Consider the following 60,948-nt stretch of genomic DNA (forward strand, 5'->3'; position numbering starts at 1 on the left):
TACTATGTCATTTGTGTGTATGCTTTAAAAGTAAATGTTTATCTACATGTTACCTCTTGGTGTGTGGGGAGTGGAGAAAATATGAAGCCATTCTAGTAAATTCTTTAGTGGATAGTGGATAGAATGTTTTGCTCTCATTCTAATTAGTTAAGTATATTACTCTTGCTTTTATCATTATGGGGGGGTACATCTGTTTTGGTTGTTAAAGTAGTGTTTTGAATGCTTTTTGTGGGATAAATGCCATTTAATCTTTCCTCAGACAAACATTTATTCTGTTTGCTCTGGGTACTTTTGCCACTGGTCCATCCCTTGTGTGTTGCCCTGTCATGGCGCATTGGGTGTCTTTGTAAACCGCAGCACGTCTGTCTGTTTTTAGTATTTGAGGCATTTTCAATGACTAAATAGTAATAAGGTCTTGTCTTTTTCTCCTTGATTGCCCAACCTTTTGATATAGATAGCGACCTGTATAAAGTATGGAAGCCAATATAACCCAATGCTAGATGGCAGAGTGACGACACCTCAGCTAGCCCAGAAGATTTTAAATTTTTACATGGTCTCACTTAGGGGTGGGTTGCACTTGAATTATACAACACTAAGGCAACAATGTACTCGCCCCATAATCAAGGATGCTCTGTTACCCACTTGTAACCCAGATGTTTCTTGCATTTCTCCCTCAACCATAGTTGGATAATGTCAAACGGATGTTGATTCGTGTGGGAAGACTTTTCCAAAACAGCACAAATACCCACGCTTGAAAAGGAAGCGGTTGTCCAGAAGCGCATACCCCTTTCATTATCACCTAGAACAAGCCAAACAAATAGGGGAATGCACTGAAATGTGTGGTACATTTGAATGCTTTGGTTTAGTGGGGGTCTGCTGTGTACTCTAGGGGTCATTTGTATTTTATTTTTTATAATAAAACAAACCTTGGCACTCAACTGAAGTTGTACTGTTTTTGCTTTGAACTTTCTAGTTTGCTGTTGTTTCTCAAGCCTATAGTGTTGGCGTTTTGACAGACTACCTGAGAGCATAACGTACTACCTGAGAGCATAACGTACTACCTGAGAGCATAACGTACTACCTGAGAGCATAACGTACTACCTGAGAGCATAACGTACTACCTGAGAGCATAACGTACTACCTGAGAGCATAACGTACTCCACAGTAAGCGGTTCCCCACCCAGGCATCTGAACCAGTTGAGCTATTGCTCGAGGAGCATCAGAAGGCAGAGTGAGATGGTGCCTGAGGCACGCGGAGGAGGAGTACCCAAGACATCCTCTAACATGCTCTTCTTTAGGGACAAAGTCACAAATGTAGTAGTCCCACATTGCCAGATATGCCTAAAAGGATGGGGGCAATACTTCCAAGTATAATATTAGTGCAGAACACAAACTTAACCATGTGTGGTTTCATGATATACAATCGTGTGACTTGAGTAGAATATTTCCTTCAACCTTCAGTGACGGTAATACAACATTACCTGCTATCATTCCTACTTTGACACCCATTTGGTTGAATCCAAAGATATGATGGGACTCATTCGTATCTACGGTACATCTTAATGATCATTATCCATTTTATTGACCTACTTTCCCATATCCTGAGCTGACGAGTGAGGAAACGACATCACTAAGGGTTGTAACTTAATGGCAAGAAAAACGAGTTTACCATCAATATAGTAAACAAGCTCCTGCATTTGACATATTGTGGAAAGATGAGGCACAGCCCGAGTGGCTTAACAGGAGTAAAAGGTTGTCATACAGTGGGGAAAAGGCAGCATGTGCAATGCACTGTCTTCAAACACTGCTCATGAGAAGACGAGACACAGTTTAGATGCAGTGTGAGGCGCAGTGGATTGTCTTGTTTTTCTCAGAACGTGGAATTAAAATGGATTGTATCTGCAGTATCCCATTTCCAAACTATCCCTTTCAGAGGGAAGCTATAATTCAATGTTCCCAACCTTTCTCGGTTACTGTACCACCAACTGAATTTTGTTCTGCCCGGAGTACCCCCTTGTGCATTTTACCAGTAGGCCTATGGTCTCATGAGTTAAGTACCCCCTAGGGGTCCTAGAACTCCTGATTTGGAACCACTGCTATCATTTATTGAAATTCCTTTTGACATTTTAATGGTTCAAATTCTGAGGTCAGGTGTGGGGAAAAACAGTAAAGTACACATTGGTTTCGGATCGAAACCACTGGCTAGGGAGCTCTGGTAATATGCCACAAAACCAAAACAGTTTTGGGTGGGTGCAGAAAAGCAAAGGGGCACACCCTAACTTGAAGTTAAGCCTGGATACTGTAAGATCAGGCAACTCAAATAAATGAATGCAACCAAAAGGAGAGGGATTGGTCACCTTTTCATTTCATATACAGAATAAAAAAGACCTAATCAATCTTAACATAAATAGTGGTAAAAGAATGACTAGTCTAGCACCTTCATGCATTCTACTGTAGATTCAGTTTGACAACAAAAGCATATTCTCTGCAACCATACATTTTTCAAACTAATAAAATTGAGTATGAGAATTCATTGAAACCGTCTGAATGAATTGAAATGCACAAAGACTTACACTGATTGCAAGCACCACAGAGGCAAATATGACATGCTGTTTCTAGAGCCAAGCAGAAAAGCGACGGATCAATTGCCAGATAGGCCATTGAAAACATCTTTGGTGTGACACGGATCAAGCGCTGATGGGACCTGATCGTGTGGACTTAGAACACATCAGTTACTTGGTCTCTGACATTCAAAACCCTAAAACGGAGTATAAATCCATCTCCCCAGACCCTTAAAAAGACAACCAAACTATTAACCAGCAATGGCACTGTCTGACAACACAGAGGTCATTTTCACACAGTAAGTATATAATAATAATAATATGCTCTCTATATTTGTGTAGAGTAAGGCCTGGTTGGTGAGAGTAGGGGTGGGGACAGACAAACCTTCTGTATGTCTACTCATGGCAGGGGTCAGTGTGGTTGGCTACTGTAGTTGAAATGCATCCACCGCTGCTCAGTCTTTCCCAGGATTCACTAGTGTTGTCCCAATGGTACCTCTGTCCATCAAGCATATTGGTCTACATTGGGAGGTCAGTTACATTGTCTCCATCTTGCCAGTCATTTCAGTGTCTCAGTGCAGTTGTCGTCAGACTACAGTAGTGGTTATGATGGGAGGCCTCCCTCCCGCTCTTTTTCCCCTCTCCGTCTCAGTAGAAGCGTTTGCGTCTGTTCTCGTTCCAGTGGCTGTAGACGATGAGGCCGACCACGATGAGCAGGAAACAGCCCAGCATGGAGAAGAGGATGGTGAAGAACATAGCAATACTACTCCACCCTTCTTCATTCTCACCCACTGACACAGAGAGATAGAGATGTTAGTATGGATAGAAAGTGAAAAATAGTGACAAGGAGCCATAATAAGCAGGCCTTAGACAAGTACGCCTTGTCTGAGCCAGACCAGCCCATAGGGGCAGTAGCCTATCCCCTGTTTCTGTAGCATGAGGCAGCTTGATGTACAAGTACACCCCCTGGACAGGAAGGTAGTTTATCACATGGCCTTACCCCCAATCCATCTCTTTAATGCTGAGTGACAAGCAGAAAGGCATCAGGTCCCATTTTTAGTGTCTTTTTGGTATGACCAGGGATCGAATCCCCAAACTTCTGCCAGTCTCAGGGCAGACACTACATGCCACTGAGTTGGTTAAAGAGCCCTAATACTATAACATAATTTGATAGTATATAGATTTGAGCTTTTTATCAAGAATAACTGTTATTTGAGTAGAGTAACGCCAATGAAGTGTATGTTTGTGAGAGGTAGTGAGCCTTACTCTTTAGTAGGTCCATGTTATCTACACTGGGTAGAGTGATCTCATCTTCCTCCTCCTTTTCCTCTGTCTCACTGCGTAACACAGTCAGCTGGTACAGTTTCAGGGAGACCACATCGTGATTGTCTGTGGAACAGACTGTTTCAGTCATTCAAAGAAAACTGCAGCAAGAACACATTCAAATGGACCAAAATGCAATATCTTAGTTCCCTATTAGACCACATGCCCTCAATTTGACTTACGTGTCACATTAATTTCATTCTGGGCATATCAAAATAAATTATAGTGATAATCTGGGATGGTCATATCTCACTTGAAATTAGAGACCTCAATGAAACACCAAGTAGATGAAGTAAATGAAAACTAGGCGCTAATTCATGGCAATAAAACAGCTGATTTCATTGACGCTACTATGTAAAACACAGTAGAGGGGAGTACTACCAGAGAGATCTCCAGTGACGGCCGAGGCTCCAAAGTAGTAGCCCTGGGGCAGCCGTACCCCCGGTATGTCCAGGCAGTCCCTCCATTCATGCTGCCCATCAATGTCAATCATAATCTAGTAGAGATAGAGATTAGGAGTATGGTTAACAGAGTCAGTCAGGTCACCCGTGACACAAGTCAGTATTCGACATCCATCTATGTCTGAGGACGCCGGGAGATGACGTGGAAACCGACCACTAGGTTCAAGTACAGTGTAGGTTTTGGTTTTGCTAGGGTGCTGTGGACAGGAATGTCATTCAAGCAAGCCAATACAGCAAGCCAGTAAGCATCTGCCTCTGGTGCCAAAGGTTGTATGTTCGAATCCAGCAATATAACGTTATTTATTTTTAATTTTTAAAGCCTATCCCAAACCTTAACCATTCGGACTTAATGCCCAAAGTTAACCCTAACCTCAAATGTTAGTTAATGCCTAAACTTAACCTTAAACACTTTGAAATGTGACATTTGGAACAACTTCAAAACTTTACATTTTGAGAAACATGGATGAACATCTAATTCTGACATGAGACTGTGAGAGCTAGTTGAACAGAGTATGCCCAGGCACTACCTAACACAGTCAAAGCATCATATCTCTGTCATTCTCTTGCAAAGTTGAGTTAACGGGTGTGAATGAAACAATTCACTTCAACACAACAGATTTCTGTTTGTACAGAAGTGACCCAATATGCATCTTGGATGAAATGAGGCATTACATTATTATTAAGTTAATACATCGTAGAGTCGTTCAAATGTATGTGTGTGTGTGCCTGCTCTCACCGTCAGCCTGCGACGGACATATCTGATGAAGATGAAGGTGTCGTGGTTGAGGTTGCGCACCATGGCGTTGCAGCCGCCCAGCTCAGTGGGACGCCCGTCTCGTTCGTGGTCGTAACTAATGCTTCCGTTCCCCACCATGGCCAACACAAAAGGGAAGATCCTCTGGTGGAAGGTGTGAAAAAAGAAAGCAGGTACCGAATAGTGAGAGATCAGAACAACAGGTAAAAGATGCAGCATCCACAACAGTACAATACTGCTGGTAATAGTTGCTTGAGTGACCTCATTCTCTACCTAATCCCCTACTCATCCAAATGCACATTTTTATTCAAGGTGCAACCAATTGTTAATAGGTAGTAAACAACAAGAATGTGGGGCAGCATGTTCATTAGGGGGTTGATGAGAGTAGCTAAGGAGAGGGGTATGGGGGGCATTTGGTATGGGTGGTCCAAACATGGGGTACCTGTGTGCGTGTGGTGTACCTCGTCTTCTGTGCCTGTCTCCGTAGGGATGCACAAAACAGAGAAGCACAACACAAGGCCCATTACACAGGTATGTGAGCCCTGCCCAAAACAAGCACTCCCAACAAAACCTCATAAATATTCCACTGTATTGGCTTGCTTGTATGACTAAGGTCTGTTTTGAGGTGGGAGGTGTTAGTTGTCAGTTAGCTAAGGCCCCTCTCAGAGCACAGGAAGATCAGGACATGTTGACCCAGATTTGACAGGATATGACACAAACACTGCTGCCAGACAGTACAATAAAATAAAAAGGAAGTGATTTGAGATAAAGTCCTATAATTGGTGACATAGCATGTAACAGTATTGTAGCAACTCCTTCCCTCCACAGAAACACATAGAAGAGGTTGACAGGTATATGCACATACTGTACCTCAAGGTGTTTTTCCTCATTGGGGTACGTGTCTACAAATACACCCAGCCCTGTGAAAAGGTCCTGATTCCCAAACACAGGACCTACACAATGACAGAAATGCATTTATACAGTTGCATTGCATTGTACCTACACTCTGGTATTTCTGTTGGAACTACATTGTGGGACAGTACCTTTCTGCATGCGCTCCTTGGTGTACCAAATTGCCAGTCCATCCCCGTTCAGATTCTTCTTGCCTTGGCCATGAATCTTAAAGTGCACTTGTAACTCCCAGTCCCTTAGGTGACAGGGCTGGCCACACAAACATACATAGATATGACCATTTTGGCAAAGCTGTGCAAAATGTGACATGCATAGAGAGCAGTGGAGGCTGGTGGGAGAAATGGCATCAATGGAACGGTATCAAACATATGGAAACCATGTTACACTCTGGTCCATTAATGCCATTACAATGAGCCCATCCTCCTATAGCTCCCCCCACCAGCCTCCTCTGATAGAGAGAATCAGTATCAGTGTTGTAGACTTAACAGTGTGCAATGTTCTGTACTCACAATGCGGCTCCACACTGCCCCCTGCTTGCTCTGCATGTCTGTTGTGAGGCGCACCTGCTCTGTGGTTACCATGGCATCGCCCATCAATTCCCAATGGGAGGAGCTGGACGACCCCACACCTAAGCACACATTATTTGTAACACACATAGAACAGAAAAGACTGAGGGACAGTTGTCATATTATATAAAACAAGTTGTACATAGCGTAGAGCCTTGATGTAGTGGGAGCAAAAAACGATCTTACGAGCATCAACACTCCACAGTCAGTATAACATTGTTGCAATGTCGAATATACAGCATTCATTTCAGCGTTCTCACATTATACTATAATAAAGGGTGATACAATGGCGCTAACGTTACCTTGATAGGGTTTTGACAATGAATGCTCCCTTTTCAGAAACTCCTCCATTTCATGATTATCATCGTCGGCAAAAGATCGACAAGTTGTAATAAGAATAATCACAAACGTCCAATATGTTTTTGGAGTCATGGTCTGACGAAGAAAAATATCGGAGAGAATATTCATTATCTGTCAGTTGTTGTTTGTGGCGGCGGCCATTTTAGATTACGACTCCTCCCATTCAACCATAAAACGCCCTATGGCTTGTGATTGGTTTGTAGGGCCGCATTGCGTCTTGTTATTTGTTCACTGGGCTGTCAATCACTTTACACTTTCCAAATCAAATACATTTTCATTTTATTTATCACACATATAAAAATACATATATATTTAATAACTAACACGAGGAATAAAATTAAATACACAAGAATGGCGCTATATACAGGGAGTACCAGATCAATGTATAGAGAGGTACAAGGTATTTGAGGTACACTCTTAAGAAAAAAATGGTTCCAAATGGTTTATTCGGCTGTCCCTAGGATAACACTTTTTGGTTCCAAGAAGGACCTTTTTGGGATCATGTAGAACCCTTTTGGGTTCCACGTAGAAACCTCTGTGGATAGGGCTCTACATGGAACCCATAAGGGTTCTACCTGGATCCAAGAACGGTTGTTCAAAGGGTTACCCTATGGGGACAGCCAAAGAACCCTTTTAGGTTTTAGATAACACTTTTTTTTCTAAGAGTTTAGATACAGTATGTACATGAAGGCAGGGTAAAGTGACATTGTGATAGATGATAATAAGATTAAAATAAACAGAGCAGCAGCAGCAAATGATGAGTGCAAAAGTGTATGTGAATGTACGTATGTAATGTGTATATGTGCTGTGTCAGTCTATGTGTGTGTGTATATAGTGTATGGGTTTTGTGTGGGAGTGTCAATGTAGAGTGTGTGAGTGAGTGTGTATATAGTTTGTACACTGAACAAAAACAAAGATTTTACTGAGTTACAGTTCATAAGGAAATCAGTCATTTGAAATACATTCATTAGGCCAAAAATCTATGTAATTCACATTACTGGGATTACAGATATGCATCTGTTGTCACATATACCTTAAAAAGAAGTAGGGCATGGATCAGAAAAACAGTCAGTATCTGGTGTGACACATCTCCTTTGCATAGAGTTGATCAGGCTGTTGATTGTGGCCTATGGAATGTTGTCTGACTCTTCAATGGCTGTGTGAAGTTTCTGGATATTGGCAGGAACTGTAACTCACTGTCATACATGTCGCTCCAGAGCATCCCAAACGGGCTCAATGGGTGACATGTCTGGTGAGTATGCAGGACATTTTTAGCTTCCAGGAATTGTGCACAGATCCTTAAGTATGCTTTTTTCACTTTCTGAATAGCACCCTACAGTTTTAGATACTCCCTCAGTGTGTCGCAATGCAAGACTTGATTCGCACAACTGCTAGTTGTGGGACTGTCCATCTACAGTCATGGCCAAAAGTTTTGAGAATGACACAAATATGAATTTTCACAGTCTGCTGCTTCAGTGTCTTTAGATATTTTTGTCAGATGTTACTATGGAATACTGAAGTATAATTACAAGCATTTCATAAGTGTCAAAGGCTTTTATTGACAATTACATGAAGTTGATTTCAAAGAGTCAATATTTACAGTGTTGATCCTTCTTTTTCAAGACCTCTGCAATCCGCCCTGGCATTCTGTCAATTAACTTCTGGGCCACACACACACTGATGGCAGCCCATTCTTGCATAATCAATGCTTGGAGTTTGTCAGAATTTGTGGGGTTTTGTTTGTCCACCCGCCTCTTGAGGATTGACCACAAGTTCTCAATGGGATTAAGGTCTGGGGAGTTTCCTGGCCATGGACCCAAAATATCAATGTTTTGTTCCCCAAGCCACTTAGTTATCACTTTTGCCTCATGGCAAGGTGCTCCATCATGCTGGAAAAGGCATTGTTCATCACCAAACTCTTCCAGGATGGTTGGGAGAAGTTGCTCTCAGAAGATGTGTTGGTACCGTTCTTTATTCATGGCTGTGCCCACTCCCTTGGCTGAGAAGCAACCCCACACATGAATGGTCTCAGGATGCTTTACTGTTGGCATGACACAGGACTGATGGTAGCGCTCACCTTGTCTTCTCCGGACAAGATTTTTACGGATGCCCCAAACAATCGTAAAGGGGATTCACCAGAGAAGATTACTTTACCCCAGTCCTCAGCAGTCCAATCCCTGTACCTTTTGCAGAATATCAGTCTGTCCCTGATGTTTTCCTGGAGAGAAGTGGCTTCTTTGCTGCCCTTGTTGACATCATGTCAGTGATTCTCTCGTTACCACAGATGTGAGTGTTGATGAGGGCAAGGCTGGAGATCCCTCTGTCATGCTGGTTGAGTTCGAATAACAAACTGGGAGCTTCAAAAGGAGGGTGGTGCTTGGAATCATTGTTCTTCCTCTGTCAACCATGGTTACCTGCAAGAAAACACGTGCCGTCATCATTGCTTTGCACAAAAAGGGCTTCACAGGCAAGGATATTGCTGCCAGTAAGATTGCACCTAAATCAACCATTTATCGGATCATCAAGAACTTTAAGGAGAGCGGTTCAATTGTTGTGAAGAAGGCTTCAGGGTGCCAGGACCGTCTCCTAAAGTTGATTCAGATGCGGGATCGGGGCACCGCCAGTACAGAGCTTGCTCAGGAATGGCAGCAGGCAGGTGTCAGTGCATCTGCACGGAGAGTGATGCGAAGACTTTTGGAGGATGGCCTAGTGTCAACTGGTCCTTTTGTGGCAGGGCTGAAATGCAGTGGAAATGTTTTCTTGGGATTCAGTTCATTTGCATAACATTCTGGAGTATATGTAAATTGCCATCATACAAACTGAGGCAGCAGACTGTGAAAATTAATATTTGTGTCATTCTCAAAACGTTTAGCCACGACAGTACAGTATCGTTATATATGTAAGAAAAAATTCTATACATTGTGTGAAGAAGCATGGATCCCATTCAAGAAAAACAGAGCAAGGAGGTTGTCATTTATCGTGACACATGGGTCCGCGATAGTAGTTGTTTATAGATGTCTTGAACGAGGGATTGTCCCCATCTCAACCCTCTCATCATTGTCAGACCAAGCGTAGGTAGCTAGGTAACTAATCGGAAAAAGATGTAGCTCGAGCTGGGTTGCTAGCTAGCCAGTTGGTCTAGTATGAATTTGATTCAGTTATAAATAGCTCCCCTGTACTATACGTGGTATTGCTTTGTTATTGTTGCATTAGGCCAATTCTGAACTTGGCAAAACCATCAAATAGTACTGTAGTCAACTAGCTAGCTAGTTTAGTGGGATTGGGATAAATTCCAAGGTACTTCTTACGTGACTCATTATTGAAAAAAAATGAAACGCCCATAACATCTGCACCAGTACCATTACAGAGGTAAAGACAGTTTCAAGTTGGATATTCGACGGATATATGCGCTTTCAAACCGCTTTCAAATCACTTGAGCCACAGACTACAAATAAGTGTCATTATGTTGGAAAAATTGCGAACAACATTACACTGGTCTTATTTTCACGATTTGGACATTAATTTGCTTTCCAAAGCGAATAAACATGTGGAAATGTGAGCATCATTTTGTATTCCTAGTTGAATTAGCTACGGAGCGGAGCGTAAACAAATTACTAACTTTTTTTATATTTGAATTTCAGCAGCTCCTTGGTCATGTGACCTACAAACAAGGTCCAGAATGTCCACTGACTACCCTTCTATATTTCACACCCTTTAGTTTGTCTATTTTCATCTCACACGTTTTTACATTAATTTTTCAAAATGTAAAATGTCAATAGCTCCTTGGTCATGTAACCTAATGACTTCAAACAAGGTTCAGAATGTCCACTGACTACCCTTCTATATTGCACATCCATTAGTGTGTCCATTTATCTCACAAGATTTTACATTACATTTTTCAAAATTTTACATTTCAATAGCTCCTTGATCATGTGACCTTCTGACTTCAAACATGGTGCAGAATGTACCCTTCTATATTGCACACTCTTGTTTGTGTACTGTAAAATCACGCGGTGTAACGTACATTTTTCATAGTTTTACATTTCAATAGCTCCTTGGTCATGTCAATTACACACCTAAGAAGTGTGCAGTGGATATACACCCATATTGCATAACCTCTAGTTATGTCTCTTCTATATTGTTGTACATTAATAGTAATTTGACAATCAGGGGGTTCGGTCCAGTGTTGGGTTTACACTTTTCTTTAATATTTATCTATAATAATTGGTAGTTCTTAAGTACTTATTTTCCATTATTTTTTCCCCACAGTATTTAACAGTGGTACACAATAGGAGAGAGACCGATAATATCTCCTTTCGTTGTTAATATCAACCATAAAGGAAAAGGGCAAAGTATGAGTCATGCTATTAATTGTCCAAAGCAGGGATGGAGAGTGAGCTGGTGAGGTAGGCTGCAGTGGGTTTGCTGGTCAATACATATACTGAACATGTAACCACAGTAATGGTGGCAAGTAAATAAAAATGTAATATTGACAAAAAAAAACTGAAATTGTAAACCTTTAATCTTTTAAAACATGTCAGACACTTAACTTCAAATAAGTATGAAACATTTCCGTGTTAACTTTCTCTTTATCCCTGGTTGATGGACATTTCAGAGCCTCTTCAGTGTGGATGGAGTATAGCATACATTTTCAACAACAAAGACTTCACTTCTAGTTTGTGTTCTTTACTCTGTTGAACTCTTTTGTCTTCATTCCTAGGCACAGCACATGGAACCACCGTTGGCATGCAAAACATTCAATCTAAAACAAAACAAAGCGTAACACGTTATAAATAATATCAAATATCAATGCAGTATGACGAATAACGAATTAGCCATGTTATATCACAAATTGTCTTTGCATGCAGTCACTGTTGTCAAAAGATTAGAAACATGTTAAATAAAGTTACTAACCCAGTCAGTCTTTGGGCCACATCCAGGTTCTTTATCAGTGGCCCACATGAAGCAGTTGTTGGCTTTGTTGAACTCTGAAATCATAGGCATGAACTGAACATACTACATAAAAATAAAGAATTTACATTTACTTTGAATTAAATGTCATTACATACTAGACATTCTTAGTACACTGCTCAAAAAAATAAAGGGAACACTTAAACAACACAATGTAACTCCAAGTCAATCACACTTCTGTGAAATCAAACTGTCCACTTAGGAAGCAACACTGATTGACAATAAATGTCACATGCTGTTGTGCAAATGGAATAGACAGTGGGTGGAAATGATAGGCAATTAGCAAGACATCCCCCAATAAAGGAGTGGTTCTGCAGGTGATAACCACAGACCACTTTTCAGTTCCTATGCTTCCTGGCTGATGTTTTGGTCACTTTTGAATGCTGGCGGTGCTTTCACTCTAGTGGTAGCATGAGACAGAGTCTACAACCCACACAAGTGGCTCAGGTAGTGCAGCTCATCCAGGATGGCACATCAATGCGAGCTGTGGCAAGAAGGTTTGCTGTGTCTGTCAGCATAGTGTCCAGAGCATGGGGGCGCTACCAGGAGAAAGGCCAGTACATCAGGAGACATGGAGGAGGCTGTAGGAGGGCAACAACCCAGCAGCAGGACCGCTACCTCTGCCTTTGTGCAAGGAGGAGCAGGAGGAGCACTGCCAGAGCCCTGCAAAATGACCTCCAGCAGGCCACAAATGTGCATGTGTCTGCTCAAACGGTCAGAAACAGACTCCATGAGGGTGGTATGAGGGCCCGACGTCCACAGGTGGGGGTTGTGCTTACAGCCCAACACCGTGCAGGACGTTTGGCATTTGCCAGAGAACACCAAGATTGGCAAATTCGCCACTGGCGCCCTGTGCTCTTCACAGATGAAAGCAGGTTCACACTGAGCACATGTGACAGACGTGACAGTCTGGAGACGCCGTGGAGAACGTTCTGCTGCCTGTAACATCCTCCAGCATGACCGGTTTGGCGGTGGGTCAGTCATGTTGTGGGGTGGCATTTCTTTGGGGGGCCGCACAGCTCTCCATGTGCTCGCCATAGGTAGCCTGACTGCCATTAGGTACCGAGATGAGATCCTCAGACCCCTTGTGAGACCATATGCTGGCCCTGGGTTCCTCCTAATGCAAGGCAATGCTAGACCTCATGTGGCTGGAGTGTGTCAGCAGTTCCTGAAAGAGGAAGGCATTGATGCTATGGACTGGCCCACCCGTTTCCCAGACCTGAATCCAATTGAGCACATCTGGGACATCATGTCTCGCTCCATCCACCAACGCCACGTTGCACCACAGACTGTACAGGAGTTGGCAGATGCTTTAGTCCAGGTCTGGGAGGAGATCCCTCAGGAGACCATCCACCACCTCATCAGGAGCATGCCCAGGCGTTGTAGGGAGGTCATACAGGCACATGGAGGCCACACACACTACTGAGCCTCATTAAGGACATTACATCAAAGTTGGATCAGCCTGTAGTGTGGTTTTCCACTTTAAATCCAGACCTCCATGGGTTGATAAATTTGATTTCCATTGATAATTTTTGTGTGATTTTGTTGTCAGCACATTCAACTATGTAAAAAAAAAGTATTTAATAAGAATATTTCATTCATTCAGATCTAGGAAGTGTTATTTTTTTGAGCAGTGTATATCCTCAGCCATTTCTTTTCGCAGTTGCTCCATGTGTTTTTGAAGGCTCCATATCAATTTGGGAGGGGATGTTGGGGAAGTTCTGTGCAACTTCCTTGACCATCTATGTAAGGTCCTGGGTGTCGTGAATGTGGAGTCAGGCGCAGGGAAACAGAGAGTTCAGTTTAGTGCTCTTTTAATGCACACACAGTGAAAACACGGCTACCCACTAAACACTGGGTGCTTAAAACAAAATGCCCCAGATACGGGGAACGAAAATATAACAGCACGTTCGTCTCTAACCAACACCAGGGTTACAATATTCAATCCCGCACAAAGAAACGTGCGGGCCGGCTGACTAATGTTGATGAATAGATACAACGAGACCAAGTTGAGACTCTGGACAAGGCGGATAAGGTATAGTAAAGGCCGTTTATTCAAGAGTAATGATATCTGGCAAAGCGTGCTGCACGGCCCCGTTCGTCTAGCTCTTAGGGAACTATCGGAAGAAGAGGCCTGAAACATGATGTGCAGTTCATTTTATACATTGAAATGACGTAGGTAGATTCTGGTAGTCCTGGCTTCTGGTAGGTTGCTTGTAGGTGATAGACAGTCCCCTCCAGCCTGGTGTCAGTATCCCATTGGTTCTCGACAGAGTTCTTTGTCTTTGGAGCCCATCCCGAAGGGGGTTTGAGTGTGTATGTGTTTAGGAGTTTCAGTGTGTATGTTATCTTATTACACTAATAAAATCCAACTAATTACAAACTTAAAACAGGTGCTATCAATAAACATATAAGGAGGGGGAGGAAAGAAATCAGTGGCAGCTAGTAGACCGGCGACGACGACCGCCGAGCGCCACCCGAACGGGAAGGGGAGCCACCTTCGGTCGGACTCGTGACAATCTTCACCAAAAAATAAAATAGAGTTTTTGACGTAATTGTCACATAACAGCTAACCATTTATTATTGAAAATATAACTATCAAACCTGCATTACAAAGACCCCACCGCTGAAGGTGTCCTGCTGCATGGTGGGAGTTATTTCCACTCCTTTCCACTTTATGTCCACCCAGTCGTCTTTTCCACGGCAGGATCTTCTCATTTTGAAGTACTCTTTTTTTATGCAAACATAATGGAATTCTGATTAGTTATAGGCAAATGAATACACAAGCCAAATGTGTATGCTGTTTTCCTTATCACTATAATCTAGTAGTAGTTTAGTAGTAGAGGTCATTTCCTTTATGCCCTATTCTCCACACAGCCTAAATTATAGGCACTGAACCATTTACAGGACAATAATAAACGTAGCATATAGGATCCAACCCTATCACAGAGTGAATACATGTTGAGCGTTTGTAGACTTTAAGAAAAAACTATTAAGTGACAGTTTCATCAGTACTAAAAGAAAGTCATATCACAAAGATCACAGATGACAGTGCCCACCAAATCTATGACAATAGAGAATGAATTGTAAGCACCAAAGTGTGTTTGTCAAAATAATATTTGAAAATGTCAGTTGTTGAACATAATACTTCTATTTGCAATAGCAATTTATGATATATGCAGTTGAGGAATATTCCATGTACCAACACTACATGTAGAACGGACATAAGACATTCCCACATACAGAATTTTTGTATTTATTATTTCAGCTTTATTCAACCAAGTAAGCCAGTTGAGAACAAGTTCTCATTTACAACTGAAACCTGGCCAAGATAAAGCAAAGCAGTGTGACACAAACAACACAGAGTTACACATGGAATAAACAAACATACAGTCAATAACACAATAGAAAAGTATATATACAGTGTGTGCAAATGAAGTAAGATTAGGGAGGTAAGGCAATAAATAGGCCATAGTGGCAAAATAATTACAGATGGGCTATGTACAGGTGCAATGATCTGTAAGCTGCTCTGATAGCTGATGCTTAAAGATAGTGAGGGAGATATGAGTCTCCAGCTTCAGTGTTTTTTGCAATTAGTTTCAGTCATTGGCAGCAGAGAACTGGAAGGAAAGGCGGTCAAAAGAGGAATTGGCTTTTGGGGTGACCAGTGAAATATACTTGCTGGAGCACGTGCTACGGGTGGGTGCTGCTATGGTGACCAGTGAGCTGAGATAAGGCGGGGCTTTACCTAGCAAGGACTTATAGATGACCTGGAGCCAGTGGGTTTGGCGACGAATATGAAGCGAGGGCCAGCAAACGAGAGCATACAGGTCGCAGTGGTGGGTAGTATATGGGGCTTTGGTGACAAAATGGATGGCACTGTGATAGACTGCATCCAATTTGCCAAGTCAAGGATCGGTAGGATAGTCAGTTTTACGAGGGTATGTTTGGCAGCATGAGTGAAGCATGCTTTGTGGCGAAATAGGAAGCTAATTCTAGGTTTAATTTTGGATTGGAGATGCTTAATATGAGTTTGGAAGGAGAGTTTACGGTCTAACCAGACACCTAGGTATTTGTAGTTGTCCACATATTCTACGTCAGAACCGTCCAGAGTAGTGATGCTAGGCGGACGGGCAGGTGCGGGCAGTGATCGGTTGAAGAGCCTGCAATTAGTTTTACTTGCATTTAAGAGCAGTTGGAGGCAACGGAAGGAGAGTTGCATGGTTAGTTAGCACAGTGTCCAAAGAAGGGTCAGAATTATACACAATGGTGTCGTCTGCGTAGAAGTGGATCAGAGAATCACCAGCAGCAAGAGCGACATCATTGATGTATACAGAGAAAAGAGTCGACCCGAGAATTGAACCTTGTGGCACCCCCATATAGACTGCCAGAGGTCCGGACAACAGGCCCTCCGATTTGACACACTGAACTCTATCTGAGAAGTAGTTGGTGAACCAGGTGAGGCAGTCATTTGAGAACCCAAGGCTGTTGAGTCTGCCGATAAGTTCCTAACTTCCCTGAAAAGTTGCATATCGTGGGGGCTATTCGATGCTAATGCAGTACGCCACAGGATGTTTTTGTGCTGGTTAAGGGCAGTCAGGTCTGGAGTGAACGAAGGGCTACATCTGTTCCTTGTTCATTATTTTTGAATGGGGCATGTTTATTTAAGATGGTGAGGAAAGCACTTTTAAATAATAACCAGGCATCCTCTACTGACGGAATGAGGTCAATATCTTTCCAGGATACCCGGGCCAGGTCGATTAGAAAGGCCTACTCGCTGAAGTGTTTTAGGGAGCGTTTGACTGTGATGAGGGGTGGTCGTTTGACCGCGGACTCATTACCGACGCAGGCAATGAGGCAGTGATTGCTGAGATCCTGGTTGAAAACAGCAGAGGTGTATTTAGAGGACAGGCTGGTCAGGATGATATTTATGAGGGTGCCGGAGTTTATGGATTTGGGGTTGTACCTGGTAGGTTCCATGATAATTTGGGTGAGATTGAGGGCATCTAGCTTAGATTGTAGGATGGCCGGGGTGTTAAGCATTTCACAGTTTAAGTCACCTAACAGTACAAACTCTGAAGATAAATGGGGGACAATTAATTCACATATGGTGTCCAGGGTGCATCTGGCGGCTGAGGGGGGTCTGTAAGAAGCGGCAACAGTGAGAGACTTATTTCTGGAAAGGTGGATTTTTAAAAGTAGAAGCTCAAACTGTTTGGGCACAGACCTGGATAGCATGACAGAACTCTCAGTAGATTGCAACACCACCTCCTTTGGCAGTTCTGTCTTGGGGGAAAATGTATACAAATACATAGAGGCATTTTTCAGCTATGATTTTACCACTCAGAATCCAGAATGGATATGACAATGTGGCCAGCACAGGACATAATACACCCTTCCAACAATCTACTTATTGATCTTCTTTACTCCTTATCTGGTAAACTGCTACTCTGTGTCAAGAAAAGTGCCCCAATTAGGGGTTAGTGTACTCCAGTAAAAAAGGGCTGGTTTAGATGAAAAACTATTGCCCTGTGTCCCCGTTCATAGGGGCATGAGAGACTCGTCACTGCTAGAATTGAGTTGGCACTTTATTGGCCCAAACACCCACAGACCAACAAGGTTGAGGTTACTCGCGACAGTAATTAGAATGTTTTTTGTTGTTGTATTGATGCATTGTGTTTTCTAACTATACAAGAATTGGATCCAAAGTGTTCGGAAATATTTGTTCCCATAAATACAAAGGAGGATGTCTCTCCTCATACCTCTGGCACTTTAGCACCACAGAGCCAATCAGGAGAGAATACATACTGGTCAACGGTGCCATTGAAAGTCGAGGGGTGTGTTTGTGCCTTTTGGATTACTCTCTCTTTACAGAAATCCCCTGTGGTTCAAGTCAAGAGCTACCCTTCTGCTTTCAGTCTGCTCTGCGCATGTCTGAAAGTGACAGAGCCAGCAGCGTAGAGTTTTTCACAGTATGTCATAAAAAATTATGACACTTATGAATGTAGGTAAAATGCTAATATGTATTAGATCCAGTACAATGGAATAACTAAGACCTGAATGCAGCATGTTCCGATTCCTCCTTCTCTTTCTGTCCAGCAGGGTCAACCAAAAACACTTGGCCTGATAGTTCATGCAGGTACTGGGGAAGCAATATAGAAATGTATTGATCCCTTAAAATATTTTACTATTAAATAACCCATATCACAACACTCATACCTCTTCACAAAAATTTACCTAAATCAATTTTGGTAAAATGATTTTACTCAAAAAAGACGTAGGAATTTATTTTCCCAGTTAGAAATAGTAGGCCATGCATTAAATAACTATTTTCATCAGAAAAACAAACCCTCAAATGCACTATTGCATTTTGTAAGTTGTCTAAAGGTGGCTTACTGTGAATGCACTCAAATTTCAAGTCATTATCAGGTTATGTAAACTGCATTCTAATACTCAACGTAGAAGGATTTGTCTTAATGTACAGTATATGAAAGGGATGCTATGAAAAGGATTCTTCCACCTTATCAAGCTCACTCTGACTGACAAATCCCTGCCTATTACTGTGATTAAAAAGAGCATATGAAACATTGTTTTTCATGAGGCCTACCTGTGCGCCTTCCTTTAAGCACCTCTGTTCAAACACCTCTCCTGTCCTTGATCCATACCACATACAGCCATTTGTGGATCTTATCAGTGTCCATGTGAAAGATAGTTATTGCGAGGATGGAACATTTGTTGACTTAAAAACATTTTTTTTTTTACACCCATGTGAAATGAAGGTCTGCAAAGCTTACAGATTTAAGTCTAACATCATGATATGAAAGTAGACAAACATCAGAGTGTGCAATATAGAAGGGTAGTCAGTGGACATTCTGAACCTTGTTTGAAGCCCCTAGGTCACATGACCAAGGAGCTATTGAAATGTTAAATTTAGAAAAATTCATGTAAAATTTTGTGAGATGAAAATGGACAAACTAAAGGGTGTGCAATGTGAGAGTCCAATTCTGCCATTTCCGGTAATCTGTATCTGGAACAGATTACTAAATTCTGAGCACAAATGACATATTCTGTAACACTGTATCTGTCATTTCCCTTTTTCAGCTACCACACAGGCTACTGAATGTGTTTTACAATACACTGATCGACAATTGATTGATGTTGTAATAATTTAGGCCCACGGAGTGGACATTCTGAACCTTGTTTGAAGTCCCTAGGTCACATGACCAATGAGCTATTGTCATTTTACATTTTGAAAAATAGATGAAAATGGACAAACTAAAGGGTGGGAAATATAGAAGAGTAGTCAGTGGACATTCTGAAACTTGTTTGAGTTCAGTAGGACCAATGAGCTATTGAAATTAAAAAACGTAAATAAATCATTAAAAATAGTGCGAGATATAAATTGACAAAAAATAAACGTGTGCAAAGTGTGTCTATGCCATCGGGTTAGCTAGAACCAGTTTTGAAAGTTTTACGAGTAATGGTTAAATAGCTATTGGAATTTGAAAATGTTGATTTGTCACTATATTGACGGTCCCTAACTGCTGTTGGTGGACGTAAGGAAGACTACAGTTGAATATCCAACCTGAAACTGTCTTTACCTCGGTCGTTCCATTGAAATGATACCATGTCTGGAATCGAATAATAACTACAATAGTATAGCTGTCCCTTCATTGCAATAACATTTATCCATACTGATCAATTTGTGAGCTGCACTTAATTTGATCAGTATAATAGTGGTGTTGCCCATGTGAATGAAGCTCCATAATGTTAATTGTTGACTGTGTAATCATTGAGAGGATAAACAGGGTTACATGTTGACCAGACCGTTCACTCGCGTTCGTCCGCGTATGTTGATTTTGTCGACCCACACCAGACACGATCAGGACACTGATCCACCTATATATTAATTTGAGAACAGGTCGAAAAGCATCAAACATTCATGGCAATTTATCTAGCTAGCTTGCTGTTGCTAGTTCATTTGTCCTGGGATATAAACATTGGGTTGTTATTTTACCTGAAATGCACAAAATCCTCTACTCTGACAATTAATCCACAGACAACAGGGTAAACCGAGTTTGTTTCTAGTAATCTCTCCTCATTCAGGCTTCTTCTTCTTTGGACTTTATATGGCGGTTGGCAACCAACTTTAAGGTGTATTACCACCACCAACAGGACTGGAGTGTGGACCTCAAATTAGCTAGCAACAGCAAGCTAGCTAGATAAATTGCCAGACGTGTTTAATGCTTTTTCTGACATGTCCCCAAATTAATATAGTTGGTTCAGAGTTCGTTTTGATATTTCAACCTGCTTGTCCTTATCTCGTATGGTGTGGGAGGACAAAATCAACATGGGGCGATGGCGGACACACACGCGAGCGGTCTGGACTGAATGTTAGTGTTCAGCTATTCTGACTCTGTCTTTAGTTCTACAACATCATGACCTGAAAGTGTACAGGTATTAGCAATGACTTCTTTCCTTCTCCTCATAAGATTTATTTCAAGCTAAATGGGCCTACTACATTATGGGATCAATAACACTAGCCATTGACACTGGCAGAGAGTACATTTGTCTGGTGTGTGCAATGCATTGACATTTTCTGCATGGTTCTTATTGGCCTAGGGTGACATTGAAATGTACTGTGTTACTAAAGTAAATGCCAGGGCCAGCTGCAGATCGATCGGTGACTGTTACGGCCTGCATGCACAGCCTTCTGTCTTTCTCTCTCATTCTCATATACCTGTCTCCAACCGCTTCTCTCCTTTCCCTCTCCCTGTCTTCAAATCAAATGTTTTGTCACATGCGACAAATACAACAGGTGCAGTAGACCTTACCGTGAAATGCTTACTTTTCAAACCCATAACCAACAATGGGGTTGAGAAAAACAAGAGTTAAGAAAAATATTTGCTAAATAAACGAAAGTAAAAATAAAAGATCAACAATAAAATAACAATAACGTGGCTATATACAGTGGGTACCGGTGCTGAGTCAATGTGCAGGGGTACAGGTTAGTCGAGGTAATATGTACATGTAGGTAGGGGTAAAGTGATTATGCATAGATAATAAATTGCCTGTAGCGGCAGTGTAAAAATAAAGGGGGGGGGGGGGGGGTCACTGCAAATAGTTTAGGTAGCCATTTGATTAGTTGTTCGGCAGTCTTATGGCTTGGGGGTAGAAGCTGTGACCTGGCACTCCAGTACCGCTTGCCATGCGGTAGAAAAGAGAACAGTCTATGTCTAGGGTGGCTGGAGTCTTTGGCAATTTTTAGGGCTTTCCTCTGACACTGCCTGGTATAGAGGTCCTGGGTGGCTGGACGCTTGGCCTCAGGGATGTACTGGGCCATACGCATTACCCTTTGTAGCGCCTTGCGGTTGGAGGCAGAGCAGTTGCCATACCAGGCGGTGATGCAACCAGTCAGGATACTCTCGATGGTGCAGCTGTAGAACTTTTTGAGGATCTGAGGACCCATGCCAAGTGTTTTCAGTCTTCTGAGGGGGAATAGGCATTGTCATTCCCTCTTCACGGCTGTCTTGGTGTGTTTGAACCATGATAGTGATGTGGAGACTAAGGAACTTGAAGCTCTCAACCGACTCCACTACAGCCCCGTTGATGAGAATGGGGATGGGGTCGGCCCTCCTTTTCAATGATCATCTCCTTTGATCACGTTGAGGGACAGGTTGTTGTCCTGGCACCACACTGTCGGGTCTCTGACCTCCTCCCTATATGCTGTCTCATCATTGTCGGTGATCAGGCCTACCACCATTGTGTTGTCGGCAAACTTGATAATGGTGTTGGAGTCGTGCTTGGCCACGCAGTCGTGGGTGAACAGGGAGTACAGGAGGGGACTAAGCACACACCCCTAAGGGGCCCCTGTGTTGAGGATCAGCGTGGCAGATGTGTTGTTCCCTACCCTTACCACCTGGGGGTGGCCCGTCAGGAAGTCCAGGATCCAGTTGCAGAGGGACGTGTTTAATCCCAGGGTCCTTAGCTTATTGATGAGTTTTGAGGGCACTATGGTGTTGAACGCTGAGCTGTAGTCAATGAACAGCATTCTCACATAGGTGTTCCTTTTGTACCAGGTGGGAAAGGGCAGTGTTGATTGCAATAGAGATGGTTTCATCTGTGGATCTGTTGGGGGGGGGGGGGGGGGGGGTATGCACATTTTAGTGGGTTTAGGGTTTCTGGAATGATGGTGTTGTGAGCCATGACCAGCCTTTCAAAGCACTTCATGGCTACAGACGTGAGTGCTTTAGGTCGGCAGTCTTCTTGAAAAATGTAGGTATTACAGACTCGGCCAGGGACAGGTTGAAAATGTCAGTGAAAACACTTGCCAGTTGGTCAACACATGCTCAGAGTACACGTCCTGCTAATCCGTCTGTTGACCAAATCAAATCAAAATATTTATATAGCCCTTCGTACATCAGCTGATATCTCAAAGTGCTGTACAGAAACCCAGCCTAAAACCCCAAACAGCAAGCAATGCAGGTGTAGAAGCACGGTGGCTAGGAAAAACTCCCTAGAAAGGCCAAAACCTAGGAAGAAACCTAGAGAGGAACCAGGCTATGTGGGGTGGCCAGTTCTCTTCTGGCTGTGCCGGGTGGAGATTATAACAGAACATGGCCAAGATGTTCAAATGTTCATAAATTACCAGCATGGTCCAATAATAATAAGGCAGAACAGTTGAAACTGGAGCAGCAGCACGGCCAGGTGGACTGGGGACAGCAAGGATTCATCATGTCAGGTAGTCCTGAGGCATGGTCCAAGGGCTCAGGTCCTCCGAGAGAGAGAAAGAAAGAGAGCACACTTAAATTCACACAGGACACAGGCCAACCCAGACAGGATGATCACATCAGTGACTCAACCCACTCAGGTGACGCACCCCTCCCAGGGACGGTATGAGCGAGCCCCAGTAAGCCAGTGACTCAGCCCCTGTAATAGGGTTAGAGGCAGAGAATCCCAGTGGAAAGAGAGGAACCGGCCAGGCAGAGACAGCAAGGGCGGTTTGTTGCTCCAGAGCCTTTCCGTTCACCTTAACCACTCCTGGGCCAGACAACACTCAATCATATGACCCACTGAAGAGATGAGTCTTCAGTAAAGACTTAAAGGTTGAGACCGAGTTTGCGTCTCTGACATGGGTAGGCAGACCGTTCCATAAAAATGGAGCTCTATAGGAGAAAGCCCTGCCTCCAGCTGTTTGCTTAGAAATTCTAGGGACAATTAGGAGGCCTGTGTCTTGTGACCGTAGCGTACGTGTAGGTATGTACGGCAGGACCAAATCAGAGAGATAAGTAGGAGCAAGCCCATGTAATGCTTTGTAGGTTAGCAGTAAAACCTTGAAATCAGCCCTTGCTTTGACAGGAAGCCAGTGTAGGGAGGCTAGCTCTGGAGTAATATGATCACATTTTTTGGTTCTAGTCAGGATTCTAGCAGCCGTATTTAGCACTAACTGAAGTTTATTTAGTGCTTTATCCAGGTAGCCAGAAAGTAGAGCATTGCAGTAGTCTAACCTAGAAGTGACAAAAGCATGGATAAATTTTTCTGCATCATTTTTGGACAGAAAGTTTCTGATTTTTGCAATGTTACGTAGATGGAAAAAAGCTGTCCTTGAAATGGTCTTGATATGTTCTTCAAAAGAGAGATCAGGGTCCAGAGTAACGCCGAGGTCCTTCACAGTTTTATTTGAGACGACTGTACAACCATTAAGATTAATTGTCAGATTCAACAGAAGATCTCTTTGTTTCTTGGGACCTAGAACAAGCATCTCTGTTTTGTCCGAGTTTAAAAGTAGAAAGTTTGCAGCCATCCACTTCTTTATGTCTGAAACACATGCTTCTAGCGAGGGCAATTTTGGGGCTTCACCATGTTTCATTGAAATGTACAACTGTGTCATCAGCATAGCAGTGAAAGGTAACATTATGTTTTCGAATGACATCCCCAAGAGGTAAAATATATAGTGAAAACAATAGTGGTCCTACAACGGAACCTTGAGGAACACCGAGGACAAACCATTCACAGAGACAAACTGATATCTTTCCGACAGATAAGATCTAAAGCAGGCCAGAACTTGTCAGTGTAGACCAATTTGGGTTTCCAATCTCTCTAAAAGAATGTGGTGATCGATGGTATCAAAAGCAGCACTAAGGTCTAGGAGCACAAGAACAGATGCAGAGCCTCGGTCTGATGCCATTAAAAGGTCATTTACCACCTTCACAAGTGCAGTCTCAGTGCTATGATGGGGTCTAAAAACCAGACTGAAGCATTTCGTATAGATTGTTTGTCTTCAGGAAGGCAGTGAGTTGCTGCGCAACAGCCTTTTCTAAAATTTTTGAGAGGAATGGAAGATTCGATATAGGCCGATAGTTTTTTATCTTTTCTGGGTCAAGGTTTGGCTTTTTCAAGAGAGGCTTTATTACTGCCACTTTTAGTGAGTTTGGTACACATCTGGTGGATAGAGAGCCGTGTATTATGTTCAACATAGGAGGGCCAAGCACAGGAAGCAGCTCTTTCAGTAGTTTAGTTGGAATAGGGTCCAGTATGCAGCTTGAAGGTTTAGAGGCCATGATTATTTTCATCATTGTGTCAAGAGATATAGTACTAAAACACTTGAGCGTCTCTCTTGATCCTAGGTCCTGGCAGAGTTGTGCAGACTCAGGACAACTGAGCTTTGAAGGAATACGCAGATTTAAAGAGGAGTCCGTATTTGCTTTCTAATAATCATGATCTTTTCCTCAAAGAAGTTCATGAATTTATCACTGCTAAAGTGAAAGCCATCCTCTCTTCGGGAATGCTGCTTTTTAGTTAGCTTTGCGACAGTATCAAAAAGGAATCTCGGGATTGTTCTTATTTTCCTCAATTAAGTTAGAAAAATAGGATGATCGAGCAGCAGTAAGGGCTCTTCGGTACTGCACGGTACTGTCTTTCCAAGCTAGTCAGAAGACTTCCAGTTTGGTGTGGCGCCATTTCCGTTCCAATTTTCTGGAAGCTTGCTACAGAGCTCGGGTATTTTCTGTGTACCAGGGAGCTAGTTTCTTATGAGAAATGTTTTTAGTTTTTAGGGGTGCAACTGCATCTAGGGTATTGCGCAAGGTTAAATTGAGTTCCTCAGTTAGGTGGTTAACTTATTTTTGTCCTCTGGCGTCCTTGGGTAGACAGAGGGAATCTGGAAGGACATCAAAGAATCTTTGTGTTGTCTGTGAATTTATAGCACGACTTTTGATGTTCCTTGGTTGGGGTCTGAGCAGATTTGTTGCAATTGCAATTGCAAACGTAATAAAATGGTGGTCCGATAGTCCAGGATTATGAGGAAAAACATTACGATCCACAACATTTATTCTATGGGACAAAACTAGGTCCAGAGTATGACTGTGACAGTGAGTGGGTCCAGAGACATGTTGGACAAAACCCACTGAGTCGATGATGGCTCCGAAAGCCTTTTGGAGTGGGTCTGTGGACTTTTCCATGTGAATATTAAAGTCACCAAAGATTCGAATATTATCTGCTATGACTACAAGGTCCGATAGGAATTCAGGGAACTCATATACAGGAACGCTGTATATGGCCCAGGAGGCCTGTAAACAGTAGCTATAAAAAGTGATTGAGTAGGCTGCATAGATTTCATGACTAGATTGCTCAAAAGACGAAAACTTCTTTTTTTTTTTGTAAATTGAAATTTGCTATCGTAAATGTTAGCAACACCTCCGCCTTTGCGGGATGCACGGGGGATATGGTCACTAGTGTAGCCAGGAGGTGAGGCCTCATTTAACACAGTAAATTCATCAGGCTTAAGCCATGTTTCAGTCAGGCCAATCACATCAAGATTATGATCAGTGATTAGTTAATTGACTATAATTGCCTTTGAAGTAAGGGATCTAACATTAAGTAGCCCAATTTTGAGATGTGAGGTATCATGATCTCTTTCAATAATGACAGGAATGGAGGAGGTCTTTATCCTAGTGAGATTGCTAAGGCGAACACCGCCATGTTTAGTTTTGCCCAACCTAGGTCGAGGCACAGACACGGTCTCAATGGTGATAGCTGAGCTGACCACACTGACTGTGCTAGTGGCAGACTCCACTATGCTGGCAGGCTGGCTAACAGCCTGCTGCCTGGCCTGCACCCTATTTCATTGTGGAGCTAGAGGAGTTAGAGCCCTGTCTATGTTGGTAGATAAGATGAGAGCACCCCTCCAGCTAGGATGGAGTCCGTCACTCCTCAACAGGTCATGTTTCGTCCTGTTTGTGGGTGAGTCCCAGAAAGAGGGCCATTTATCTACAAATTCTATCTTTTGGGAGGGGCAGAAAACAGTTTTCAACCAGCGATTGAGTTGTGAGACTCTGCTGTAGAGCTCATCCCTCCCCCTAACTGGGAGGGGGCCAGAGACAATTACTCGATGCCGACACATCTTTCTAGCTGATTTACACGCAGAAGCTATGTTGCGCTTAGTGATCTCTGACTGTTTCATCCTAACATCGTTGGTGCCGACGTGGATAACAATATCTCTATACTCTCTACACTCGCCAGTTTTAGCTTTAGCCAGCACCTTCTTCAGATTAGCCTTAACGTAGGTAGCCCTGCCCCCTGGTAAACAGTGTATGATCGCTGGATGATTCGTTTTAAGTCTAATACTGCGGGTAATGGAGTCGCCAATGACTAGAGTTTTCAATTTGTCAGAGCTAATGGTGGGAAGCTTCGGCGTCTCAGACCCCGTAACGGGAGGAGTAGAGACAAGAGAAGGCTCGGCCTCTGACTCCGACCCGCTGCTTAATGGGGAAAACCGGTTGAAATTTTCTGTCGGCTGAATGAGCGACACCGGTTGAGCATTCCTACAACATTTCCTTCCAGAAACCGTGAGAAAGTTGTCCGGCTGCGGGGACTGTGCCAGGGGATTTATACTACTATCTGTACTTACTGGTGGCACAGATGCTGTTTCATCCTTTCCTACACTGAAATTACCCTTGCCTAACGATTGCGTCTGAAGCTGGGCTTGTAGCATAGCTATCCTCGCCGTAAGGCGATCGTTCTCCTGTATATTATGAGTACAGCGACTGCAATTAGAAGGCATCATGTTAATGTTACTACTTAGCTTCGGCTGTTGGAGGTCCTGATGAACCATGTCCAGATAAAGCGTCCGGAGGGAAAAAACAAAAATATAAACGGTAATTAAAAAGTAAAAACCGTCAAGTTGTCAGGTAGCAAAATAGGTTGGCAACAAAACGCACAGCAACACGTAAACAAGTCTGCAAGTTGTGATCGGAAATGACGTAATCTCCAAAATGATCCGTTTTAAACCCGTTTGAAAGTTCTTGCTCACATCAGCTATGGCAAGCGTGATCCCACAGTCATCAGGAACAGCTGGTGCTCTCATATGCATGCTTCAGTATTGCTTACCTCGAAGTGTGCATATAAGTAATTTAGCTCGTCTTTTAGGCTTGTGTCACTGAGCAGCTTGCGGCTGGGCTTCCCTTTGTAGTCTGTAATAGCTTGCAAGCCCTGCCACATCCAATGAGCGTCGGAGCCGGTGGAGTAGGATTCAATCTTTGTCCAGTATAAACGCTTTGCCTGTTTGATGGTTCATCTGAGGTCATAGAGGGATTGGGATATGTACGTACGTACGGTCACTGTGGGGACAACGTCATCAATGCACTTATTGTTTAAGCCGGTGACTGATGCCATCGGATGAGTCCCGGAACATATTACAGTCTGTGCTAGCAAAAGGAAACACCTGAGCCTAAAGCAGACATTACCAGTCCCTAAAATCCACGCTTTCCTTGACACACATACATTTCATGAGCACTGTACACTCACACTATACCCCCCCCCCCTACTGGTCGGGTGCCAAGAGCAAAGGACTTTGCTGTGCACCAATGGGGCTCCTGCTCTGGCTAGAGCAGGGCCCGCCTCCAACTCTTCAGGACCAGTCAGAAGACCAACACGACGAGACCCCACCTACATTATTCTGTGTATACATTCTGTTGTAAACTCTGGCGAGGCAGCCTAATGATTCTGACTCCTCACAGAGTCGCATTGCTTAGGTCCGTGCACGATAACGGCAGGACAAAATATCTTTGACTCAATAAATTGCCTTTTGATACACCTGATTCCACTCTGTCCAGCATCGTTGTTTTGCATTCCCTCTCCAGTATGTAAACACTAACATAAGCAAGAATCAGGAAGATTAGAATTATGGTCAGATTTGACAAAAGGAAGGCGAGGGAGAGCTTTGTACGCGTCTCTGTGTGCAGTAAAGGTGGTCTAGAGTTTTTTTCCCCCCTCTTATTGCACATGTAACATGCTGTTAGAAATGAGGTCAAAAGGATTTAAGTTTCCCTGCATTAAAGTCCCCGGTCACTAGGAGTGCCCCCTATGGATGAGCATTTTCTTGTTTGCTTTTGGCTCTATACAGCTCGTTGAGTGTGGTCTTAGTGCCAGCATCAGTTTGTGGTGGTAAATAGACAGAATATCGATGAAAAGTTTATTGGTAAATAGTGTGGTCTATCATGAGATACTCTACCTTAAGGATAGAAGCGCCCATCGGCATAATTGTTCACAATGTTAGAAAAGATTTTCCAGTTGTGTCACGACTTCCGCAGAAGTTGGTCCCTCTCCTTGTTCAGGCGGCGTTCGGCGGTCAACGTCACCGGTTTTCTAGTCGCCACCGATCCACGTTTCATTTTCCATTTGTTTTGTCTTTATTGTACACACCTGGTTTCCATTCCATAATTATTGTTCCCTATTTAACCCTCTGGTTCCCCCATGGTTTTGTGCGTGTTTGTTCATGTTTAGTTGTCTTGACTTTGTGAGCTGGAATATTTTTCTCCTTCTTGGAATATTTTTTTTTTGTGTTTGAGTAAAGTTACGAATATTACTCATCTCTGTGTCCTGCGCCTGACTCAGCCTTACCTGCATCACCTAGACACTTGACAAGTTGTTTCATCATGTTAAGGAATGTATGATAATCCCTCCACCTAAAGCTAAAGACAGGCACAATATAGTTGACCTCCGTGCAGGCTTTTGAAAATACATACGAACTAACTGATTTGGTTGCATTGGAACTATTGAATTCAGCACAACCTAAAATTGCCACTTTGGAGTCGGGGCTATACGCCACTGAAGAGATTCTAATGGCTTTCAAATAATCTCGCCCACAGACTTCCTCTTCCAGTGCGTACCCTGGCAGAGTTGTCCCACTCAGGGCCTGTTTGATCTGGCATAGCGCAAGACGTATCTTAAGCCATTCTCTCATCCGCAACGCAGGAGAAAAACTCCCTGCTTTTATTTGAAAAAGGGTGCTGTGGCCGCTGTTTGTGAAAATCTTCACTGTTGAATCGTCCGGCTGGAAAATGTAACCCGAATGGCCGTCACTCATATCCCGCACTCCATTAAAACAATCAGGGGCATCCCAAAGAATGTCTTCAATGGTTTTGTCATTGTGTTCTTGACACGAGGAACACAGTACACATGTTTAATTTCTTATTTAGTGTTCTGGGTTGATTTTAATTTCTTATTTAGTGTTCTGGGTTTATTTTAATTTCTTCTTTAGTGTTCTGGGGTTTATTTTAATTTCTTATTTAGTGTTCTGGGGTTTATTTTAATGTCTTATTTAGTGTTCTGGGGGCTTATCGAGGTCGTTCATGGTGTTCACAGCTCTTACTTATAACCTCTTTGGGCTATGGGGCAGTATTTTAATGTCCGGATGAAAAACGTGCCCAAAGTAAACTGCCTGTTACTCAGGCACAGAAGCTAGGATATGCATATAATTGGTACATTTGGATAGGACACACTCTAAAGTTTCTAAACCTGTTAAAATAATGTGTGAGTATAACAGAACTGATATGGTAGGCGAAACCCCGAGGACAAACCATCGGGGGAAAAAATCAGTTTACCACTATTTCCAATGGCTATCATATTTATTACGAGTCGAAATCCTCCCAGATTTCAGTTCCTAAGGCTTCCACTAGATGTAACCAGTCTTTAGAAAGAGTTTCAGGCTTGTTTTTTGAAAAATGAGCTAGAATTTGTAGTTTTTCTATGTGGCTCCTATTTTGGCTGCATTCTTTGTTTATCTCAGGTAAAGACAATAACGATTCTCCATCTTAAATTGTATAATTTATTTACGTATTAGGGTACCTGAGGTTTTATTATAAATGTTGTTTGACTTGTTTGGAAAAGTGTATTATTTTTTGAAGGAGGGAAACCGGTGGATTACTGAATGAAGCGCGCCAGCTAAACTGAGTTTTTAGGGACATAAAGAAGGCCATTATCGAACAAAAGGACCATTTGAGATGTATCTGGGACCTTTTGGAGTGCCAACAGAAGAAGATCTTCAAAGGTAAATAATTTATTTTATCGCTATTTCTGACTTTCGTGGCGCACCTGCCTGGTTGAAAAATGTTTTTCATGCTTTCGTGTGCAGGCCGCTGTCCTCAGATAATCGCATGGTGTGCTTTCGCCGTAAAGCCTTTTTGAAATCTGACACACTGGATTAACAAGAATTTAAGCTTTATTTTGATGTATGACACTTGTATTTTCATAAATGTTAAATATTACTATTTCTGTAATTTGAATTTTGCGCTCTGCAATTTCACCAGATGTTGTCGAGGTGTGCCGCTAGCGGAACGCCTAGCCATAACAGGTTTTAAGTGAGCAAAACCTTGAGACTTCCTAAATATTTGATTTTGCGCACCAGCTGTTATTGACATATAGACAGACCCGCCACCCCTTGTCTGATCGGAGGCAGCTGTATTTTAAACCAGCCAACTGTATTTTATCCATGTCGTCGTTCACCCACGACTCTGTGAAACATAAGATATTACAGTTTTTAATTTCCCGTTGGTAAGATAGTCTTGAACGGAGCTCATCCAGTATATTTTCCAATGATTGCATGTTGACAAATATTATGGATGGTTGAGGCAGGTTACCCACTCGCTGACGAATTCTCACAAGGCACCACGACCTGAGTCCCCTATATCAGCGTCAACTCTTCGTGCGAATGATGTGGATTTGGGCCTGGTCGGATACCTGGAGTAAATCTTTCACGTCGTTAAAGAAAAAATCTTCATCCAGTTTGAAGTGAGTAATCACTGTTCTGATAACCAGAAGCTATTTTCAGGAATAAGAGATGGGGGCAGAAACATTATGTACAATAAAAAACATGAGCTGACTCACTCCCAGAACAATTATTTTGTGTGGAGGTGCTGACTAATGGCAAATAAGTTCTAAACTATAAAAATAGAGTCCCACACCCCATATATAAACTCCCAGTAATTTATTGGAGTGTTTGACTCTCTTTATTTTCATAGAAACTTTATGTACAAAATAAGTTACAAACCATACAAAAAACACGCATAAACAGCACAATTGGTTAGGACCTGTAAAACGGCATCCATCGCTTCCGTCGTCATTCTAATAAAACTGTGTCTTTCTCTCTCTCTGTCACTCACACTCTCACCTCCTCCCTTTGCTGAGCTGAAGTTGTGTGTTACAGCAGGGTATCTGAAACCTTTATCCTGTATATGTGCTGGAGCAGTACAAGTAGTAGTAGACAACTCTGTTTACTGTACCAAGGCACTGGCTGGCTGGCTGGCTGGCTGGCTGGCTGGCTGGCTGGCTGGCTGGCTGGCAGGCAGGCAGGCAGGCAGGCAGGCAGGCAGGCAGGCAGGCAGGCAGGCAGGCAGGCAGACAGACAGACAGACAGACAGACAGACAGACAGACAGACAGACAGACAGACAGACAGACAGACAGACAGACAGTAGATGATATCAAGAATGCAGCTCTGGGACATAGACTTGATCTTATCTTAGCTGTTTTCATGCAGGTTGTTTGATTATGCCAATAAAGCACTTTGATTTGATTGGCTTATTATCTCAGAAGCACAAACGGCTCTGGAGCCTCCTTAAGTAGCCACATAAACATCTAGCCTATAACTAGAGCTTCATGTTTAGCAAATGAAGCATCTTTAAAAAGTTATTACAACACCAATCAATTGTCGATCAGTGTATTGTAAAACACATTCAGTAGCCTGTGTGGTAGTTGAAAAAGGGAAATGACATACAGTGTTACAGAATATGTCATTTGTGCTCAAAATGTACTGTTCTGGCATAATGAGTACCATAACCTGTTCCAGATACAGATTAACTGAAGTGGCAGAATTGGACTCTGTTCACCTGATAAGAAAGATAGCGAAGGGCTGCTGTGTGCATTGAATGTTTTTTTTGTGCTGCCAGTGTGTTAGGAGAAGAAGGCTACAAGCTTGGCTCTAAATTATATTTTTCTTTGGTAGCACTGGTAGTCTGGTCCCAGTGGTCCCTGTCCCCTTACCAGGCTCAAACCAATAGTCCTCTGATCGCAAACAGCTGTGGCAGCTCTCCTTGACAACGTACAAACCAGTTTGCTAGCTCCATTGGCAAGATGTCAAGCTAGTGAGATACTTTCATGCCAACTCCTTTTGATATGACATTGGCATGACAAGGAGTGGCAAGTTCTAGAATGTTAGAAAAAACAGACTGGGGTACCCAGGCTATAGCTCTGGTGCTCCCAAGTTCTAGCACTGGTGCTCCAAATTTACTGGTACTCCCAGCACAAAACAGTATAGGAACACCAGAGAAGGAGATTAGGCCTATCCTATCTTTGAAGCACATCTCCTGGAGTAGCTATCCAGCTCCTTTCTTTTCTTCCAAAGCCATCTTAAACCATAGCCTATTGGCCATTGGTCACATCACCAGGTTGTTAGCCAGCTACATGACTGGACAAGGTACCAGGTCAACAAATAGTTAGTGGTCCACTAGGAGGCTAGTTTAACACGGCCCACGACATGGTTTATGAAATTACATAATGTGACCCACCAAAAATGTAGCTCCAGTAATATGAATCATAACTTTTGAACAGTTTGCCTAGCCTAGTTTTCTGCATTGCATCTAAGGTCTTCGAAAGCCAAGTTAACAAACAGATCACCGACCATTTCTAATCCCACCGTACCTTCTCCGCTATGCAATCTGGTTTCAGGGCTGGTCATGGGTGCACCTCAGCCATGCTCAAGGTCCTAAACGATATCATAACTGCCATCGATAAGAGACAATACCGTGCAGCCGTATTCATCAACCTGGCCAAGGCTTTCGACTCTGTCAATCACCACATTCTTATCGGCAGACTCTACAGCCTTGGTTTCTCAAAGGACTGCCTCGCCTGGTTCACCAACAACTTCTCTGATAGAGTTCAGTGTGTCAAATCGGAGGGCCTGTTGTCCGGACCTCTGGCAGTCTCTATGGGGGTGCCACAGGGTTCAATTCTCGGGCTAACTTTCTTCTCTGTATACATCAATGATGTCGCTCTTGCTGCTGGTGATTCTCTGATCCACCTCTATGTAGACGACACCATTCTATACTTCTGGCCCTTCTTTGGACACTGTGTTAACTAACCTCCAGACGAGCTTCAATGCAATACAACTCTCCTTCCGTGGCCTCCAAATGCAAGTAAAACTAAATGCATACACTTCAACCGATCGCTGGCCGCACCTGCCCGCCCGTACAGCATCACTACTCTGGACGGTTCTGACTTAGAATATGTGGACAACTACAAATACCTAGGTGTCTGGTTAGACTGTAAACTCTCCTTCCAGACTCACATTAAGCATCTCCAATCCAAAATTACATCTAGAATCGGCTTCCTATTTCACAACAAAGCATCCTTCACTCATGCTGCCAAACATACCCTCGTAAAACTGACTATCCTACCGATCCTCGACTTCAGTGATGTCATTTACAAAATAGCCTCTAACACTCTACTCACCAAATTGGATGCAGTCTATCACAGTGCCATCCGTTTTGTCACCAAAGCCCCATATACTACCCACCACTGTGACCTGTACTCTCTCGTTGGCTGGCCCTCACTTCATACTTATCACCAGACCCACTGGCTCCAGGTCATCTACAAGTCTTTGCTAGGTGAAGCCCCCCCGCCTTATCTCAGCTCACTGGTCACCATAGCAGCACCCACCCATAGCACGTGCTCCAGCAGGTATATTTCACTGGTCACCCCCAAAGCCAATTCCTCCTTTAGCTGCCTTTCCTTACAGTTTTCTGCTGCCAATGACTGTGAGGGAGATATGAGTCTCCAGCTTCAGTGATTCTTGTAACTAATTGCAAGAATCACTGAAGCTGGAGACTCATATCTCCCTCACTAACTTTAAGCACCAGCTGTCAGAGCAGCTCACAGGTCACTGCACCTGTACGTAGCCCATCCAACTACCTCATCCCCATACTGTATTTATTTATTTTGCTCCTTTGCACCCCAGTATCTCTACTTGCGCATTCATCTTCTGCACATCTATCACTCTAGTGTTTAATTGCTATATTGTAATTACTTTGCCACTATGGCCTATTTATTGCCTTACCTCCCTTATCTTACCTCATTTGCACACACTGTATATAGACTTTTTCTACTGTATTATTAACTGTATGTTTGTTTACTCCATGTGTAACTATGTGTTGCTGTTTGTGTCTAACTGCTTTGCTTTATCTTGGCCAGGTCGCAGTTCTCAACTAGCCTACTTGGATAAATAAAGTGTGTGAAATATAAATATATTTTTAAATTGTAAAGGTGCAACCATGACGGAAGTAGCCAAGTACCTCCACTCCACAAAGATTTAATCCACAGAGTTGAGTGCTGACTAGAGTTGAGTTGAACCTCAGACACCCTTGAGTTGCTATGCAGTCGATACTTAAAACCATTCAAATCTTAAACCATAACCGTGTATCTATGTTTGTTGCATGTATTTTTGGTTGTTGCTGAAATACAAACTCTAGTCTCAGCTCAACTCTATGGATGGAGTTGAGTCAGACTTGCCCGTTCTTATGGTTCTCACAGGTGAAGCGTAAAGGTAAGTGAACACTGCTGCTACTCCGCTCCCCCACCAAGGTGCATGAATGAGGAGAACAATTCAGCAACTCTTTGAGGACAGTGGAAGTTGATAAAAGTGATTGTTTTTAGTTAAAAAACAAAAACATTTTGCCCTTAAGGGCTTTCCAGACAGGAAACAGTGGCGGCGTTTCCCGTACATTTTCCGTCAGAAACATTTTATTCTACTGTCAAAATTGCAAATAGGATAATTGGTCATAAAGTCAATCTCGTCCAAAACAGAAGAGTTTTGTGAGACTTGTGGTCATGACTGTATCACAATGTGAATGAAGGTTGGGTTTGTAATCCTGCCCACAGCTGGCAGCACACAAGTAATAATCAATTCAGAGTGCAGCTGCATGTGACCCAATCGTAATGTCTATGGTCATTTTTGGTTAACTTTAGGGCTAGTTTGGGACCATCAGTAAATTACACAATGTACATGGGACAATATGTTAAAATTCCAATAGCTCCAAATGTCAATGACTTAAACCTCAAACCAACTATACATTGTAGAAAGGAATTCACAAATATTGAAAGCATTTAATGAGAAAATGTAAAAGGTTTGCAACATTAAAATATACTAATTTACATTGTCATTTATTTACACTCCCTAACCCTAGAGATAGGCTATCCAAAGGCAAACCAACATTTCCACGGTTGCACACCAGCTGGCTGAAGTTACAGTAATTGGCGAAATTATTTGGCTAACTCTTCCCACATGCGAACACACAACTGAAAACAACTGAGTCATGTGCAACAGCATTTTTAATCAAACAAATCAGGAAGTAAAAAAACCATCAGGAATTGCAGTCGCCCTTTAAAGAAGCAGTCTTATCACATTCCACTGTCCCCTGAGGGTTGTTGAATTTCCTGTAAACTCTCAAGTTATAGAACCATCTATCTCTCCAGCCAAATATGATACAAATGTAACAACAACTGGAGCGCGTCGGACACAAAACACAACAAATTGAACAACTGCTTGTTTCCAACACCACAACAAATATGTTGCCGTTCAATGTATTATGTGGGTAAATATTTTTCTAGGCACACTGATCAAATCAATATTCCAGGTCGTATACAGCGAAGTGTTTTTGAGCATATACGACCAAGAAGGTCGCAATTGGAGCCCAGAGTAGAACACTATTGATACCATTTATTTATTTTCCTTATCACAGCACTAGCATATATAGGCTGTGAACACAATGTGTCATGATGACTAGGGGTGTGTTCTTAAATTAAATCTGGAGTGCCAGAGTGCGCTCTTGGCGTTCGTAAATTCTGGAGCATTGTCAAGTGTAAATTCAGAGCGCACACTGGACGCTCAGGCGGAGGAATCAAGCACCACGCTAATTGGCTAGCTACTTCCAGACACAAATGAGAACATCTGTGTCCATTTTAGTCGTCCGAGCAGAGCTGTTCGGCTCTTTTCATGTTATCCAGAACGTTGGTGACCTTGACGCTTTTTTTTTGCCGATGTTTACTGACAACGGCCATATTCAGTCGGTGTTCAGGCTGAGGCGTTCGTAAATTCATCAATTCTGCTCCCTGCACACTCAGGCGAGAGTGCTCCGAAATTGGGAGTAGATAGCCAGAGAGAATTTACGAATGTTTGACTGATTCTTGCTCAAAATTAGCTATTTTTAAAAGTTTGCCCCTATCCCATTTAATGTAACTCCAGGTATATCACAAATTAACAGGTTGTTGAGACCTATCGAGTGACTACTAGAATCAACGACATCAGTAGTTTGCATCGCCTTATGTACCATGTGGCTATCGACCATTTAATCGGGGAGGGGTCTGTCCTTGTTCGTAAATTGGTAACGCGCGATATCTCAAGACGGCACTGGTCCGATTTTGACGAAACTTGGGTGCGTCTTGGCATAAGCGACCCGGCAAACTTGCATTGATTTCCGCCATTTTGAATTTCGTTTGAGGGGAAAACACTGATCTTCTGGCACCGAATTACCGATTTGTATGAATTTTCATATGTTATCTGGCAGACCACAGGTCTCTCAGTGCAATATTTTCCAGACTAGTACCTAATACACAGTTGTGTGGTCTGCCACATAAATGCATATAAATCAGTCAAGGATATTCGTATTGTAACTCAATTTGGTACACGTTGCAAACACTGTCAAGACTCAACATATGCGAGAACATTCATATCAACCACACGGTGGCGCTATAACGGGCACATGTTTATTTCTTGATCTGTTTGACTGGCAAGATTTGGACGAAACGTAGGTGAATTATGTCTTGCCATAGATATTCACGGGGGGCGCTGCGTCATTCGCGGGGATGACATTCTGCATGGTTTGCTGTTGTATTTCAAATCAAATTGTATATGTCAATTATATTTTGTGCCGAATACAACAGCAGGTGCTTACTTACAAGCCCTTAACCAATAATGCAGTTGTGCTGTTGCTAGTGTTTTATTTGATTTAACTAGGCAAGTCTGTTAAAGTCAAATTCTTATTTACAATGACAGCCTACCAAAAGTCTAAAATAAAATACAAATATAGTCGGGGCTGGGGTAGGCCGTCTTGTAATAATACGAATTTGTTCTTAACTGACTTGCCTAACTAAATAAATAAGGAGAGACCTAAGACAACATCATAGCATGGCAGCAACACAACATGGTACAAAATGTGTCTTCTGTCTGTGTTGTCTATTTTGTCTTACTATTTTATGTATTTTTAATTCCAGCCCCACCCATGAGACCTCTTGCCATCATCGTAAGTAAAAATGTGTACATAATTGGCTTACCTGGTTAAATAAATAAAAAGGCCTACGGATCTAACGTTAGCCTAATGTTTGCCCACAGGGTGGCAGTATAGGTTCAGCAGCAGCCAACAGCTGCGTACTAATGACAGACCAAGGGCATTATTAGTCATTCCAACCCTGTTGGAACAGACGGTGCATATTGCTCCAAAGGTCACCGCCCATTCTAGGGAAAGAGTTGTGTCAGGGGGGTTACTGCTAATAAGCAGAACACTGAACAAAAGTCTATATTAATGTACCCCCCTTTATATGGCAGAGGTCCAAGAGGGAAATTTGAATTATTATTCTAATACATTATGTTTTACCTCCCCAACTCTCCTCCGGTGAGGGTTGGCTATGATTTGTGTAGAGGCCTCTCACAACAGTGAGGCAGTTAAAGCCTTATTACACTCGTATCTTACCCTGGCATGTAATCTTGTGCTGACAGGCTATGCCAATGAGGTGGGGGAGGCCTTCCGTGCCCTGGCGCCAGTGAGCGCTGTATGGGCCACACGTGCGGTTGCCACCGAGTATGTTTCCGCTGATGCTTTGGACAAGGGGAAGAAGGCTGCTGTGGTAAGGAAGGACTTTTTTGTAAAAGCAAAGCTTTATGGTCTCTTGGAGCGGCAGGTAAACTAGCAGTTAAGAGCGTTGGGCCAGTAACCGAAGGGTTGCCGGTTCAAATCCCCAAGCCGGCAAGGTGGAAAAATATGCCGTTCTGCTCTTGAGCAAGGCAGTTAACCCCCAACGTTGACGTCAATTTAAGGCAGCCCCCTGCACCTCTCTGATTCCGAGGGGTTGGATTAAATGCAGAATACACATTTTGGTCGAATGCATCCGGTTGTGCAATTGTCTATCCCTGTTCTGTTGGAGCATGGTGACAACCCAGGGAAGAGAACCAAGGTAGCTGCAGCGGTGGTGGACACGTTTTGTATGTCAGGCCCTGGCTTCGGTCGCTATCCCATGCTTCACCATCAACTGTGTGTGTGCTGCCTCTCTCTACCTCCTAGGAAGAACCACACACCTGCCCCTCTCCGTACGCAAGTGGACCACAATGGCCATCGGCCTCTCCACCATTCCCTTCATCATCCACCCTATCGACAGGTCAGTGTGTGTGTTGGTGGGGGGTTAAGTGTGTGTGTACATGTGTGCCAGATATACACTGAGTGTACAAAACATAAAGAATCCAGGTGAAATGTACATGGATTGTGTATGTTTGCTATTCAGAGGGTGAATAGGTAAGACAAAAATATTTAAGTGCCTTTGAACGGGGTACGGTAGTAGGTGCCAGGCGCACCGGTTTGTGTCAAGAACTGCAACGCTGCTGTGTTTTTCACACTCAACAGTTTCACGTGTGTATCAAGAATGGTCCACCACCCAAAGGATATCTAGCCAACTTCACATAACTGTGGGAAGCATTGGCGACAACATGGGCCAGCATCTCTGTGGAATGCTTTCAACACCTTGTAAAGTCCATGACCAAACTCAATATTAGGAAGGTGTTGTTAATGTTTTGTACACTTTGTGTATGTTCGAGAGAGAGAGCATGATAAATGTGTGTGAGAAAGAAAGGAGGTAGAGCTAGAGAAACTCTGTGAGTGACAGGGGGGAAGAGTGTGTACTTAGGGACGTTTGCAATTCAATGTTTATGGCCCAAGTTTGTCAAGGTATTAGTTTGCAGTTAAATGTCTAAGCCTGCCTTTGTGTGTGTGTGTGTGTGTGTGTGTACCACACCAGCCCATTGAGATGAACAATTCCCACATTATCTTAGTTAACAACATGACATTTAAAAAAAAATGTATGCATCTATTTAAGTGTCACACATACCTTTGCTTCTGTCATATAATTTTTTAAGGCTTGCTAGCCTACTTTATGTAATGTTAGATGTGTAGCCACCATTCTTATTTATCTCAATCCATGAGGTCTCATTGAAGAGGTATATTCAGGGTTCAGTTTGTAGGGGGGTGGGAGGGATTCCCCCTCTCTGCTTCTGCCTTCCCTATGGACTTCCCCACCTCTGGTATGCATTACATTTATTTAGAAATTACAGGTCATTGGCTTCCTAAAAAAAAAAGTGCTGTTTTGTTTTATCACTTGAATGCAATTTGTTCTGTTGGGAAACCGGCAATTTGGGCAGCCCACAGCTTTTCTCAAACAGCTGATTGTGGAGTTGCTGTCACGAACAGCAGACAACATGCGATTGTGGGGAAAACACTGTTTTGAAAGCAAAAGGCCTCTGCTGAAAAGCAGAGAAATTCCAACTCCCTGTATTGGCTCCACTGTTTTACAACCAGAGTATCTTGCATGGCTTTGAGATACAGCCTACACAGTAAATGTTGCATTATCCACAGTTGAAGTCGGAAGTTTACATACACCTTAGCCAAATACATTTAAACTCAGTTTCACAATACCTGAAAATTCCCTGTCTTAGGTCAGTTAGGATCACCACTTTATTTTAAGAATGTGAAATGTCAGAATAAAAGTAGAGAATTAGTTATTTCAGCTTTGATTTCTTTCATCACATTCCCAGTGGGTCAGAAGTTTACATACACTCAATTAGTATTTGGTAGCATTGCCTTTAAATGGTTTAACTTGAGTCAAATGTTTCGGGTAGCCTTCCACAAGCTTCCCACAATAAGTTGGGTGAATTTTGGCCCATTCCTCCTGACAGAGCTGGTGTAACTGAGTCAGGTTTGTAGGCCTCCTTTCTTGCACACGCTTTTTCAGTTTTGCCCACAAATGTTCTATTGGATCGAGGTCAGGGCTTTGTGATGGCCAATCCAATGCATTGACTTTGTTGTCCTTAAGCCATTTTGCAACAACTTTGGAAGTATTCTTGGGGTTATTGTGTATTTAGAAGACCCATTTGCGACCAAGCTTTAACCTGACTGATGTCATGAGATGTTTCTTTAATACATCCACATAATTTTCCTGCCTCATGATTCCATCTATTTTGTGAAGTGCACCAGTCCCTCCTGCAGCAAAGCACCCCCACAACATGATGCTGCCACCCCCATGCTTCTTGGTTGGGATGGTGTTCTTTGGCTTGCAAGCCTCCCCCTTTATCCTCCAAACATAATGATGGTCATTATGGCCAAACAGTTATATTTTTGTTTCATCAGACCAGAGCACATTTCTCCAAAAAGTACAATCATTGTCCTCATGTGCAGTTGCAAACTGTAGTCTGGCTTTTTTTATGGTGGTTTTGGAGCAGTGGCTTCTTCCTTGCTGAGTGGCCTTTCAGGTTATGTCGATATAGGACTCGTTTTACTGTGGATATAGATACTTTTGTACCTGTTTCCTCCAGCATCTTCACAAGGTTCTTTGCTGTTGTTCTGGGATTTATTTGCACTTTTCACACCGAAGTACGTTTATCTCTAGGATCAGAACGCATCTTCTTCCTGAGCGGTATGACGGCTGCGTGGTCCCGTGGTATTTATACTTGCGTACTAATGTTTTTACAGATGAATGTGGTACCTTCAGGAGTTTGGAAATTGCTCTCAAGGATGAACCAGACTTGTTGAGGTCTACAATTTTTTTTATTAGTTCTTTGCTGATTTATTTTAGATTTTCCCATGATGCCATGAGGCACTGAGTTTGAAGGTAGGTCTTGAAATACATCCACAGGTACACCTCCATTTGACTCAAATTATGTCAATTAGCCTATCAGAAGCTTCTAAAGCCATGACATAATTTTCTGGAATTTTCCAAGCTGTTTAAAGGCACAGTCAACTTAGTGTATATACATTTCTGACCCACTGGAATTGTGATACAGTGAATTATAAGTGAAATAATCTGTCTGTAAACAATTATTGGAAAACTTACTTGTGTCATGCACAAAGTAGATGTCCTAACCGACTTGCCAAAACTATAGTTTGTTAACAAGACATTTGTGGAGTGGTTGAAAAACAAGTTTTAATGACTCCAACCTAAGTGTATGTAAACTTCTGATTTCAACTGTATATCATAAAGCCTTACTTCGATGGCCTAATTTTACCCTAGAGTTTTAGGAAATTCCTGGGTTACAGGCCACATCAGGCCTGCAAGTCACATTATGATGGTTTGCAACGTGATGTGTAATTCCTATTGGAGTCCATCCAGAGTTACGATATCCAACAGTTCTATCGGCCTATATGCACTTGGTAATGGCTGTAGGGAGCCAGGACACTTTATTAACAAATGTTCCCCCCTTTATTCTTTCAACATATGGAACTCTGGGTTCACGAGTGGCTTTGTAAATTGTCTTCATAGTGTATAAGGTAAGGTCCCATCCTTGCTAAACTCAAACCCTAAAGCCCTTCTCTGTCTCTATGCTCCACAGGGGAGTGGACTTCCTATTGGACTCCAGCCTGCGTACGGTCAGTCTATAGGAACGAAGCACGACTAAAAGGACCACATCCATCCTGTAGCCAGCTGTAGCCAGCTTGAAGCCTCTGCTGATCACTCTACTAATGTCACTGTGAAGCCAACACAGCAGGGTTACTCAACTCCAGTCCTCCAGAGTCCACAGTTGTCTATGCCCCTCTTTCAACCCTATTGTCATCTTTTTATTTTCAACTCCCACTTTAGGGGGACTTAGGACTCCTCGGCCCGTCAATTACATTGTATCAGGGAGAATAGAAATCCAGTAGACAGTGTTGCCCTCCAGGACTGGAGTTGAATACCCCAGGCTGCTACTGGCCTGCAGTGCCCACCTGTTCATGTTCAGACCTCCACTTGGCGTGTATCCAGGTAGCTCTTGCTGTTAGACATATTCAGGAAACATTCGGGTCAGTGTCATCATACCTGGCATTGAGGACCTATTTTCATTACAAGTAAACATTTATCTTAGTTTTTTTGTTTATTACAGAAAGAATGACAATGCACAGTTGTCTGTCACTTTGAATAAAGCTTGACAGATTATAGTGTGATGCACTTTTCAACGTTCAGTCTTGAGATTAACCTCAGAGCCCCTTGCCATTCAACACTGAGTTGAACAGAATATATGTTAAGTTTTTGTTAGTACTAAAGATTCAGTTCCTTTGGTGACATTTTAAGGTATAGAAAGTATTGTAATAATTGTGTAACATGGCCTATGCAGAAAGCGTATGAAAAGATTATGCATAAAATACATATCATTATTGCCAAGGCTACCCATCAGTATACATTGCTGTGCTGCACTATGCAACAAAACCAAGTCATTTTACACAAAAATGGGAATTGCGATTAGAATGTGTAAGTGAATGTGACATACTGGGAAATGTTGCCACTTGTTCATACACCCGAACTAACATTAAGCAATAATTGTTATTTAATTGTTGTTATAAGTCAATTTCTGTATTTGTTATATATTGTTTAATTCTTAGTGAATGTGAAAAAGCCAAAGGCACCAAAAGTCGACAGCTCTGTGATAGTTTGTGAACGTTTCCTCTTTCAGATCATTTGTCCACATAGTCACAAAATCAAATGTCATACTGTATTTCAATGTCTTTTTTTAACGTATTTGTTTTCATGCTGAATGTTTTATTTCCAATGTTTTAGCCTCAATATTCAAATACGTTTTCAAACCAGCTACTGAAAACATTTGACATTTTCTTTAGTATGAAAAAAGTCCAAACACATTTTATCATTGAAACTGAAAGATATACTGTAATGTGCCACTATCTAGTTATTCCCCTATTTTGCAACAGTTTTTAAATATACTCTAGAAAAACAACATATCCTATATTGTATAAATGAATGAATCAATAATGTTGCCTTATTTCTTTCCTCAAGCATTGGTATGTGCCAAACAATGTTCTACATATTTTAACAGTTTATAAGCGAGAATAAGAACCTTTGTTTTAATGAATGGGCAACCCTTCATACACAGCCAAAACATTATTGCAGAGAGTAATTTAACTTTCAAAAATCCATATCACAGTTTAACATTCCTTTTATGCTGCAGTGTCAGAAGAAAATGAGTAACTATGGATGTGTTATGACAACACACTTACTGGCAACAAGTAGCACAGAACTGTCACAGTAGCATTCCTCTGGGGAATTATGATTGATAACTCTTGCCAAGAGATATTGTTCAGTGTTTGAGGTTAGTCACTAAGGTCTAACATGTTGGACAAATGTCCGCATTCATTTGAAACGACTTTGGGTGGATTTAGAAAAATATGTGCGGTCAAATGGAGAATGAGTAGTGGCCAAAAGGCCATGCTAGCAGGGGCGTGCCATTGAGGGCTTCCTTGATGTTAATATAGTCAACTGGGTGGGACTTCCAATTTCATTGGATGATCCCACTTGGTGGCCCTGTTGGAGTCATGTCCAACCTGCTCATCAGGAGGGATCAGACAGTCTTGAAGAAGAAAATGTACTACTTCAAAATGGAGATAGCCTCAATGGAACATGTACAAAGATACAGAGTTCTCTATCTCTGTGGTGCAGTCACCTCTTTCATTCCCTGCAGATTGTACTGCAACAATGCAACACAACATAGATTAACCAATAAAATGCCTAGAGTGCCACCGTCAAAACCAATCAAATCAAAGAGCTCAATGAGTTCAACTAGCGTTAGTAATTCGTCCTGATTGAGTAAGCGTTCCACAGCTGACAGCACTTGTTTTAATTAACTGCATTAGCTACTCACATAAAAAGTCCAGGTGGCCTGAGTGCAGGAATATAGTCAGAATGATGTTCTTTATCAACAGTGCTCTGTTTTTGATGCTTGTGGCCACAACTGTGGCCCAAACAGGTATGCCAAACAATTTGATAACTGGCTTAATGTTTATTTAAGTCTGGTTCTACCATTTTTAAAGCTTGCATTCATTTTCCTTTTGCTAATCTGGAAACGTAAGTTTTTCCTGTTTCAGTTTTTTTTAAAACAAAAAGCAGTGAAGTTAGGTGTTCCTCTGACCTGTTTCAGCTCTGTTCTTCCCTCCACTACCTCCTAGGAGTTCCACAATTAAGGTACAGTGTAGACCAGTGGACCATCTCTGTGGAGATTCCACAAACTTATGACTCGGATGAGCTGCAGACCTATGACTCTGATGAGCTGCAGACCTATGACTCCGATGAGCTGCAGACCTATGACTCGGATGAGCTGCAGACAGATGACTCGGATGAGCTGCAGACCGATGACTCGGATGAGCTGCAGACCGATGACTCGGATGAGCTGCAGACCGATGACTCGGATGAGCTGCAGACCGATGACTCGGATGAGCTGCAGACCGATGACTCGGATGAGCTGCAGACCGATGACTCGGATGAGCTGCAGACCGATGACTCGGATGAGCTGCAGACCGATGACTCGGATGAGACTCCTGGTGTAGAGGAACAAGGTGAGCTGATGTCCTCCCACTCATTCAGTAATCACCTCTTTAGTGAGTTTGTGTAGACATCGTTTTGATCTGAGGACCAGAAGTACATTTCTGGTGTATTCATTCTGTTGTGAAATGCTGCTTAAATGGAAATGTATGTTTACAAGCCATATTTTGTGCTGCCCACATTATGGCTTAGCATTGTTTGTAAGGTCCAAGTAGGTCATCGACTAAGTTGAAATATATTGTGTTTTCCAGGTCAACTGAAGGTGTGTCCAGTCTGGCTCTTGTTACTGGTGGTCCCTCTAGTGTTGCTGACTGCTATGGGAGCTTTGTCTGTGGGCTACTACATGTGTGTGTGGCGGGGTGGTAGAATAGGCTACTGGCCCAGCAGAGACCTCTTAACAAAATGTTAACACATTTTGCTTTCTGTTCTGATTGGTTTGACAATAAATGATTACATAAATGTTTCCTCCTGCCTTTGTAAAGTCCTATACTGATTTGTAAATAGATTACATGAAATGTCCACAAGAGGGCCTCGCAATTCACTGACTTGTCATTCATCTGGACCTAGGAGATTCCAGGTGGTCAAAGGTGTTCCTTTGGGATGCGTTATGTTCATCTCCCATGTTAGGGTTGGTAGTGTCATTTAGGCTAAACTCATTGACCTTGTTTTGGTGATGGCCATGGGGTCACATTGTAGTGCTCCTGACTGCTTGCTACACCTTCAGAAACTAGAACTACTGCAATCAATGTTTCTTTCTGCTGTGGCTTCAGGACAACTTTAAGGATGCACTTGCATACCACCAGGGGTCACATTAACATGTGGTGTGCTAGAATCAATGAGACCATCACTACCCAGGCGCAAATCAGAGGAAAGAGGCAATTGGTGCGACGGATGAACAATGTCCCCCTTTTCCCAGCCCCTATGAATGCCCATCACATACAGGGAGATTAATTCAATTCCTCAGCTGTCTCCTTTGGGCTCCTAATGCCACCTGATATTGGTCAAGGGCGCCTCATGTGTTTGATCTAGGGCTGGTCTGCTCAACCCTGAATTAAAACCTTACTAACACTGTGTACATGCACTGCTCTCCAACCTGTCAGTCAGAACAGAGTTCTGATTATGCTAATTAAGGGGACTCTAGTCCACTAAAAAATGGGTTAGCGGAAGTTGAAATAAATCTAGACATGAGAACTGGCTGCTGGTTTGTTGGTGTATGATGCTTTCCCATGCAAATGGGACTATGCTGTTCTGGTGGCCGGACTGGGACAATTCAGCCCCCCTCGGCAGGCCACCAGCCATGCAAACACCCCATCCCTACACACAACCTGACCCTACCTAGACAGGCAGTAGTACTGACACATTGGCAGTACAGCATAGCGTCTTAACCATTTCTGGTGGTTAACCAGCTCGTTTAAAACAAATACAATTGTAAAACACCACTGTAGGTGACAAGGGGGGGGGGCAAGACTATGTACAAAAAGTGCCGTAATTTCTAAACTGTATACCCGATTTATGGATGACAATACCCTCAAATTAAAGCTCAGTCTGCAGTTTACCTTAGTTGTAGCATTTCAAATCCATAGTGCTGGAGTACAGACCCAAAACATTGTCATACTTTTGTAGCTCACTATTTTACTGAACCTATTCTAGTGCTTGACATTTCGGGTTGACAATTAGTCTATAATTGCTATACATTAAAATAGAGCTCTGGAATTTTCAGATTCGTTTTTTTGGTCAATAGAGATGAATTACATCCAGTAAATGTGTCCTAAAAAAAACATTTTAGGCTACTACCCTTGAGACCTACAGTATAGGCCTTTGCCCTCGCAGTGGCTGCTGTGCATTTTGCACCCCCCCCCCCCCCTCCCCCCCCCCATATCCAATGCAAGTGAGGGGGCAGCAGGGTAGCCTAGCGGTTAGAGCGTTGGACTAGTAACCGGAAGGTTGCAAGTTCAAACCCCCGAGCTGACAAGGTACAAATGTGTCGTTCTACCCCTGAACAGGCAGTTAACCCACTGTTCCTAGGCTGTCATTGAAAATAAGAATTTGATCTTAACTGACTTGCCTAGTTAAATATCTGTCAAAAAGCTTGTCTATATTACACCTACAGAAAGCTGAGACCATCGATTCATCAAGGACAAAGCTTCCAAAGCTGTTTTTCCCACAATTACATTTTGAAATGTAATATGACCAGAAGTAATTTTGCATGGGAGGAGAGTGGCTCGCTCATCACAGCAGCATGCCCCAGCGACGCAGACACTTCCATTGCATGAGGATAATGCACTTTACTGTTTGACCAAATCATGGTTTTAGCTGTCTAAAACAGGACGTTTTGAGTAAGGTGACAATGTAGAATGTGTCTTTCTACGTAAGCACTCTTTCTGTTTGGCTGTGTAACTGATGACAGAATCGGAGCAGGTCTCTTTGCTGATGCCGTGTTTGTATTTGAATGTGAGTTTGCCTGACAGCTCAGCCTATCAGAACTGGTCTGGTCCATCTTGGTAGGGGGGGTTGGCTGTTGCCCATTGATCAGGCTCATTATAGATTAGTATAACAGAGTTGCGTAATAATCTTTTTTTTTTTAAATGACCACACAATGTCAATTTTTTTTATGTGACAAATATATCTGTGTGTGTGTCAATTTCGAGCTGCCCACCCAACAAAAAACTGATTCAGCCCATCTGGCATTTTCCAGAATTGTCATCTGGCAATTCTGACCCTGTGGCCCAATGCACTATTTAGACACTATGTTGGTGTTACCTGTATACAAAAGCATAGCACCATTTTAATGGCAAAGCATCAGACACCAACCAACAATCAGTACCTGTTTCTCATTCCCTCTAATCCATTTTCACACCACGGTCTAGATTCCCCTCTTAATGATCATAATCAGAAGTATGTTCTGATTGGCAGGTTGGAGCGAGGTGTATCGGTACACAGTGTGATAGTAAGGTTTTAAATCAGGGCTGTGAGAGGACCGCCTCCAGATCAAATACACATACTGTACATGTTATGAGGCTGGCTCCCTTGAGCAATATCAGGTGTTATTTAGAGGCCGAAGGAAACAGAGCTGATGAATTGAAGTAATTTCCCCGTATGTGATGGATGGGGGTGTTCACAGGGTCTGGGAAAAGGGGAGTATTGTTCATCTGTCACTCCGATAGCCACATCCCTCTTTGATTTGTGCCTCGGTAGTGAAGGCCACAAGTGGCCAAGATAACCCCCCGGCCCCTTTAGCTCCCACCCCATCCCCACACCCCAGTCGTCCCACTCATAACAATGCATAAGAGAGGGAACTGTCAAAAACATGACAAGTCAACCCAATTATTCGGTACTTTGGCTATCATTTTATATACTTCATATTATTTCTTAAGTAGCCTAATATCTAAATGACTAAAACAGAATTTTGTACAAACTTGCGGTACTAAAATTGCACAGATTATTTTCTTCACTAAAGTTATGATTACTTAATGCTTATGTTAAAAATAGAAAATGGCATGTAGAATGAAAATGACTCTCAATCATGTTGACTGATGACCTGTAGTTACTACAGTTAACTGTCAAAATGATGGAAACACTGCTGTCAATGCAAACTATATTGACAGCAGGTGCTTCCACACAGGTGTGGTTCCTGAGTTAATTAAGTAATGAACATCCCTTGGGGTCATGTATAGAAATGCTGGGCAGGCCGGTATTTTGGCCACCATGGCTATGCCCCCATCCACAGGGCACGAGTGGTCACTGAATGGTTCGGTGAGCATGAAAACAACGTAAACCACACAGCGCCTTCAGAAAGTATGCATACCCCCTGACTTATTCCACATGTTGTGTTATAGCCGGAATAAATTAAAAATTAAAAAACACCCACCCACACAAAATTCCCCCATAAAGAAAAAGGAAAACATGTTTTAGAAATGTTTGCAAATAAAGAAATACCTAATTTACGTAAGTATTCACCCCCCTGAGTGAACACTTTGTAGAGAAGCACCTTTGGTGGCAATTACAGATTTTTGGGATAAGTCTCTAAGAGCTTTGCACACCTGGATTGTACAATATTTAGCCATCTTTTAAAAAGGTCATGTTTATCGTTAATCATTGCTAGATAGCCATTTTCAAGTCTTGCCATAGATTCTCAAGCCGATTTAAGTCAACACTGTAACTAGGCCACTCAGGAGCATTCAATCTTGTCTGGTATAACTCCAATGTAGATTTTAGGTTATTGTCCTGCTGGAAGGAGAATCTGTTGAGAGTCTGAGATTCTGTTGGAAAGCAGACTAAACCAGGTTTTCTTATAGGATTTTGCCTGTGCTGACAGATGTATCCCGTTTTTTTTTCTTTCAGAAAAACTAGTCTTTGCCAGTGACAAGCATACCCATAACACAACGCAGCACCACCATGCTTGATAATATGACAGTGGTACTCAGTGATGTGTTGGATTTCCCCCAAACATAATGCTTTTTATACAAGACAAAAAGTTAATTTCTTTGCAACATTCTTTGCAGTATTACTTTAGTGCCTTGTTGCAAACAGGATGCATGGTTTGGAATATTTTGGTTTTGTACAAGCTTCCTTCTTTTCACTCTGTCATTTAGGTTATTATTGTGGAGTAACTACAAAGTTGTTGGTCCATCCTCAGTTTTCTCATATCACATCCATTAAACTCTGGAACTGTTTTAAAATCACCATTGGCCTCATTGTGAAATCCCTGAACAGATTCCTTCCTCTCCGGCAACGGAGTTGGGGAGGACGCATGTATCTTGTAGTGACTGTGTGTATTGATACACCATCTAAAATGTAAATAATAACCTCACCATGCTCAAAGGGATATTCAGCATCTGCTTTTTTTCTTTCTTTTACACATCTACCAATCGGTTACTTCTTTGTGAGGCATTGAAACCCTCCCAGGTCTTTGTGGTTGAATCTGTGCTTGACATTTCAAATCAATTCAAATTGTATTAGTCACGTTGCGCCGAATACAACAGTGAAATGCTTTACTTACGAGCCCCTAACCAACAATGCAGTTAAAAAAATATATGGATAAGAAATAAAAGTAACAAGTAATTAATTAGCAGCAGTAAAATAGCAATAGCGAGACTATATACAGGGGGGTACTGGTACAGAGTCAATGTGCGGGGGCACCGTTTAGTCAAGGTAATTGAGGTAATATGTACATGTAGGTAGAGTTATTAAAGTGACTATTCATAGATGACAACAACAGAGTAGCAGCAGCAGTGTAAAAGAGGGGGGAGGGGGGGGGGGCAATGCAAATAGTCTGGGAAGCCATTTGATTAGATGTTCAGGAGTCTTATGGTTTGGGGGTAGAAGCTCTTTGGAAGCCTCTTGGACCAAGACATGGCAATCCGGTACCGCTTGCCGTGTGGTAGCAGAGAAAACAGTCTATGACTAGGGTTGCTGGAGTCTCTGACAATTTTTAGGCCCTTCCTCTGACACTGCCTGGTATAGAGGTCCTGGATGGCAGGAAGCTTGGCCGCAGTGATGTACTGGGCCGTACGCATTACCCTCTGTAGTGCCCTGCGGTCGGAGGCCGAGCAGTTGCCGTACCAGGCAGTGATGCAACCAGTCAGGATGCAGCTGTAGAACCTTTTGTGGATCTGAGGACCCATGCCAAATCTTTTCAGTCTGCTGAGAGGGAATAGGTTTTGTCATGCCCTCTTCACAACTGTCTTGGTGTGCTTGGACCATGTTAGTTTGTTGGTGATGTGGACATCAAGGAACTTGAAACTCTCAACCTGCTCCACTCCAGCCCAGTCGATGAGAATGGGGGTGTGCTCGGTCCTCTTTTTCCTGTGGTCCACAATAATCTCCTTTGTATTGATCACATTGAGGGAGAGGTTGTTGTCCTGGCACCACAAGGCCAGGTCTCTGACCTCCTCCCGAGAGGCTGTCTCGTCATTTACATTTTTATTTTATTTTTTTAAACCTTTATTTTACTAGGCAAGTCAGTTAAGAACAAATTCTTATTTTCAATGACGGCCTAGGAACAGTGGGTTAACTGCCTGTTCAGGGGCAGAACGACAGATTTGTACCTTGTCAGCTCAGGGATTCGAACTTGCAACCTTTCGGTTACTAGGCCAACGCTCTAACCACTAGGCTACCCCATTGTCGGTGATTGTCACGACTTCTGCCGAAGTCATTGCCTCTCCTTGTTCGGGCGGTGCTCGGCGTTCGACGTCACCGGTCTTCTAGCCATCATTGATCCTTTTTTCATTTTCCATTGGTTTTGTCTTGTCTTCCCACACACCTGTTTTCAATCCCATTCATTACCTGTTGTGTATTTAACCCTCTGTTTCCCCTCATGTCTTTGTCAGAGGTTGTTTTATTGTCAGTGTAGTGTGATTGTTGTATAGGTGCGCGTCGGGTCCTCGTACCCATGTTTGTTTGTTTATGTACATTTAGTGTTATGGAGCATACTCCGTGGACTTTATTAAAAGACTCAATTTTTCACTCCATTTGACTCTCCTGCGCCTGACTTCCCTGCCACCTATTACACCTATGCATGACAGTGATCAAGCTATGCATAAATGAGAACCACAGAGTAGCAGCACTGTTGTGTCATTGGCAAACTTGATGGTGCTGGAGTCGTGCCTGGCCGTGCAGTCATGAGTGAACAGGGAGTACAGGAGGGGACTAAGCACGCACCCCTGGGGGGCCCCTGTGTTGAGGATCAGCGTGGCAGATGTGTTGTTACCTACTCTTACCACCTGGTGGTGGCCCGTCAGGTAGTCCAGGATCCAGTTGCAAAGGGAGGTGTTTAGTCCCAGGGTCCTTAGCTTATTGATGAGCTTTGAGGGCACTAAGGTGTTGAACGCTGAGCTGAAGTCAATGAATAGCATTCTCACATAGGTGTTCCTTTTGTCCAGCTGTGAAAGGGCAGTGTGGACTGTGGATCTGTTAGGGTGGTATGCCAATTGGTGTAGGTCTACGGTTTCTGGGATAATGGTGTTGATGTGAGCCATGACCAGCCTTTCAAAGCACTTCATGGCTATAGATGTGAGTGCTACGGGCCGTTAGTCCTTTAGGCAGGTTACCTTAGTGTTCTTTTTTACTACCTTACAGATAGTTATATGTGTGGGGTACAAAGACAGGGTAGTTATTAAAAAATAATATTAAACACTATTATTGAACACTGTATGAGTCCATGCAACTTACTATGTGATTTGCTAAGCTCATTTTTACTCCTAAACTTATTTAAGCAACCACAAGAAAGGGGTTTGATATATTGATATTTCAGGTTTACATATTTTTATCATTTTTGAAAATGTTCTTCTAACAAAATTCCACTTTGGCATTATGGGGCATTGTGTTTAGATCAGTGACACAACATCTAAATGTAATCCATTTCATATTCAGGCTGTAACACAACAAAATGTGGAAAAGGGAAAGGGGTGTGAATACTTTCTGAAGGCTCTGTAGGCCATGGCCATCTTAGTTACCATATCTCAACCTAATTGAACACTTTTATTATGGGAGATTCTGGAACGGCGTCTGAGACAGTGTTTTCCACTATCAACAAAACATCAAATTATGGAATTTCTTGTGGAAGAATGGTGTGGCATCCCTTCAATAGACTTCCAGACGTCTGGTAGAATCTATGCCAAGGTGTATTGAAGATGTTCTGGCTTCTGGCCCAATTCCCTATTAAGACACTTTATGTTGGTATTTATTTTATTTTGGCAGTTACTTGTACATTAATTACCCAAAGTGTAATTCTGTTGTTCGTAGGGAAAATGAAGGTCCCTCCTGATCCCATGAGTAGACCAGGAATCAACAACCGTACCTAAAACGACTGAAGAATATACACAGAGCAGAGATGCTGGCATTTCATATTTTTACAGAATGTTACGTAAGTAAGTACCACATAGGCCTACCCTGACACAAGATACTAAATAATTCTATGGAGTGGAGTAGGTTAGAAAACATTTTGGTCACGGTAGATTTATAAATGGTTAAGCTCATTGACGGGTCACATTAAGGGCAATAGTTCAAGTGTTTTATCCACACTGGTGGATTTATTGAGGTCAGCTGAAGTCTACATTTGGTTAGCAGTGGCAGTGTATGTGTAGATTGATTTTCATTAATGATTCTACCTTAGACCAAAAGTGAAAACAAAACCGAGCATATCAATTAAACCATAAAATAAATAGGGGAAGGAAATTAGAAAAATGATGCCAGAACTCTAAATTAATATACTTTCAGTTACATCTTTGAAATGGTGACCGAACAAGAATCATCAACTGGATAAGGCTGCTTTGAGGGTACATTGCTTATTCAAGCGGACAATTTTTTTTATAATTATATATACAGTGTATTTGGAAAGTATTCAAGACCCCTTGACTTTTTCCACATTTTGTTAGGTTACAGTCTTATTCGAAAATGTATTAAATAATTTCCCCCCTCATCAATCTACACAGAAATGTTTGCAAATTGATTCAAAAATACAACACTGAAATATCCCTTTGGCAGTGATTACAGCCTCGAGTCTGATTGGGTATGAAGCTACAAGCTTGACACACCTGTATTTGAAGAGTTTCTCCCATTCTTCTCTGCAGATCTTCTCATGCTTCACCGGAGGGATGGTGCCATGTTTACTCCAGACGTGACGCTTGGCATTCAGGCCAAAGAGATCAATATTGGTTCCATCAGACCTGAGAATCTGGTTTCTCATGGTCTGAGAGTCTTTAGGTGCCTTTTGGCAAACTCCAAGCTGGCTGTCATGTGCCTTTTACTGAGAAGTGGCTTCCGTCTGGCCATTCTACCATAAAGGCCTGATTGGTGGAGTGCTGCAGAGATGGTTGTGCTTCTGGAAGGTTCTCCCATCTCCACAGAGGAACTCTGGAGCTCTGTCAGAGTGACTATTGGGTTCCTGGTCACCTCCCTGACCAAGGCTCTTCTTCCCCAATTAATCAGTTTGTCCGGACGGCCAGTTCTAGGAAGAGTCTTGGTGGTTCCAAACTTCTTCCATTTAAGAATGATGGAGGCCACTGTGTTCTTGGGGACCATTAAAGCTACAGAAAGGTTTTGCTTCCCTTCCCCAGATCTGTGCCTCGACACAATCCTCTCTCAGAGCTCTACGAACACTTCCTTTGACCTCATGGCTTGGTTTTTGCAATGTCAACATGCAATGTCAACTGTGGGAACTTATATAGACAGGTGTGTGCCTTTAAAAATCATGTCCAATCAATTGAATTTACCACAGGTAGACTCCAATCAAGTTGTAGAAACTTCTCAAGGATGATCAATGGAAACAGGATGTACCTGAGCACTATTTCGAGTCTCATAGCAAAGGGTCTGAATACTTATGTAAATAAAATATTTCTGTTTTTGCTTTGTCATGATGGGCCATTGTGTGTGGATTGATGAGGAAAAACATGAATTTAATCCATTTTAGAATACGGCTGTAATGTAATAAAATGTTGAAAAATTCAAGGGGTCTGAATACTTTCCGAATGCACGGTATATGTACATGTATATAGAAATTGCTGTCATTGTGAGCATACAGTCATTTGTTGCAATTGGAAATTACTGGACATGTACACATACAGTACATCAACAACAATGGTCTTGAACAGAATGTCCAATACCGTACATTTAATTTGAAAATATGTTTGTATCAATAACCAAGAATATAACCAATAACTGCTTAGTAGAGAATCTAAAAATAGACAAAGTGCTAGGAGTAATACTTCAAACACAGGTGGATCACTATGTGTTAGCTTAATAAATGCCCTCAGAGGTTAGAGCAAAAACAACACAAAGGGTCAAATGTCAAACTGGCTTGGGCTGATAGGGTTAACCATATTGCCTCCATCACAGAACCATTTTGCCTTCATTCCAAGGTGGGAAAAGTGTAACAGATTGATATTGAGTTGTGTGATACTATAGTGATAGTTGATGTTATGCTGTAAGGTATGATGTGCCTGGAATGCTCTGTAGGTCTCAGTGTTGCTCTCTTTTTTAAAATGTGTCTGGAGAAGTTAAAAAGTGAGCTGGCCATAAAGCGTTACATTATGTATGAGGGACTCCTGCTGGATTTAGTTCAGGTGGCATCATAAGGGGCAGCGAGGTGGAAATTCTGCCCGTTCACTTAAGGCCCACTATCTGTGGTAATCTCTCTACATAAAAGCAGCACAACCATGGTTATCATTGTACCTACTCTTTGAGATGGGGATTCAGCCGTTTTCATGTTGCACTATGTCTGATGTGGTTATACAGTACGACTACAAACAGTGGTGTAGTAGAGGGTAAATGCAGTTAAATGCAGTTTACCCACTTTTTATGCTTGACAGGTTACCCATCTTTTATAGAAAAATCCATTGAAGAAAAATGCATTGTTAGTTTTTTCACCGATACCAGCGATCAAAGTTAACCCACCATTTTTTTTGTTACCACTACATCACTGACTACAAAACATACATTGGTTATCCCATCTCATCTCTCTGTTAAATAGGAGAATTATCATTACAGATACAGCGTTGCCAAAATACACTGCCAGTCAAAAGTTTGGACACACCTACTCATTCAAGGTTTTTTAAAATATTTTTTAAAATATTTTCTGCATTTGTAATAATAAAAAAAATAAAAAATAAAAAAAATGAACTAGGCAAGTCAGTCAAGAATAAATTCTTATTTACAATGACAACTTACCCTGGCCAAACCCTAACTCAGATGGCACTGGTCCAATTGTGTGCTGAATAGGGACTCCCAATCACAGCCGGCTGTGATATAGCCTGGAATTGAACCAGGGTCTGTAGTGATGCCTCTAGCACTGAGATGCAATGCCTTAGACCGCTGTGCCACTCGGGAGCCCCAAACATTGTAGAATAATAGTGAAGACATCAAAACTATGAAATAACACATATGGAATCATGTAGTAACCCAGTAGCCACCATTTGCCTTGATGACAGCTTTGCACACTCTTGGCATTCTCTAAACCAGCTTCATGAGGCAGTCGCCTGGAATGCATTTCAATTAACAGGTGTGCCTTGTTAACAGTTCATTTGTTGAATTTCTTTCCTTCTTAATGTGTTTGAGCCAATCAGTTGTGTTGTGAGAAGGTAGGGGTGGTATACAGAAAATAGCCCTATTTGGTAAAAGACCAAGTCCATATTATGGCAAGAACAGCTGAAATAAGCAAAGAGAAATTACTGTCCATCATTACTTTAAGACATGAAGGTCAGTCAATCTGGAACATTTCAAGAACTTTGAAAGTTTCTTCAAGTGCAGTTGAAAAAACCATCAGGCACTATGATGAAACTGGCTCTCATGAAGACCGCCACAGGAAAGGAAGACCCAGAGTTACCTCTGCTGCAGAGGATAAGTTCATTAGAGTTAATTGCACCTCAGATTACAGCCCCAATGAATTAATCACAGAGTTCAAGTAACAGACACATCTCAACAACAACTGTTCAGAGGAGACTGTGTGAATTAGGCCTTCAATGGTCGAATTGCTGCAAAGAAACCACTATTAAAAAAGACACCAATAAGAAGAAGAGACTTGAGAAACATGAGTAGTGGACATTAGACCAGTAGAAATCTGTCCTTTGGTCTGATGAGTCCAAATTTGAGATTTTTGGTTCCAACTGCTGTGTCTTTGTGAGACGCAGAGTAGATGAACGGATGAACTCTGCATGTGTGGTTCCCACCATGAAGCATGGAAGAGGAGGTGTGATGGTGTGGGAGTGCTTTGCTGGTGACACTGTCAGTGATTTATTTAGAATTCAAGGTACACTTAACCAGCATGGCTACCATAGCATTCTGCAGAGATACGCCATCCCATCTGGTTTGCACTTAGTGGGACTATCATTTGTTTTTCAACAGGACAATGACCCAAAACACACCTCTAGGCTGTGTAAGGGCTATTTGGCCAAGAATGGAGAGTGATGGAGTGCAGCATCAGATGACCTGGCCTCCACAATCACCCGACCTCAACCCAGTTGAGATGGTTTGGGATGAGTTGGACCGCAGAGTGAAAGGAAAAGAAGCCAACAAGTGCTCAGCTTATGTGGGAACTCCTTAAAGACAGTTGGAAAATAATTTCTCGTGAAGCTGGTTGAGAGAATGCCAAGAGTGTGCAAAGCTGTCATCAAGGCAAAGGGTGGCTACATTGAATAATCTAAAATCTGAAATATGTAACACTTTTTTGGTTACTACGTGATTCTGTATGTGTTATTTCATAGTTTTGATATCCTCACTATTATTCTACAATGTAGAAAACCCCTTGAATGAGTAGGTGTGTCCAAACTTTTCACTGGTACTGTACATGTATATACTTCGGGGTTATTTGGTTGTTTTTGAAAACAAATGTCCTAGTCAATGGAGAAAGTATGCTTGACATAAACAACCAAATCACATTTAATTTTGAAGTCAATATTCTGTTTGGGGGTTTATGGAACAGCTCTTAATTTCAGTTGGAGTCTTAAATACTTTTAACTAGCCTGGAGAAAGAAATTAAGCCATTTTCATAACATATTTCACTACTTTGCTTCGTTTCTGCCAAATAGGGATTACATGAATAATTAAGGGCTTCAGGGAAAAACATTGATGAAGTTGTCAATTTCTTTGTGAATATGAAATATGCATGTCTAGTTAAAATATGAAGAAATAAAGCGAGACAGTCAGCCTGAAACTATGACAGTATGTTAGTAAGTCAATGAAAAACACCTAACAAAGGTAACTGATTTCTGCCTCAAATAATCAAGGGTCAAATATGACAGAGCCTTCAAGCCATGTGTATGCAGTTCTCTTTGTTGGAATATATCTAACATCCAGTTTGATTAACATAGTTGTTGTCCTTGAAATTGACATGTAATAATGCTTGATACTGTTTTGAATGAACTATCACATGACAGAGCCTACAAAGCCCTTTGAGCTTATCCCTCCAAATCACAGAGAAGCACATCGACACCACAGCCTAGTACCCTTTCTGATGCAGTATGTTGGTACAAGCAGAACGCAAGGGGGACCAAACCCTAACGCTAAAATAAGGCCAAAATATATTCTTCTAAAGCAGTGAATGAGTTATTAATTTGTGTTTCAGTGCCCAAAGACAACACTTTACAGAGGCATGTGTAAAGCACATAAAATCCTGGAAGCGCCATATGCCGGAAAATAATGCCAGATTAGGGAGAATTACAGTATATTTGGCACAGTAGACTCACGCAGGGGGAGATAGGACCTTGGCGAGGGGGCTACATTCTTCTCACTAACACAGACATGCATCATATTAATTAGTAGCAGTGCCACATAAACCAGGAAGGGTAACGGGATACAACAAAAGGAGAACAGTCACAACACAACTATTCTGGAACAAATACTGAAACAACTACAAACATAATTGTATGATGAACATGAAAATATATTACACCGTAATAAATTGACACGGCCAAACAATCAGGCAGGTCCTTGTAGGTAATATACGAGAAAACAACAAGGTGACGACAGCCTGCAGAGATATCAGGAGACCTGTAGCCACAGCAGTGCTTGGGGAAGTGGCTCGAATTGTCTATCGCTCTCTCGCTCTCTTTCTCTCTCTTTCTCTCTCTTGCTGGACTGCTATAATTTTCTTGGGTGGAATGATGGATGAGCTGGTGTCAGCCTGTGTTCATTATAATGCAGACCATCTATTCTTCTGTGAGACACCCTGTACTCCAGGAAATGCCAGAGAGGTATTGGGCTCGGGAGGGAAAAGAAACTCACGTCTGCTCATAGAGGAATCTGCTGAGGCTTTTGTTGATTTACCACCTTGTGATGATCAATCAATCAGTAATGAAGATAGTGTTCTTCTGTATTCTTTTAGGGCACTGAAAGCACAGTCACTATGCCATGATTACAACCCTTTTCAGGGCCTGCTTTGCACACTGTGTTACCTTCCAACTAACACAGCCATTACGCTGTTGTGTTTGTCTGCGAGATTTATGTAGGTCATGCCTATCAAACTATTGAAACGATAAATGATTCATGATGGTTTCTCCACCTAAAGCAAAGCTTTTCCAAGAGGTAACGCTTGCAAGGACTTTAGTGAAACACAAAGTTCCATGTCTTTATTTGTAGACACAGGTGGCTTAATGTCCTACATTTATCAAAACACAACAAAACGAAAAGCACTTCCGTTCCAATTATTAGAGTAGTTGTTGATAGCAGTGAGTCCAAGGATTTATGTCCACTGTCTCTGCAGGTGTTTTGGGTTGTGAGGAGTGAACACATAAACACACCTTAACAAGACTAACCAGAGTCTAGACACAGGCATTAGATGCAATCATTACAGTAATGCATGTTTCCATTCTAATCTAGCTCACGCCACTGAGATACGCTGGCTGTGATTAGGAATGTGTTGTACTGAAATAGATTAAACTAAGTGGATAGCACTTCACTGTATGAGCCGTCGAAGCTAGTAAACACAAATGTGTAGTGTAACGCTACATGGGAGAGTCCTTTGGAGGCCTGGAGGAGGTATTGAACGAGGAGGGGAAAAAAGTACAAATGAATTCTGGCTTGTTCCCTGAGCAGGGGATCAATAACGACGAGGAGGCTGAGCTCTCACCCATCTGATTCATATCTTAGTTTTTTTCTGCTCTTCAGCTCGAAACACAAGGCAAGACGCCAAAGTGGTATATTTGCTGGCCAGATATGTCAGGTGTTTCCTCAACACATGCAGCATGAATAACAGCATGACTAGGCTATTAAATGCAATAGCTATCACCATCTCATGATGTAAAATCTCCTACGTATTTATTTGGACAGTGAAGCTACAACTTTTAATTTGGCTCTATACTCAAGCATTTTAGGTTTGAGATCAAATGTTTTACATGAGGCGACAGTAGACTAAACAATGTCCCCTTTTATTTTAGGGTAGTGTTCATATCTATTTTAACATTTAGAAATGAATGCACTTCATGTACAGTATCTAGTCCCCCGATGTGAAGGTGTCAAAAGGATTTGGACAAATTCACTTATATTCATAATCATGGTAGCATCCACATTAATGTAGAAGTATTCTGAAACATATGATATTCTTATTTACAATAAAAGCCATTCAAAAATGACACAAACCTTTATTTACTGATAATTTCTATTGGGCACAACATAATCCAAAACACAACCAAAAGGAACAGCAAATGCCCCCAAAATGTTTGTAAAGCTTGATGTAGTTATTGTGTGCTAGGAATATGAGACCAAATACTACCTTTGAACTAAATGTAATACACTTTAAATGAATTTGTCCAAATACTTATGACACCTTCAAATGGGGGGACTAGATACACTATATTTACAGAGTATGTGGACACCCCTTCAAAATAGTGGATTATACTATTTTAGCCACACCCATTGCTGACAGGTGTATCAAATCGAGCACACAGCCATGCAATCTCCAAAGACAAACATTGGCAGTAGGATGGCCTTACTGAAGAGCTAAGAGATTTTCAAAGTTGCACCGTCATAGGATGCCACCTTTCCAACAGGTCAGTTTGTCAGATTTCTACCCTGCTAGAGCTTCCCTGGTCAACTGTAAGTGGTGTTATTGTGAAGTCGAAATGTCTAGGCCGTGAAGTGGTAGGCCACACAAGCTTACAGAATGGGACAGGCCAAGTGGTGAAGTTCGTAGCACAAAAGAAATCACCTGTCTTTGGTTGCAACACTCACTACGACTTCCAAACTGCCTCTGGACGCAACGTCAACACAAGAACTGTGTTCGTCGGGAGCTTCATGAAATGGGTTTCCATGGCCGAGCATCTGCACACAAGCCTAAGATCACCATTCGCAATGCCAAGCGTTGGCTGGAGTGGTGTAAAGCCCGCCACCATTGGAGCAGTGGAAACGCATTTGCTGGAGTGATGAATCACACATCACCATCTGGCAGTCCAACGGACAAATCTGGATTTGGCGGATGCCAGGAGAACGTTACCTGCCCCAATGCATAGTGCAAACGGTAAAGTTTGGTGGAAGAGGAATAATGGTCTGGGGCTCTTTTTCATGGTTCTGGCTAGGCCCCTTAGTTCCAGTGAAGAAAAATCTTAACACTACAGCAAACAATGACATTCTAGACGATTATGTGCATCAAACTGTGTGGCAACAG

General features: G+C 42.3%; 3 protein-coding genes and 1 pseudogene across 5 annotated transcripts in view; 3 read left to right on the top strand and 1 right to left on the bottom strand.

Moving 5' to 3' along the window:
- LOC109873508 (WW domain-binding protein 1-like) overlaps nt 1–938 on the top strand; it is a 15,357-nt gene extending 14,419 nt beyond the window's left edge. Inside the window, exon 4 of the mRNA XM_020465166.2 lies at nt 1–938. This exon is cut by the window's left edge and continues 5,128 nt beyond it. The gene's annotated coding sequence lies outside the window, so the exon portion shown is untranslated.
- A 1,403-nt stretch (nt 939–2,341) lies between these two features.
- On the bottom strand, nt 2,342–7,131 carry lman2la (lectin, mannose-binding 2-like a). 3 transcript variants are annotated; one of them, XM_020466161.2, is made up of 9 exons: nt 6,880–7,103; nt 6,521–6,639; nt 6,143–6,260; nt 5,970–6,052; nt 5,542–5,574; nt 5,082–5,243; nt 4,266–4,380; nt 3,828–3,950; nt 2,342–3,352 (listed from the first exon to the last, which is right to left on the bottom strand). In XM_020466161.2, the coding sequence occupies exons 1-9, from the start codon at nt 7,043–7,045 to the stop codon at nt 3,210–3,212; spliced, it is 1,062 nt and encodes a 353-aa protein (XP_020321750.1). In that variant the 5' UTR covers nt 7,046–7,103; the 3' UTR covers nt 2,342–3,209. The 3 variants fall into 3 exon arrangements, with proteins under 3 accessions (XP_020321750.1, XP_020321751.1, XP_031664761.1); XM_020466162.2 differs by having other exon boundaries at nt 2,342–3,246; nt 6,880–7,101; XM_031808901.1 differs by lacking the exon at nt 5,542–5,574 and having other exon boundaries at nt 6,880–7,131.
- A 29,549-nt stretch (nt 7,132–36,680) lies between these two features.
- On the top strand, nt 36,681–43,617 carry LOC109873596 (mitochondrial fission process protein 1-like; annotated as a pseudogene).
- Nucleotides 43,618–44,170: 553 nt separating this feature from the next.
- Nucleotides 44,171–45,319, top strand: LOC109873516 (histone deacetylase HDT1-like). The gene is made up of 3 exons (XM_020465172.2): nt 44,171–44,283; nt 44,483–44,869; nt 45,107–45,319. Exons 1-3 carry the CDS (start codon nt 44,220–44,222, stop codon nt 45,262–45,264), a joined length of 609 nt encoding a protein of 202 aa, XP_020320761.2. The 5' UTR covers nt 44,171–44,219; the 3' UTR covers nt 45,265–45,319.
- The last annotated feature ends 15,629 nt before the right edge of the window (nt 45,320–60,948 follow it).

The sequence above is a fragment of the Oncorhynchus kisutch genome, linkage group LG29 (assembly GCF_002021735.2).
Source record: "Oncorhynchus kisutch isolate 150728-3 linkage group LG29, Okis_V2, whole genome shotgun sequence".
Taxonomy (NCBI): domain Eukaryota; kingdom Metazoa; phylum Chordata; class Actinopteri; order Salmoniformes; family Salmonidae; genus Oncorhynchus; species Oncorhynchus kisutch.

What these genes read in the sequence shown, in the direction of transcription:
- lman2la (XM_020466161.2), bottom strand. Translation starts at nt 7,045, where the DNA reads ATGAATATTCTCTCCGATATTTTTCTTCGTCAGACCATGACTCCAAAA. An exon ending in ATTGTCAAAACCCTATCAAG is followed by an intron (nt 6,640 to 6,879) that starts GTAACGTTAGCG and finishes ATGTGTGCTTAG; the next exon opens with GTGTGGGGTCGTCCAGCTCC. An exon ending in GGTACACCACACGCACACAG is followed by an intron (nt 5,244 to 5,541) that starts GTACCCCATGTT and finishes ACCTTCCACCAG; the next exon opens with AGGATCTTCCCTTTTGTGTT.
- LOC109873516 (XM_020465172.2), top strand. Translation starts at nt 44,220, where the DNA reads ATGATGTTCTTTATCAACAGTGCTCTGTTTTTGATGCTTGTGGCCACA. An exon ending in CACAACTGTGGCCCAAACAG is followed by an intron (nt 44,284 to 44,482) that starts GTATGCCAAACA and finishes ACTACCTCCTAG; the next exon opens with GAGTTCCACAATTAAGGTAC. An exon ending in TCCTGGTGTAGAGGAACAAG is followed by an intron (nt 44,870 to 45,106) that starts GTGAGCTGATGT and finishes TGTGTTTTCCAG; the next exon opens with GTCAACTGAAGGTGTGTCCA.